Source organism: Nannospalax galili, unplaced genomic scaffold (genome assembly GCF_000622305.1).
Source record: "Nannospalax galili isolate Female #2095 unplaced genomic scaffold, S.galili_v1.0 scaffold309, whole genome shotgun sequence".
NCBI lineage: Eukaryota > Metazoa > Chordata > Mammalia > Rodentia > Spalacidae > Nannospalax > Nannospalax galili.
This window is the reverse complement of record NW_008359589.1, coordinates 1,168,300-1,222,816: the sequence shown is the minus strand read 5'-3', so window position 1 is coordinate 1,222,816 and position 54,517 is coordinate 1,168,300. Positions and strand designations below refer to the sequence as shown.

At 46.1% G+C, this 54,517-nt stretch overlaps 2 protein-coding genes across 3 annotated transcripts; both read right to left on the bottom strand.

The window, feature by feature from the left end:
- Nucleotides 1-6,389: 6,389 nt before the first annotated feature.
- On the bottom strand, nucleotides 6,390-31,128 carry Rab7b (RAB7B, member RAS oncogene family). Of its 2 annotated transcripts, none has more exons than XM_008823299.3 (6): nucleotides 30,963-31,125; nucleotides 22,456-22,523; nucleotides 21,661-21,787; nucleotides 20,922-21,137; nucleotides 14,001-14,126; nucleotides 6,390-7,671 (listed from the first exon to the last, which is right to left on the bottom strand). In XM_008823299.3, the coding sequence occupies exons 2-6, from the start codon at nucleotides 22,506-22,508 to the stop codon at nucleotides 7,594-7,596; spliced, it is 600 nt and encodes a 199-aa protein (XP_008821521.1). In that variant the 5' UTR covers nucleotides 22,509-22,523; nucleotides 30,963-31,125; the 3' UTR covers nucleotides 6,390-7,593. The 2 variants fall into 2 exon arrangements, with proteins under 2 accessions (XP_008821521.1, XP_029414655.1); XM_029558795.1 differs by lacking the exon at nucleotides 6,390-7,671 and adding an exon at nucleotides 11,459-13,310 and having other exon boundaries at nucleotides 30,963-31,128.
- Nucleotides 31,129-38,593: 7,465 nt separating this feature from the next.
- Nucleotides 38,594-51,011, bottom strand: Ctse (cathepsin E). Its single transcript, XM_008823298.3, has 9 exons — nucleotides 50,935-51,011; nucleotides 50,165-50,312; nucleotides 49,435-49,552; nucleotides 48,473-48,591; nucleotides 45,060-45,259; nucleotides 42,717-42,839; nucleotides 41,432-41,573; nucleotides 41,241-41,339; nucleotides 38,594-39,316 (listed from the first exon to the last, which is right to left on the bottom strand). Exons 1-9 carry the CDS (start codon nucleotides 51,003-51,005, stop codon nucleotides 39,152-39,154), a joined length of 1,185 nt encoding a protein of 394 aa, XP_008821520.2. The 5' UTR covers nucleotides 51,006-51,011; the 3' UTR covers nucleotides 38,594-39,151.
- Between the last annotated feature and the right edge of the window lie 3,506 nt (nucleotides 51,012-54,517).

Sequence of the window (54,517 nt, the reverse complement as noted above, 5' to 3'; positions counted from 1 at the left end):
TTGACAAATGCTAATAAACATTTGTTGAGTATCAAAAATATGTGATTAGATCACATATAAATTTGAAATTCTATATATGTCTACTATGATTTTTGAATCTGTTTGCTGACAGAACTATACCACTGCCCCCGCCTGCGGGGACCCTGTACAGGTAAGGCTCGAGGGGGACCACTCCCTGAAAGGAAAAACGGGCGAGAAAAAAGAGATGGAGCCCAAGCAAGTCCACTTGTCAAGGGTCGCTTTATTGTACTACAAGCCTTTTTTTATATACAGTTTGTATTTAGAGGGGGTTGAAGAAGTTGGTCAAAGGTTACAGCATTCTTATGGGTATGGGGGGGGACTGAGCAATTCAGCAACGTGACTGACCGCCAGGTGTTCCAAGAGATTACTGCATGACTTACTTTTCCGAGAACTGTTTGCAAGGGGAAGAGAAAGATAACCTTGCCATAAATTCTTTCCCAAGGTTACTTGTGCAAGCAGAATGTCCTGCTTAAGTCAACTGTTTGTAGAACTATATTATATTTTTTGGTAATGAATGTTGTTTCTCCAGCTCCCGACACAACCCCTGCTGTTTCTTAGTGCCATTTTCTTGGAATATTCTTTTCCATCCTTTTACCTTAAGGTAGTGCCTATCCTTGAAAGGGAGATGGGTTTCTTGCAGACAGCAAAAAGATGGATTTTGTTTCTTAATCCATTCAGTTAGCCTGTGTCTTTTGACTGGGGCATTCAGTCTATTGATATTTAAGGTTATTATTGAAAGATGTATATTGGCTACCATCATTTTGATTGCTGTTTGTTTTTTGTCTAATTTTGTGTTTCCTCAGTTATACCTTTATTTGTTTTCTTTTGTTGCTCCTGGGGTATAACTGTTCCTTTCTCCTCTCTTTGCATTGCTTCAAGTATTCTTTGAAGGGCTGGTTTCGTGGACATGTATTCTTTCAGACTTTTCATGTCATGGAAGATTTTTCTTTCCCCCTCAACTATAATAGACATTTTTGCTGGGTAAAGTATTCTGGGTTGACATCTATTGTCATTTAGAACTGGAAATACCAGACTCTTCTGGCTTTCATAGTTTGCGTTGATACATCAGCTGTAATTCTGATGGGCTTTCCTTTGTATATGACTTGTTTTTCTTTTGCTGCTTTCAGTATTCTCTCTTTGTTCTGTACATTTAGTGTTTTTACTATGATGTGTTGTGGGGAGTTTCCTTTCTGATTCTATTTGGTGTTCTATGTGCTTCTTGTATTTGTATGGTGATGCCTTTCCTTAATTTTAGGAAATGCTGTTCTACAATCCTGTTTAAGATCTGGTTAATACTATTAACCTGAAATTCTTCTCCTTCCTCTATGCCTATGATCCATAGATTTGGTCTTTTCATGGTGTACCATATCTCTTGCATATTCTATTCCTGTGTTTTAAAAAAAATTTTCATAATCTCTGCTTGAATGGTCCAATTCTTCAACTTTATCCTTCAGTGTTGATAATCTGTTTTCCACTTCATTCATTCTAGCAGTGAGGCTTTCCTCTGTTGTTTCAAGTTGGCTTATTGAGTTTTTTACTTCCTTCTTCATTTCTGCCTGAGTTTTCTTCAATGTTTCTCTTTTGTGAATTCATTCAGAAGTCTATCCCTATCTTCCTTCAGTTCTTTGATTTGTTTGTCTGTTCTTTAAATTCATTGAATTCCTTGATCATGTTTGTGATTGTTCTTTTAAAGTCTGTGTCCTGGGTTATCTCTAGGGGGTTCTCCTTGTAGAACTCTTCTACAGGACTGGTGGAGTTTGGTGGGGACATAGTGTTTTGGCTTTCCATTTTATTATTCTTTTGTTGTGATTTTGGCATGTGAATTTCTTTTGTTGTTTGTGATTCTGATATGAGAATTAAGTTGATGTATGCTTCTGTTTGTATTATTGGTGTGCCTTGGTCCTTTTCTTATTGGTTATATAAATCTGGTTGGTCCAGGTTTCAGGTTCTCTCAGGCTTTATTTTGGAGGGAACTGATGGCTTCAGATCAGCTACTCAGGAGCACCCACAGAAGCCGAAGTCAGGTTCCAGTCAGGTACACTCAGGCTTCCTTCTAAGGTTTACCCCTACTAGTGGGAACTCAGAGCAAAATTTGGGAAGTTCCCTAAGGGGATACTGATTTTGGAACTCTCAGTAGGTCTGCTGAGTTCTCAGCCCCTATGCCAGAGGGAGGCCTGAAACAGGTCTCCTGGTGGTCTGCTGAGATCACAGCCGCTACACAGATGGAAGTCAGAACTGCCCTCTCAGGCTGTCTGCTAAGATCTCAGTCTTATCCTACCAGAGCCAGGTCTTTCCGGGGGCCTTTGGAAGATCCTCACACAATCCCAGTCAGGGGGTTGGGTACAGCACAATTAGGGGAAGCTCGCCACCATGTGGAGGCAGGATCTGGGCAGCTCTCAGGCAGTCCCCTGCGTTCAGCCTCTATGCCAGAGGGAGGCCTGAAACAGGCACTCTCTGGCAGTCTGCTGAAATCACAGCCACTACACAGATGGGGGTTGGAACCCACCCTTTCAGGCTGTCTGCCACAAGCCTCGTATTATAAAATAGATAAGGTATTATACATGTGATTCTGACTTTGGATTTTTAAGTAACAACATATTGTGGATCAAAAATATCTGCATAGGGGCTGGAGATGTGGCTCAGCAGTTAAGAGCACTGGTGTTCTTGCAGAGGACCTGGATTAAGGTCCCAGCACTCACCTAGTGGCTAACAATCATCCTTCACTCCAGTTCCAGAGGATCTGATGTCCTTTTCTGGCTTCCATGAGCATTGCATGCATAGGTGCATTTACATACATGTAGGCAAAATACTCATATACATAAAATACAAATAGATAAAAATTTAAAAGATAGCCGGGCGTGGTGGCACATGCCTTTAATCCCAGCACTCTGGAGGCAGAGGCAGGCAGATCTCTGTGAGTTCAAAGCCAGCCTGGTCTACATAGTGAGTTCCAGGACAGCTGGGGCTACAGGGAGACCCTGTCTCAAAAAGACCAAAAAAATATTTTTTTAAAGTATTAAAAATACCCGTGTAAGCAGCATGACTGCATACACAAGACCTGCATAAGCAAACTAAGCAAAACCGCAGCATGGATGAGAGAGAGGCTCAGGAAGTTCTACCCTTAGCTAAGGAGCTATTGGTTATTGATAGTTCCTGGGGTGTGTGTTGGGAGGGAAGTCACTTTTCTTCAGGGATGTGGCTCCTGAGAGGTTGTCCATGCTCCAGAAGATGGCTCTACACCCATACACATATAGGCAGCACTAGGTGAACTCAGTGGGCTTAGAAAAAGAGCACATGAAATTGGGAGGGAAAAGTGATTGTGGGGGGTAAGGAGGTCTTAGAGGGGAGGAAATTGGGAGGGTGGATTTGATTAAAATGCCTCATATGTATGTATGAAATTCTCAATAAAAAGGGTAAAAATATAATTATGCATTTTTAGTAACAAAATTTATTTTTTAAAAAATATTGTATTTATTATTGTTATTTTATATGTATGAGTGTATTGCCTGCATATATGTGAGTGCACCCATGTCATGCAGTGCCGCGGAGGTCAGAAGAGGGCTTCTGATTTCCTTGGAACTAGAGTTAAGGACGGTTCGTAGCCACCATGTGGGTGCTGGGAATAGAACCCGGGTCCTCTGCAAGAGCAGTCAGTGCTCTTAACAGCTGAGCCATCTCTCCAGCCCTATGTATTTACTTTTAAAAATAGCTATGTAAATAGTCCATTGCATTCCACCATTTGTCCTTTACTGCCCTCCAGTCTCTAAAGCTGAGTGCCAAGGGGGGGGGGTGAGTGTTAAAATAATGAATTAAAACATGCCCTCCCTGGCACTAGGAAGTTGATGCAGACAAATCTCAGTTAAGGCCAGCCTGGCTGTATAACTAAAACAAACAAAACCAGTCCCTGCCTGCAAGGAGACTACAGAGTAAGTACAACAGACAATCAATAGCAGGTGCTATTCATTCCAGAGATATTTATGGAGTACCGGTCACTCCTCAGCATTGCTCTGGAGCCAGGGAAGGAGGTGAAGGTAAATTAAAGCCAGGCTCTTCTGACCTACTTGGGTACTGTGATGAGGGAGAACGGTGAGGCTACTCCCTCTATGGCCTCCACTAGGCTTCTTGCTCCTACAAACAAGGTCACACTGTGGGCCCTTGCCGGGTGCCTTCCTTCAGGGAGCAGCTTGAGCTGCCTGAGGTTGAGGGATAGGCCATGAGTGGGAGAACTCTCTTATGTGGGAGCAAACAGCAGAAACAATTGGCTTTTCCCCAAAGCCCCTTGGGCAATCTGGCACCCAGCCTACAAGCCAGGTTTGTTTGATGATAAGATCTGGCTTTGTTTTTCCCCATGCCCCAGGGGTATAATGCCACTAGAGCCCTGGCCTGGGTTCTCAGTCTTCAGCAGCAGCCTAGTTGTGCTCTTCTGAGTAAGGCTGTGGTGGGCAGGAAGCAGCCTGGGCCAGAAGGATCCTGCTGACTCAGGTCCTCTTCTTGAAGGGATGGCCAGGAAGAGGTTCTGGAATGTGCTGTCACAACCTTCACCCGGGCCCACTGTGGTGGGCCAAAGGCCCTGTGTCTGCTGGTGTGGGTACCGAGGGCCAGTCTCTGGTTCAGGGTTAGGGTGGGGCTGCGGTGGCTCATAGGGAGGCTCTTCACAGATCTGCTTGTCTGCTCAGCTCAGTTCACCCCGGGGATTGTTTGGTGGATCTCCTAGTTGTAATAGGATAGTTGCAGTGGGTCCCAGATCCTGAGGGTCCCACTCCCATCTGGAATATTCTGTCTAGGCTTTGACTCTGAAGAAGGTACATGTGTGGTGTGGGCTGAGGGTAAGTCTCAGCGAGGCTCTGGCAGAACCTTCCCTTCAAACTGCAGTGTGTCCAGCTGGGCCTGGGAAGACTCTTTACCAATCTAGCTGAGAACTCTTTTTCTCTGAGCCACTTCATGGGTTAGCGAACTGTCCTTAGGAGGGCCTATCCTTAATTTAAGGAGCTGGTATTGTTCTCTTGAAGTTCTTAATTTTCGAACAAGGAAGCCAACATTTTCATTCCCCAGAACATCCTAGTTTGCTTTCATCATCTGCACATTAGCATATTTGTGTGCTGTGCTAGGCAGATGTGGCTTTTAAATTAAGAAATAATTTAGTACTCTCGCCTTATCCACAGAGGAATGTTCCAGGACCCACCATAGATGTCTGAAGCCACAGACTGTGCTGAACCCTCCAGATACTAAGTTTTTCTCTGATCTACACATGCTTATGATCAATTTTAATTAATAACTCATAGTAAGAGAATAACAACATAAACCAGTGATTTTAACAATGTATTATGATATAATTATGTGAGTGTATATTTCAGAATATTGTACTATTCTCAACCTTATCCTCTTGTGATATGAAATGGCACCATATCTATGTGATGAGATAAAGTGAGATGGCATAGGCATTATGACACGCTAGGTGATTATTAACAGAAGCACGTGAAATGACGACAGAGGATATGATAGCTGAGACAACTGCACAGTGGTTAATGGGTGGGTAGCACATACACTGTAGATATACTGCACAGAGGGATGATTGGCATCCTGGGTCGATTCAGAACATTACTCAGAAGGACAGGTGACTTAAAAGTTGTAAGTTGTTTATTTCTGGAATTTTCCATTTAATACTTTTGGTACACAGTTGACCATGGGTAACAAACTGCAAAAAGTAAAACCACAGACCAATGGGGACTACTGTCCCACAAAGGCTAAACATAAAGGACACACTTAGTAGCTATTGTGCACATTTAGATATGGTCCATATGTTCACTGTCATGCCTAAGCTGATGCACATGGCACATTCCTCCACAGTCTGACTGACTACCAGGAGATTAATTCGAGTGCATAATGGGGGTGTGCCAGTCATCTCTAAAGGACAAAGTGGTGTGCCATGGGCCTACTCTGTTCTTGTGACTGTTAGGGTGAATTGCTTAATACTTTACAGCAAGGTGGGGGCAGATGGGACCCCCCCCCAAGTCTCCTGGTTGATGCCCCCTGCTTCTCTACCTCACAGTGAATCTTTGGAGTCAGGTGCTACCCACACTCACAAATAAATAACACAGTTCTGCTTGGCGCTCAGGAGACTTCTGTAGAGACAAGAAATGTGAACCTGACCATTGGAGACCTTGAAAGCTCATCTTGCCCACCTCCTTCAGGCTGGGCCACTTTACCTGTGTGGTCTGAAGCCAGAAGAAAAGCAGGTTATAGCCTTGGAACCTGAAGGGACACAGAACCATGCATTCTCCAGGCATCTCACTCTAATATTGGTCTGATTCTGATTTCTTGCCTGAATCAAGTATGTTTCACTTTTTGCCCAGTTTTTGCTTAGGTCATTTGAATTCTTACCCCCCAAAATCTGGGTTCAACATGCCCAGAGGCCGGGACAAGTTTCAATCATCTGCTGAACAAAAATACCAAGGTCTTGTGTCCTCAGAGCAGCCACTTTGACCTCAGCCGGCTGAGAAGCAGTCTGTCTGCAATCACGGCTGCCCCCTGGTGTCTGGACATCAAAGCACCAAGGTGCCCTCTGCGGCCGGCATGTCCTGGCCTTGTCTTTGGGACAGCAGCTGTGGCCTCAGGAAAATGAAAACCTTTCAGTGTTCTTGGAATACAGAAGGATGGGCCTGCCTCAGGGCCTTGCTCTTGCTGCTCCTCTCCTCTCACGCCCTTCCTTCAGCTCTCAGACTGCCTCCTCTAGTCTTCAGGCCTACTGTCACTTGTGTCAGGAAAGCCCTCTTGGATGCCCTATCTGAATCAGCACCTAATCTCAGCTGTTCTGTTGCATCACTCCCTGTGGCACTTACTTTCGTTGACTCAGTCCTCAGTTGTGGCTCTGGGAAACCAGGGCTCCTTGTCTGTGTTGTTTGCTACCAGACCTCAGTGCGATGTAGATAGTAAGCACACAAAAGTTCTTGCCAAAGGAACAAACATGCATATCCACAATAGCAAATGGGATTTAAATAAAGATTATGGTCATCACAGAGATATGGATAGGGTCTCGGTAACCCTCATCCGACATGAACACACTGAGGCCTGGCCACTTATGGGAGTTGCCTGAGCACCTGGCAAGAATAACAGCTCTTGTTATGCCCCTCAGTCTCCCTGGAGGAATCTGAGGGGAGTCTTGGGCCTGTTGGCTTCTGATAGCTGGGAGTGGCCCATGTCCTGGCTTCTTGGCCTGGCTGATGAAGGAAGCATTGTTATCCAAAGCTGGTTTGTAGTTTTGGGAGTGGGCAACAGGAAGGGGCCAGGAGCCTAGTCGGTAGCTCCACAGGGCTCAGGAGAGCAGCTTGTCTTCAGAGATGAATGAACTGGAGCAGGACTTGTTGGGGGTGGGGAGGCAGGCAGCAGGAGAGGTGGGGCACGGAGACTCCAGAGATTTCTCTGGGCCCCGGAAGGGCTGAAGGGCCAAAGGCTCCAGCGGCAGCATCTTGGCCTCCTAGCCAGGCATGGCTATGCAGTGGGCTGGTGGGGTTGAGCTGGGGTGAATGGCCTGCACAACTCTGTGTATGGGAGTTCAGAACAGGAGTCTGGGTGTCAGCAGCATCTGGTCCTTGGCTGGCCTGGGGAGAGTTTGATGGAATCTGTGAGGTGATTCTCCAGGATGCCTTGGTACTGGGGAAGGAGAGAGGAGTCAGTGTTCATAGCCTGAGGTCCAGGAACATTGCTACTCCTGCTCCTCGATCAGCTCAAGGATCTAGGTATTGTCTCTCCTCCCTGTGGTACTATTAGGAGACTGAGGGCCAGAGGGGAAGCCCCTACCTTCTCATCCTCCTCCTTTCCCTCTTTGTCCTGCCTCTTCCCAGGGGCTCAGAGTAGTTCAGTGGGAGGATTTTAGCATCCCAGGCTCCCTGACCTCCATCCAGGTCCCATAAATGTCCAGTCTCTAGAAGGGACAACTGAGGTGACATTTGGGCTCAGACAGCGATGATGACAACCCATCTCTCATCTCTGATAGATACTTAGCCCCACACTTTAATATCCCCAATATTTTCTATGCCAAGGCCCCTTCCTGCCCTCCTCTTGCTGGGCATCTCAGCTGGTCCTATGTTCCCTGCCCCAGGTACACGGAGACTTGTCTTACAGGTTCCTTGACCCCTTTCAGTCTCTCTGCCCACTTCACAAACTCCTGTCCCAACAAGCACCCAGATAAGTTCTTGTTCTTCTCTATCCAACAAGCTCCTTCCTACCCAGCCTTTCTAAGAACCTTTGTCCTTTGCTTCCATGGAGGTCAGGAGTTTCTTCAAGGACATGGGCTCCTTTCCTTTTTCTTTTAAATTGCTTTTTAGACAAGGTCTCTTCATAGCTAGCCTGGAGCTCTCAATCCTCCTACTTCTGCCCAGGCATTGGGTTTACAGGCTCCAAGCCATTGGTTCTACATACTGAAGGGTGGCTCCTCCCTCCTCCTCCTCCTCCTCCTCCTCCTCCTCTCTCCTCCCACCTTCTCCTCCTCCAAAGTTCTGCTTATGTAGTCCAAGCTGCTGTTAAACCAGAAATCCTTCTGCCTCAGCCTCCCCAGTGCTGGGATTAGAGGCATGTGCTGCCATGCCAAACCCATACGTTCTTACCCTCCCCCTCTCCCCTCCTCCCTGTCCCCCCTCCTCCTCCTCTCCCTCCTCCCTCCTCCTCCTTCTCCTCCTCTTCCTCCTCCTCCTCTCCCGTCCCTCCCCCTTCCTTCCCCCTTCAGTTTTTTTGAGACAGGGTCTCACTATATAGCCATGGCTGGCCTGGAACTCTATATGTATAGACCATTCTGGCCTCAAGCTCACAGACATCTCCCTGCCTCTGCCTTCTAGCCCTGGGATTAAAGGTATGTGCCACCATGCTCAGCCTGAAGGGTTTCTTCTTATTTTCCTCTGCTGTGACTTTTGCTGGTCCCAGGGCTATAGCATAGAGCTCTTTCCACAGATAATACTGTATGCAAGAGTGTGGATATGAGTGTGCCCTGACTCTATGTGTGAGTATCTGTGCTACACTGGTGTGAATATAAGCCTATATGCTAGACAGAACTCTACCCAGTGGTCTCTCAGGTGCCCTTTTGTCAGTTGCTCCAGGGACAGGGCCATGCGCCTGTCTGATTTTTATCTTCTCCACAGCACCTAGGTTTGCAGGTCAGTCTCCCAGCTGAATTGCCAGCCGAACCCTTAATGCCCATAACATTGGGCCTCAGAAAGTAATGTCATACCCCTCTTGCTGCATCTTGATGATAGTGGTCCCCGAAGACACACAAGGGCTAGTCTTTCTTCCCAAAGGATTTCCTGGAAAGCCTCATTTTTCAGCCCTCCCTTGTAGGGTCTCAGAGCCAACAAAGTATCGTCTTCCCTTAGTAACCTTAAATGATGAACATTGGCTATCCCTCAGCAAATTCTTTAGAATTATCAGAGTTTTGACTTAGGATGCATATTTATATAGGGAGAATTAGTGCTTGGGGTTGAGTGAGATGAAAGTCTCTCCCTCATGGGAACTCTAGGGATGTCCCTGCATCCTAGATGTTTGTCCTTCACTGGGAAGGATCCTGGTTTGCAGCTTACAGAACTGTCTGCAGAATATCCTATGGCTTCCCCAGCTGTCACCTGAAGGAGCAGAGAGCCTTCCACAGAGGAGCTTAGGAGAGAGAACAGCGCCATGTGGTTCCTTACCTAGCTGGCTTTGCCGGGGGTGCAGGCTCTGGCCAGTTATGCCTTTCCCCACACTGCTGCGGACAGGACTCCCTCAATCTACTGAGCTAATTTTGGTTAAAAAATCCCAGCATCTCTGAATCTCTCAGCAAGGAACAAGAGCAGAGTATCACTATTGAAATCCCCTTTCATTACAGCAGATCCATCTCTCTGCTGGCATGGGCTTCTGAAAGAATTCTCTTAGCTAGTTTCTGGGTCTCTTCTTTCTTTGTGACAGCCAAGAGACCTTGACTAAGATAAGGAACTTTCCTAATCAGGTCTCTTAGACCCAGGGCAATGTCTGTTGCTTTGTCGCCCTTGAGCATGCATCAGTCTCTTGTCAGGTACATGAAGGTCTGGAGCCGCACAGAGCCCCAAGCTCCTTGCCAATAGGAGCCTGTGCCCTTGTCCACAGATACTGGCTTTGGCGAAAGATTTGGATTCTTGGAGCTGATATAGGGATCTCTGAGCTCCCCTATGCTTTGGGAACAGACAGATGCCATCCTGGTTGTGAGAAGCTTCCAGATTTGCTGCTTTAGAAATGTTGGAGGTCTTTGCACCAGTTCTCCTAATAACAGTCACATCTTCCAAGGTACAAGTCAATCATGAGGTCATTCTACTTATATTGTTTTCATCTGGCAATGGCAGCAAATTGCTCCTCAGAGCTTCTAAGTGACCCACTTCCTGTAGTTAGGTTTCTCTGTACCTCTTGTCTCCAGGCCTTTGGACACCTCATATATCTGACTGTAAATACTGGGAGATTCTGACATGTGCCTCATTTGAGAGGTATGAGTGTGGACGTATGTCCTTATCCTCTGGCCTGGCTGTCTCATGGTCTTGACTTTGGGTCCTGCACTTTGAGGATCTCACACATATGAATCATTTCATTAAACAGGTATCAGCCAACCTCCTTCCCTGCCAGCTGTGGTGATTGTACTTTGCCTCAATTAGCTCAAAAGAACTGGGCCTCCATACCTCATTTCATGTCCCTTAAGCTGAGCTTGACCAGCCCAAGGAGGAAGGCTTTGTAAAGTTTTTTTTTGCCTTGTCCGTGATAGGCAAATGCTTTACCACTGAGCTATACCCCAAATTCTAGTATTGATCACTTTCTAAAACCAAGAACCCACCATTCTGAACCTGAAAGAAGGGAGTCTCTTCTTTGATGATGAGGTTGTTCTAAATTATCTCTTGAAATAACTAAGTACCTAATCTTTGAATGTGGTTAAATTGGGACAGTAAAGTAAACTATCTGCCTTCTGCTTTGGCAGAATGCTGAACACCTCCTCTGGATTCTTGGCAAATGACTCACAAAATGTCCTTCATCCTGCTCTGAGCTTCCTGCAGGACACAGATGTTTCCATCTGTCCCTAGGAAACTCCAGTGCAATGCCAAAATGGATCTCCCTGCCTTCTCTTGAAGCCCTGCTTTCTCCTCTGGGTCCTGTCTTGCCTCATGGCACCACTAGTCCTTTGTGCCTCCACTGGTCAAGCTAGAAACTTTGTTGTCAATGCACGCTGGTCCTGCTTCCATCCCTCCTAATGTGACCCTCATCAATTCCAGATTCCACCTCCAAAGTCTCTTCAATTCCCTCCCTCCTTGCTATTTTCATCATTTTCTGCCTGGATTATTACAGCAGCCTCTTAATCACTCATTGAGTCTACTTCCTCTGCATCACGAAGCGCTCCTGCTGAGAACTCTTAAACATGGCTCTCATTTAAAGACACCAATCTTTTATTTGATGCCTTTTCTGTGAAATAGCATTTTATTTAATCCTCACAAAAATCCCATAAGAACAATATTATTGGCACTTGTCGGATGGGGGGCCACATGACTTGTTCAATATCATGCAGTGAGAAAGAGGTAGAGGCAGAATTTAAAGCATTCTCTGCCCAACTTCAGAGACCAGGTTCCCCCCCAGCCTGGGGCTCCCTCCTTCCTGCAGCGACACCAGGGCTGGTGTGAAGGAGAACACAAACTCTCTAATAGGAGGCAAATGTCAAAATATGTTTGCAAACTTCTCTGTAGAAATCCATGTGAATTTCACTTGCCATCCCATAGTACGCTTGTGTGCATGTGAAAACATTCCTAATTTTTTGAGTGTAGATACACTGCTAAAGGATGTGTCCCCAAGTACAAAGGCCAGCCTAGCAGCACCACCTGGGAACCCTAGCTCTTCAGCACAGGGTCCTAGCTCCTGTGGCCATAGGTCATGAGGCCTTGCTGACTTCATCACCCATATGTCCACTCACCTTGTACACTTCATGTCACATTTCCTTCCCTTGCAAGCTCAACTCAGAGCTGGTTTCTCACATGAGCCCCATGCATTTAAGCCTGGGCCTCTGGCCTTGCCCTATTGTCTGCCCTTCTTTCCCTCCTCCCCACACCCCCAAAGGCCTGCTGCCATCTGTAAGCACTTTCCAAATACCACTCTCTGTGGTGGCTCTTCTGTTCCCCTTTCTGCCGGCTGCCTGAGTCATCCCACCTTTGCTACAGTCCCTACATCACTTACCTCACTCTGTTCATCTCATGCATCACACTACTGAGTCAGAGTGCACTGAGGCCCATAGCTCCAGCCCTTGAATGACAACTCCGGAAATGTTTTTGGAATGGAATTATTTTCATTTTGTACACGGGGAAACTGAGGCTCCAATCAGTCATATGTTTTGCCAGGTATCCATCTGAAAATACTAGGATAGGTCCTTAATCTAGGTCAGTCTGACTGAGGACACACCTATAACCTCCAGACTTCTGCTCAACTTTATGCACAAGTATCAGGGACTGATGTGAAATTGCCAATCTATGCTTTTGCCAGAAAGGATGTTAAGAACAAATCATCTGCAAGATATCATATCCTAAAAGTGGCACAGTAGGAAAGACACACTTCAACTCCTATTCAATAGGAAGGAAAGGACAGATGATGACCACATCTAGACCCTGTGGTCGTATATGGACAATGGTGGTGAGCTGAGAGAAGTTTCCTTGTGACTGAATGTTCGGCAATAATTTGACTGTGTTTGTGGGGAAGCAGACCTACATATCCTGATACTTGGTAATAATTGGTCCTGTCCAATGGTACAAGCAGGCTCATCTCCATTTTAGGAGCCAGCTTTCCTGATTGTGTAACAAAGCCACATTTCTTTATCAGCATGGAGACGGATGCCCTTTGCTGCTGTTTCTCAGGAGGCAGTGAGGGCTGGCGGCCAAAGGATGACAAGATCCAGGCTGGGCTATGTGAACAGGGTGAGCTCTCATTTTTTCTTTGTGCAGCTGCTAGAGGCAGCTGCTGCTTGTCCTTACCATGGACAACTGCCAACAGGGTCTTGAACCCTTCTCTCCAGGGCAGCATGGGTCAGGCAAATCAGTCTGTTACCCATGAGGGCAGGATGATGGTAGACATTCCCACCAGGGGACTCCTCCCAACCACTCCTGTTCAGTTCCTCCGTTCAAAGTCACTCTGATGATCCTCTCCCTTTTCTTAAGAAGTCCACCTTAGTCAAGGTGGCAGAACAATGAAACCAGCTTTCAAACTCCACATCAGAGCAACGTTAAAGTTTGGCCATTAGCAGGGCATGGTCGCACACACCTGTGACCCAAGCACTGCAGAGGAAGAGGCAGAGGATTGTGAATTTGAAATCAGCCTAGGCTACCTAGCAAGATCTTATCTCAAGAAACAAAACAACAGAAAGCCAGAACCATGAAATTATGTCTCAATAGCCCTCAGCGACCAATTCCATCATGTGGACCATCACTATGCCCCTACCCTGGACCCCATCACCAAGTCTCCCCACCATGCCAAAACTGAACTGCCATCACTCATGCTTCCCTTGTCTCCCTCCTGAGACTGATGGTCCCCAATGCCACACACAGCACAAGTTTTTTGAGCTATCACACAAAGGCACCTGATCTATTCATCTTTCTGACTGGCGTCTGTCAACTCTGGCAGGTTAGACAGTCCACTTGGATAAATGCTTGGTCCCATGGGGCTTTTGTCCCACAATGAGGATGGGTCTAGACACTACTTCTCAAACTCCACTAAATTAGAATCTCCAGGTATGAGGCCCAGGACTGAAGCTTTTAGGTACCCCACAAAGGATTGTGACAGCTGGCCAGACTTAGGCCTAGGTACTTTATGACTCTTGGGGCCCCAGAATCTAGCTACTGAGTCACTAAGGTAAGCACTCCTGTCCCCTCTACATCCCTATCTACACCTATATTTTCTTCTTTGGAAGATCACAGAGACCCCTGCCTATGGCAGGCTTGACCGATTCCCACCACCACACCACTCACCCTCAGCAGGGCTCGGCCAGCCAACACCTCAAAGGCTTGTACCACATTGATGTCATTCTTGGCACTAACTTCAAAGTAAGGCATGTCCTTCTCTTTACACCATCCATGGGCCACCTCCTGGGGCACCTGCGGGAGAGAAATGATCACTGTCCTGTATTGTTGGTGTCATTGTCATTGTCATTGTCACTGCTGTGGATTCAGTGCAGTTTGTTCCCTCTGTGTTGAAACTGGTCCTCTATGTAATTATGCTGAGAGGAAAGGAGGTGGGGTATCAAAAGGGGGATTAGGTCATTAAGATGGATTTACATGGGGCTAGGGAAATAGCTCAATGGATAAGAGCATTTGCTACTCAGGCATGAGGATCTGTGTTCAAATCCCCAGTACCCACATAAAAGCTGGTCATGGTCACGTGTTGTGTACTAGAGACAGGTGGCTCCAGGAGGCTCACTGACCAGCCAGACTTGCCAAAATGGCAAGTTTCATGTTCAGTGACTCTATCTCAAGGGAGTAAGGAGGACCATGTTAGAGCAAGACAATTGATGTCCCCCTTTGACCTCTGCACATGCATGAGTACACTCCCCCTTATAAATTTTTTGTTGTTGTTTTGTGATGGGGTCTCTCTGTAATCCCAGCTGGCCTGGAACTTGCTATGTAGACCAGGTTGGCCTTGATCTCAGAGATTCACCTGTCTTTGCCTCTGCCTCTTGAATGCTGTGATTAAAGACATGTGCCACCATGCCCAGCACACATATAATTTTAAAAAAGAACAAAAAAGGATTAACACCTTTCTTCAGGAAGAAGCTCTTGCCCTGGGAGACTGTTACCCACCCTGAGAGCAGGTTGTCAGAAAGTGAGGCCACCTGTGTTAGACAGCGTCTGTTGTCAACTTGACACACCTGGGTAGAGGGACCCTCAAGTGAGGAATTTCTGCCATTGGATTGGCCTGTGGCCATATCTGTGGGACATTTTCTTGATTGTTGAGTGATGTGGGAGGGCCCAGCCCACTGTGGTGCTGCCTCCTGGGAAGGTAGGCCTGTGTTGTCTAAGCAGGCTGAGCACAGGCCAGAGGAGCAAGCAATGAGCAGCATTCCTCCATGGTCTGTACTACAGGTTCCTGCCCTGATTTCCTTCCTTGGCTTCCCTTGATGATGGACTGTGCTATAAGCCAAATAAACCCTTTCCTCCCCACATTGGTTTTTGCCAGTATTTTAAAAAATATTTTATTTATTATTTTTATTTTATGTGTATGAGTGTATTGCCTGCATGTATGTGAGTGCACCCATGTTGTGCAATGCCATGGAGGTCAGAAGAGGGCGTCGGATTCCCCTGGAACTGGAGTTAAAGACAGTTCGTAGCCACCATGTGGGTGCTCCACAAGAGCAGTCAGTGCTCTTAACCATTGAGCCATCTCTCCAGCCAGTATTTTTAATCACAGCAATAGAAAGCTAACCAGAATGTCACCTCTAAGGCTCTGCCTTTTTCCTGTTTACTCTTCCATTTTCTGCCATGAGTTGAAGAAGCGTGGTGCCCTTGGGAGCACCGTGATCTTGGACTTCCCAGCCTTCAGAACTGTGAATCAAAGTAAGTCCATATATATCCTATATTTATATATTTTAAATAAAATCACTCAGTCTTAGGTATTGTTATAGCAAACAGAAAACAGGCTAAGACAACCCTGTCACCACTATCCTTACTTCCATCATCTAGCCCCATCCTCTTACCACACCGTTACCATTGCTCTTGGTGATTGAAAACCTACCTTGTGTCTGCAGCTACGCATTTTGTCTTTTCAATTCCTAATATGAATCTGCAAGGTGCTGCATTAGGCCGAGTCACCTAAGCGCTAACTCTGAGATGGATGTTATTAGCTCTACTTTATAGGGAGGAACACTGAGGCTCAGAGAGGTTCAGAAGCATGCCCTGGTCACATGTTTAGGGAAGACAGCCTGGAGGATGCAGCACTGCTCAGCCCCCTCCCTTCCTGGCATCTGAACGGCCCAAAGGACTCTGCATTAGAACCTTGCTCTTCTTACTGTCACGCACTAGACTGAAGCTTCCTTGAGCTCAGTCTCAGGACCCTTTTAGTTCTTGGCCTGACTGTGTAAGCCAGCTGAGTGGGGACATTGCTTCTAAGTGCAAACAGCTGGGTGCAGTTTAGGGCTGCTGGTTGGAAAATGCTCTACTGTCCTTTTGTATTATTTCCAAAGGTGACTGGTACCATAGAGTCTGACAGTTAATTAGTTATTCTGAGGAGGAAAAATCACCATATGTATTTTATATTTTCTGTGGCCAATACTTTTTAAAAACTATTATTTAAATTTATTTAAGGGAATAAAGGTCTTTCTTCTAGAGAAAGGGCCATTCTGTGCCTCTTCTAGAACACCGGGCAGGTAGGGGAGACCAAAAACTGCCCTTCATCAGATTCTTCCTGCTCTTGCAGGTTCTGGGAACACCTGTCTTACTGAAGTTAAAAAGTGCCACTACTGTCCACTGTATCTCTGGTCCTTGCTCCCTTGGCTTCAGGAGTGGCAGGAAATCTCAGTGGCTAGTGTATTCCTTCCAGTGTTTTCTATCAGCATTGCTGGCATTGTGAGGTTTGCAACTTAAGACTGCAGAATGAAGATCGGGGTCAGCTTAGCAAGAATGTCCAGGTCTCAATCTTGGCCTCTGATGTCTAAGCTTCTGCTTCTGGGAGGAGGGAGCCCAGCATTGGTCGGGAATGCTCTCTCCTGTGGGACACAGATGCCCAAGAACTGATGAGATCCCTCATAGCTTAGGGTAATAGTCTCCTAGACTATTTGGAGACTCACAGATGTTCTCACTAGTAATATGCAAACAATCACTAGATACTAATAAGGATACCTAGATGACATCTTGAAATAACCATTAGATATTAATACCTTGTCCATTGGCAGTAACCTAGGTACTCAAAGAATTTTTAAATTTCCTCCTCCTCCTCTTCCTCCTCCTCCTCCTCCTCCTCCTCCTCCTCCTCTTTTTGTCTTTTTGAGACAGGGTCTCCCTGTAGCTCTAGCTGGCCTAGAAGTTGCTTTGTAGACCAGGCTGGCCTTGAACTCACAGAGATCCGCCTGCCTTTGCCTCCCAAGTGCTGGGACTAAAGGCATGTGCTATCATGTCTGGCACTTTTTTTTATGTTTTTGAGACAGGGTCTCCCTGTAGCCCTAACTGACCTGGAACTCACTATGTAGACTAGGCTGGCCTTGAACTCACAGAGATTGCCAGTCTCTGCCTCCCAAGTGCTGGTATTAAAGGTGTGTACCACCACACCGGGATTTCATCTCTCTGTCTTTAAAATGATTGCTTAGTTTAAAATTAGCACGTGTAATACCAGCTAGTAAAACAGCTGGTAATAGAGCAAAACATTCATGTTCCCAAAAATAAATTCCTTAAAGCTCTAGCATCTAAGATGCTTTTTCTCCTGAAAAAAAAAAAAAGCATCTTACTATTGGCTGGTGGACCCCTTGCTAAATCAACACCAGAGCAAGGACATCTGGGGGCTGGAGTTCCCAGCTTACAATGAAGGATCTCTGAGTTAAGTCTTACTCTGTCATTGCAGTTCCTCTCCCTTGCTTCCCTGTCCTCATTTTGTTATTGTTCAGTACTTCTTACTGCCAGTCCCCACTAGGCCACCTCCCTCCAAACCCTTGCCTTGGGCCTATCTTGCTGACAAACTCCCTTCATCTGTTCTCTACCCCATCTTGGCCGATCTTCATCTGTCTCTACCCCAGTTTTTCCTGGGCCTGCATCTCCCCTTGGCCATCTCCACTGAGATTATTCCCATATCTGCCTCTCCACAGGTGGCAGAGGGGCTTAGCTCACCTGGCGCCTCACTGCTTCTTTCACACTCTTATTCTTCCTCTCTCTCTAAAGCAACACTCACCCCTGAGGCTTGTGAGTCTTTACCTGCCCTTCACCCTGACAGGTACCTCTCATTCACTGAACATTTACGATCTAGTGTGGCTTCCTCTCCCCATCAATACAAGGCAGACACCGCTCAGGTAGCCACAGAACTCCTTTCCCTCCAGCAATCTCTTCACTGCCCCTCTTCTTCATGTGGGCAGATCCAGTCTTTAAATGCAAACTCAGCCTTCCTTTCTATGACCATGGCCTGTGTTCCAGCTCCTGCCTCCAGGTTCCCGCCCTGAGTTCCTACCTTGGGCTCCCTGATGAACTTTTCAACTCTGGACACCCACTCCTGCCCTGATCTCCAACCTCTGATACTCCAACATCCCACTCCCCTGTCCTATCCTTCAGCTTTCCTTGGACCTCCCTACCTCCCCCAGCCCCATACTTTGATTCTCTTGCTTGGAAAAACTGCAGTCCTAGGTCTCTTGTTCCTGGCATTTACTCAGTGCAGGGCTGTTAAAGCACATTCCATAGACACTACCCCAAGTTCATGGTCTCCTCTTTCAGCTGAGCCCTTCATGTCCTAACACCTTGTTCTCCATCGGCTCATCCTCGCTTTTTTTGTGTTTAATTACCCAAGTACCATAATCCTCCTACATTATATTAATTTAGGGTCTATGAAATTCAGAAAAATTCTAAATGACCAAGCTCCTCCACAATTCTTATGCCTCCTTTCTGGTTTCCTCCTTCACTGAGAAGACATGGGCCTCCTACTTCTGAACTCCCTCAGCTTACCCCATGACCTGCAAATATATGAAATGAGATGTTACAATGGAGAGTTGGGTATTGGCACACAGACTTCAGATGTGAAGTAGGATGGAGTCTGTCTTGGGACTGTCCATATTTCCAAGGGTTCATGATGAAAAATTTCTTAGATGACCCTAAAACTCCCAGAATGAATACAAAAGGCTTAAAAGAGAAGACTAGACAGGGTTCCTTTACAAAGTTTTAAGTACAACTATTCCTCCCTCCCTCTCCTAAGAAGAAAAAGGTGGTGTAGAGGTTTACCATTAATATATGGCCTGGTGGGCATGATACACTGGGGCCTGGCACATACCTGAAGGTTCTAAGGTGAAAGGCTATGGGGTGGAGAGAACCAGCTCCCCATAACACAGCTACAATGCATGAGTGTGCCTAGGGCAGGAGGCAGCTTCCACACAGTAACAGCCAAGTTGGAGCTACCAAGAGGACTAGTTGAAATCGAGGGAAGAAAGGGAGCAGATGCAGGACAATTGCTTATGGAAGGCACAATGAAATGTCACCGGGTAGAGGAATCTTAAGGACCCAAAGAAATAACTCACAGAACGATTCTCATACCTGCCAGGCTGGAGAACACAAAACTTCGTCATGAGAGACCAGTCAAATAGGAACTGTCCTGCTCTTTGACTACTTCCCCTTCTTCCTGTTTCACTCCGGACTGGACTGGTCACCAGCACTACTATCTCAGCTAAGCAGATGGGGACCGTGAGCTTGGAAGGTTGATAATGAAATTCCCATTGTAGCTGGCTCCCGTGGGAAAGAACGGGAGACACAGCACTCTGATTATTATCTGAGATTGGATATTTGTAATTGGAGAACTGACACTGTTTCCAACCTGAAGTGACCCCATAGAGCTGAAGACTTCCAGTTGTTTCCAGCACAGACTTCTCCCCTGAAGTTTTGTTCTTAGGTATTTTAAAACTTGCCAGTTCTGAAGTTGTCTGAGGTTGCTCTCCAAGCTTCTCAGACTCTGGATATCCAAACCAAACATGTCTTCCTCCTTGAACAGGGGCCTCTCCTCTCTGTAGCCGGTGGGGGGAGGGGGGTTGGAAGTACCCTCCTGCTTCCCGCCCTTCTCTTGTCCATCACTATACTTCATGCTACCAAGTTGTGGTTCAATTCTCCTGTAATTTTTCTGTTTGAGCTATTGTGAAAACAGGGTTTAGACACAATGATTCAGTTCCCCATCACACTTTCCATTTGAAATACTAAGAATGTACTGCCCATTTTTTTTTTTTTTTTTTTTTTTTTTTCTTTGTGAGACAGGGTCTCCTTGTAGCCCCAGCTGTCCTGGAACTCACTATGTAGACCAGGCTGGCCTCCACCCCACAAAGATCCGCCTGCCTCTGCCTCCCAAGTGGTGGGATTAAAGGCGTATGCCCCCCTGCCCGGCTTTTTTTTTTTTTTTTTTTTTTCTCTTTTTGAGACAGTCTCCCTGTAGCCCCAGCAGGTCTCGAACTCACCATGTAACCACATAGACTGGCTGGCCTTTGCCTCCTGAGTGCTGGGATTAAAGGCATGTGAGATCACATTAGGCAAACTTTAATGTCCCTAGATTGGGAGTTGAATCCAGGCCACCTGGGTGAAAACCAGAAATCCTAACCTCTGGACCATGAGGGAGACCTCAAGCTGCTCCTTAGGTATTATTTGGGCTTCATTTTGCACAGAATATCTTTACAATTTAAGACAACCTCTTTTCCTGTGTGGCTACCACCCACACAGGTGGGGCCACTGGAGTTATGGGGTAGACTAGCTGTAATGATATTCACCATCTTAATATATATAACTTAATGAAAAATTACTAATTTCCCAGAAAACTTGTGGAGTCAAGAATTGATAACTTCAGATCTCTACCTGACTCTAGGTAGAAATGCTGTTCTAAGATTAAATAAAATTCCACTAACACCTGACTCCTGGCACCTCTGGGGTCTTAACTCCTCTACTGTCTGTCACTAAAAAGTATTGCCTTAATTTCTCAGTTCTTATCATGCTGTTTCTTCAGCCTAGAACCCATTTCTAGGAAGCCAGCCCTCTATTATGGTCTTAGATGCCCTGTCATTGTGGTTCCCAAATCTTTAAGGTATATCGCTGTTATTGCGTTTACTATATTGTACCAAAATTGTCATTACTAGACTGTAAAATTTAGAAGTAAGGTCTGTGTCTGATTCAACACCAACACAGCACATGGTATGCAGTTGTTACATAAAATGTGTTGAATGAATGAATGAACAATACCTTCCTGTCTGCTAGATCGATTTTGTTGCCCAGGACCACCATGGGGTAAGACTGCTCCAAGGGGATGATCTTTGCCAGGACGTCACCCCGCCAGATGTCCAGGGCTTCAAAGGATTCAGGATCAGTGACATCAAAGGCCAGGATGCAGCCATCTGAGCCTTTGTAGAATGTGGATACCATGGAGCGGAACCGCTCTTGACCACCTGTGTCCCAGATCTGGAGGGGAAGAGCAGTCGCCCCACAGGGCTGTGATGAGTGGCCAAAGGAAGGTCCGACAAAGGGTATATCATACCTGGAGCTTCACTGGGGAAAGCCCTGTGTTGGTCAGTATGTGTAACCCTTCCACACCAGGCACTGCAGCCCTCCCACCTGGGTACTTTACCGCACCTTCGTACTAGTAATTAGCATCCTGAGCGCTTGTGCACTTGAGCTCTCATTTTTCCTCCATGTTACCTCAGCCCCCAATAGTAAATGCTTTTGGCTTTGTAGGTCATCTGTCTCTGTTGCCACTATTCACTTCTGCCATTTTAGTGCAAAAGACTAGGTAAGCAGGTGGGGATGGCTTGCCCGGTGAAGAGACAAGATTTGGTTCATGAATTGTAGTTTGTTGATCTCGCTCCAGGTCATTTGACTTTCTAGTGCATATTGCTATGTAAATGCCTATCCAAGAAGTATGGATAATTTTGGAGTGTATTTGGATGATTTTACATGTGTTAAAGATGTAGAGGAGACTACTTACCTGGAGCTTCAAAGTTGTGTCATCCAATATGATGATTTTGGAGAGGATGCTGGCCCCCAGTGTGGTCTGGTATTCTTCATAAAACGTCTTGTGCACATATTGGTGAAGGAGAGAGGTCTTTCCCACTCTGAGGAAAAATCCCAGACATGTGTGAACAAACGCCTATAAACAAACACAGCTATGCCATTCTTAGAATATTACCATGCCCCTTGCACTCTAGCCCTTCCTTGAGTCTCTAAATTTCTTTCTATATAATTAAAAAAAATTTTGAATCTTTTCTTTGACACAAAGTTGAAATTTATTTTAAAAAGGCTTTGACATAGATTTAAGCATAGGTGTTAAGAGAGGGGGGGAACGGCATGTAAGAGAAGGGCAGTAGTATAACCCCTAGGGTGGGCTCTGTTTTTTTGAGAGACTCTCTCAGATTCTCAATTTGTAACATCTGTGGTCCAGGGACCACCTTTGGAGAAGCAAGGGACTAGAAATAGTTTCTAGAAGCAGAGGGAGGCCAGTCAAAGCAAGCAATTTTGGAGAAAACTGAATACCCTATAACAGTGCTCAGATTTTTCTGGGCATGGCAGGTAGAGGAGGGCCCAGAGATGCTAAATGGCTCCACAGCTGAATTCTGCAGAGCTGGACTTACTGCTAGCCTCTTTCTTCCAACTAGCTCCCTTTCCATAGGTATGGTGCACTCAGAAACGACCCATAGGAGGTGGGAGCATAGCCCAGAAGTCTAAGCACTCCCGAGAGAGGCTGTTTGCAGTTATTACACTGCAGCAGCTGGGCGTGGCTTACCCAAGTGCTCCAACAATGATAAGTTTCAAGTCCACTTTCTTCCGGGGGTTCATGAGGGACTTCAGAGCCTGTGAGGAAACAAAGGTCATTTCCATGCTGGCTAGTGTTGCCTGTGGTCACTGTCATTGCAGCTGAATTATCAGGATGCCTGTGCAGAGGACACCAGCAAAGCTGTTCTCTGAGACACACATGACTTAACACCCTGTGCACACCCTCCCCTTGCTTTTCCTAGGGGCCTCCCAAGGCTGGGAGTGCTGTGATTCCACAGGACAGCAACACTCACCCTTCAGCTCTACCAGCCCTGCTCTCAGAAGTCAACCTGGATTGCCAGGAAGCAGGGCAGATCTGAACAGAGGCCTTCAAGACAGCATATCCTAGAACCAGGATGGAAGGCAGTGTGGGAAGAGAGGATGGGGCAGGACAAGGGGTCCATTGTCAAGACTGCCTGGAGGCTTTGGCTAGGAGAGCATCCCTCCCCCAGCCAAAGTATGGCTGTACTTGCAGAATCACAAGGCCTTTTTCTTCTGCAGCTGGAGGGAGAGAAATTGTTACATGTTTCTGGAAGTCTACTTGGCAGCAAGTGTGGAGAGCCTTAAATATTTCTGACCTCTACTTCTAGGAATTTGTCCCAAGGAAATCATCAAAAACTTGAGCAAAGACTTGTTCACGACTGCCTTTTCAGTATCGTTTATAAACATCTAACAATAAAGAGATAGTTAAGCCATGCCACATTTTGTTATATGTGGGAAAATGCTCATGCCCTATGATCTAAGAGTTGATGCTAAATTATGCATGCAATATCATTGAACTATAAGCTAAGATTAAAATGTCATTAATATTTTTTTTTCTTGAATCCAGGGCTTTATGAATGTTAGGTGAACACTCTACCACCGAGTCACATCCATAACTCCCAGCACTTTGTTTTGAAATATATAATGTATACGTTGTAAATGGTTAAATTCAACTAATTAACATGTGCATTGTTGAACATAAACATATGTACCATCGTCTTGTGATGCGAATACATGCAAAGCCATGGACTTGTTGCTTGGAGTGCACAGATGAAATAGAAGCCCACTATCAGAAACATCGGGGAAGTAGGAACAGGGACCGAGCGACACCAGAAGGTGTTCCTGAGACACAGAGAAGGTAATACATCTCTCAACTCTCATCAGCAAAGCTTCCTCATGCAACAGCTAGTGAGAACCCAGAAAGCCACAACTGGCCAAAGTGCAGAGAATGAGACCCCTGAGTGCGTGCCCCTGAGTAGGACACCTATCTCAAACCTTTGCCACCCAAGGCTCAGGGACCACTGTGGAAGAGGGGGCAGAAAGGCTGTAAGAGCCGGGGGTGGTAGATGACCACGAAGAAACAGCCTTTTCCAGGCATCTGGGAAGTTGCTCATATGAACTTACAGCAATGGTGACACATGCAAAAGACCCCTGTGAGCAAGCTCAAACTACACAAAAACCCAGCATGGAAGCGGGGAACTGGATAAGAAGCCCCAACCTTAGCTGAGGAACCGTTGGTAACCAATGATTGCTAGGAGAGGGAGAGTTGGTTTCCTTTAAGGAAGTGATGCTGGGTAGGTTGAGCAGGCTCCAGTGGATGAACTCACACTGGGGGACATTTGGGGGCAAACTTGCCTTGATAGGCCTTAATATTCATGGCAGAATGCATGAAAACCAGTGGGGGGAGCTTTGGGAAGGGTACAGATAGGGGAGGGGTCTAAATATGATCAAATGTGTTATAGGAAATTCAATAAGAAAAGATACAGAGAAGGTATAGTGGTGACAGTATGGTGGGCCTGAAGAAATGAGACATGCGGTGTATAGCACAGTATTTCCTAGGAGAGGATGGCATAAGAAATTCTGGGAATGGAGAATGAAAAAGACTTCTGGGGAGGTTGCAAGATTAAGGTGGGCTATGGATATCCCACGTAATTCATTCATTCTTCATCCATCTACCTTAGCAAACATTTCCCATACTCCAGAGATGTAGAGGCAGGAAATTCAAGATACTAACCCAAGCTGGCATACTGCAATGATGTTGCTGCCCACAAGGGCAACCAAACAAGTAGTAGCTAAGAAGTCCTTGAAAATTCTTGATGTCTCCAAGTATTAGTTATCATTTTTGGAAGGGGCCTGGGAGCAATGGGTTGCTGTTTCCTAACACTTTGGTATAGCGTATTAACTTAGCTTAAAAGATCAATACAAGCCAGGAGTGGTGGTGCATGCCTTTAATCCCAGCACTCAGGAAGCGGAAGCAGGTGAATCTCTGAGTTCAAGGCTACTCTGGTCTACATAGTGAGTTCAGTCTAGGCCAGCTGGGGCTACAGGGAGATCCTGTCTCAAAAAGACGAAAAAACAAAAACAAAACCAAAATAAACATGACCAATACAACGTCTTAGAAGGAGTCAGAGTTTCAAAAAGGAGGCAGACGACAGGAAAGATCTGTTATAGGATAGTTTGTAAAAAAAATCACCAACACCACTTTAAGAAAAGTAGCAAGGTAAATTTTAATTTTTGACCGGCCGGGCTGTCTATCTCGGGAGTAGAAGCAGCCCTGATGATTGTTAAGTCAGAGTTTTTATAGGATTACAGAATTATTATTAAAATAGGACATTTCTGAACCAATCAGGTCTGTACAACATAGCAGTATTTTGATTCTATTAATTAACAACCAATCATTGTACAGACAAGTGATACAGTCATATAACTTGGCACTCAACTTTGTGACATTAAAAACTAGCCAACTGCTTTAGCCATAACAAGTAAAATAAGACAGTCAAGGTAAATAACTTCCAGGTGGTCATACAATAACAGGATAATAAGGGTGGTCTTGTGCCCTGTGTCAGGGCAACCCAAGACAGCAAGCAGGTTACAGAAGCGAAGTGATACAGTCATATAACTTGGCAATCAACTTTGTGACCTTAAAACTAGCCAACTGTTTTAGCCATAATAAATATAATAAGACAGTCAAGGTAAATGACTTCTAGGTGGTCATACAATAACAAGATAACAAGGGTGGTCTTATGCCCTGTGTCAGGGTGACCCAAGACAGCAAGCAGGTTACAGAAGCGAAAACAAGCTGGTTAGTAAAAATATAATATCTGGAATTAGCACATTCCATGATTCATGGCGAGGGCAATTTTCCAAGGCCCAAGGTTGCCCCCCTTTTCCTTTCGGTGTGGAGCAAAGTTGCTGCTGAAATAGCTCTGAACAAAATGGAGTAACTTAGGGAAGTTTGCTGAGCCAGTTCAAGATCCACCACTGGCTGTGCCAAGTACCTGTGGAGCAGGTGAGATGAGAACAACCGGGGCTCAGAGAAATGTCATTCCACTGGGGACACTGTTTAGCACTACAACACTGGCCTAATGTGAACTGGCCTAGGTGCCATCTCTAGAACCACAAGGATGGGGAGGGAGAGAGGGGGAGAAAGAGAAAAGGAAACGGAGAGAGAGGAGAGAGAAGGAGAGAGGGAGAAAGAGAGAGAGAAGCAAGTCACTCGTAGAACACCACACTGTAGTAAACAGATGAGCCAGTGCTTGAATGGAAGGCCAACACTCTTCTGTGCTTTGGTGCCTTCTGGTCACCTTAGTTTGATGCCCTACTGTTTGCACGTAGACATCTGGGGCAGTGGGCTCAGGTTTGGTGAGCGCAATAAAACCTTAGGAGAACTGGGAGAAGGCAGCCCAAGTGACAGGTTCACTTAGAATGAGGGACCTGGGGCTGCTGGACAGGAGAAGTATGTGAGGACCTGTGCTGTGATGGAAGGGCATCATGTGGAGATGGAGGGATTGCCTTCACAGCACACTGGGGACTGGCCACACACATTGTTAGAGCACATCACACGTTACATGCCGACATTCATTTTTCAGATGCTATGCTAAGAGCTCTGTGAATATGCAAGCAAACAGTAGACATCTTGTGTGGATTAAATGGATTACTACACTACTATATTTGATATATTGTGATACATTTACTGGCACAAATTAACATCTTAAGAAATATTAGTTATTTTACTGCACACAAAATATCTATGGGATTGGCACTATTATCTCTGTTTTTACTAAGAATCAGACGTTTCCAGAAGTTACACGATCAGTCCCTAACAACACACATTCTGTATTATGGAAGCCTGAATTGGAGGTGAGATTTGGATCCAGGTCTAGCTCCAGAGACTAGATGTGATAATTTATATTGATTATCAATTTCACAGGGTTTAGAATCACCTAGAAGACAAACCTCTGGGCATATCTGTGAGTTTCTAGAATGAATTAATTGAAATGTGACGACACACCCTAAATGTGGATGGTACCATTCCATGGCTAGGATCCTGGACTGAATAAAAAGTTGAAAGCAAGCTGAGCACCAGCACTCATCTCCCTCTGCTTCCTGATTGCACATGCAATGTGACCAGCTCCCTCAAGCTCCTGCTGCCATGACTTCCCCATCCAGGATGGATTGTTTTCTCAAACTGAGTCCAAATAAACCCTCACTTCTTACTTTTGTGAGGCATTTTGTCATAGCAATGAGAAAATGAGCACAACCAGAGTGCCAATTAATATACTAGGCTTAAAAAAAGAGCAAGGAGTTGGGTGTAGTGGTGCATGCCTTTAATCCTGACACTTAGGAGGCAGAGGGAGGCAGATCTCTGTGAGTTTGAGGCCAGCCTGGTCTATGTAGTGAGTTCTAGGTCACTTGGGGTTACAGGGAGACCCTGCCTCAAAAAGACCAAAAAAAAAAAAAAAAAAGGCTAGAGAGATGACTCAGCATTAAGAGCATTGGTGGCTCTTGCAAAGGACCCAGGTTTGAGGCCCAGCACCCACATGGTGGCTAACAACTCTCTGTAACTCCAGTTCCAGGGGATCCGACAACCACTTTTGACTGCTGTGGGACTTGTACAACAGGGGTATACTTACATACATGCAGGAAACACATTCATACACATAAAATAAAAACAATAAAGAAGAAAAAGAGCAAAGGCAGCATGGTGGCGCACACCTTTATTCCCAACACTCGGGAGGCAGAGCAGGTGGATCTCTGTGAGACTGAGGCCAGCCTGGTCTCCATACTAAGTTCCAACGAGGAGATTCTGTCTCAAACAACAGCAACAAAAGAGCAGGCTGGAGCCTGCTAGGCAAGTACTCTACCACAGAGCCACACCATCATCTGCCTCAGACCCCTCAGTGTCCGCAACTGTAGCAGTGTATCACTGTGCTGAGAGACCATCCCTTTAACTGGGAGGTCAAAGAATGAGAAACACACAACTTGCCCCTTGGTGCCCCTTTCAGAGCACACATGTGTTCTACCTGAATTTCCACCAATAATAGACTTTCTACTGAATGCCAATTCCTATGTACTCTGAAATATTAGGGAGTTTTAAGTGTGACTCTATGGTTAATATTCCAAATACGCTGGTCCCGGAAACACACAGAAAGTTGTGGGTAGAAACATCATTTAGAGAGGTATGAAAAGATGGACAAGAGGCTGAGAGCTCTCATTTTATCTTGCATATGTCTAACAAATTTGTTACTCAATCTTAAATTTAAAAATAGCAGAAAAAGACTCAATCTCTTTTTGCAAAGAGCACGTGACTGGGTGGTAGCCCAGAGTCATCTGAGTGTGACTTGCGGATAAGACGAGTCACTGATGGCTAGGGTCAGGGAGAGGCTGCCTCCCACCAGGGAATAATCCTGAGTTTGGGGGACCCATCAGTGGCCTGGAGTGTTACTTAACCTTGGACAATCTATTCCCTCAGGTGAAATGAGCATCGCTCATGGCCGTGGCTTCCTCTGCAGGTAGCATGTGTCATATTCTTATAGCATAACAGAATCCTAGAGTTTAACAACTGGGGAGGTGGGGGCGTGTGTGGGCCAGAGACCCAGTCTGCAGTGCTTGCCAGTTTTGATGATATAAATATGCCCACCATGGTGAATTTCAAACTTCTTGTGCAGAGCCTTGCCCAGTACTGGAAGGACCTCAGTGTCACTTAATTCAGGCATCCGAGTATGCTAGGCTCATGGAAAACACTGGACCTGCCCTTCAGTGTTTCTTCCTCTCACCAGCAGTGGATTTCTCCTGGGGACCACCCAGAGAAAGGCTCAGTTCCTCTGCCAAACCCAGCCCTTGGGGTACGAAGTCTTTGCTTTGGGTTTTACTTACATCTTCCAATCCTTGCATCTTTCCTACCCCTTCCACTTCCTGAAACCCTTTCCCTGGATGCTCCCTTGCAGTTTGCTGCCACTGCAGACTTCCCCACCCTGAGCCCACAAAGGGCAAACATTTGATGAGTCTAGTATTTAAAAATAACCTTGATCTTGGGTTCAGGGTGACCAGCAGCAAGAGAGTGACCTAGACTGGCAGCAGGGCTCTCTCAGGAACACTCCCAGGTTTCAGATGGCAGCTGAGGTCCCTTCCCTCTCTACCCTTGCTTGGCCAATAGCCACATTTGTCTTTTTAAGCCTCTTTCCACTCACTGGACTGACTCAGAGCTTCAAAGTGGGAAGAAGGCCATCCTTCTAGTGGTTAGGCTGAGTCATCTTCACTGTTAAGTAACAGTGAGTAACAAGCTTGGAATACAGGACCTGCCTTCAACCAGCCCAGACTGGACATCAGATGGGACTACCTCTTCTGCTTTGGCAAGCCAGCATTTCCAAGCCAAAGCTAGGGCCTGTCCACTTTCTACAAAGCTGGAGCGACTGAGCTGCTGCCAAACCCTTGCTGGGACTAGACCTGCAAGGACTCTTGAAGTTCTCATTCTTCACCTTCCCATTGTCCCACCAGTCCCAGCCAGGACCCAGGCATAGTCTCCTTCCTCATTTGTGTTAGGTGAGGTGCCATGTAGGCTGGCAAGGAGACTATTGAGCAGAGGCAGATGAGGAGTCTGCAGCAGGCCCAGGGTCCCCACCCAGTATGTACTTGTCCTAGTTTCTTGTCTTGTTCCGCAGCAACTCCTCTCCCCATCCCACATAATGGAAAATGGCAACTAAAAAACAATGTAACTTACAAGCTGGGAATAGGAGAGATGCCATCAGAAGAACATAGGCTTTGGTGCCTGCCAGTATCGCTTCAAAGTCTGCCTTACCCACCCAGATTCTTACAGGTCTAGGCCTGCTTCCTCCACAAAGTACACCCACAGCCCTGACTTCAGGAGGCTCAGCGTGCTTATTCTTTAAATCCTTTGGGGGTATTTGTCTTGCTCCCCCAGGTAGCCTGCCTGTTTTCAGGACAGTATCTCTTACCTCTCTGTCCTCTTGTCCCCAAAGCCTGGCTGATGTTGGGCATAATGAAGCTTCCACAAATAGCTACCAATCCATTCACGTGTCATCCATTGAATATTCATCCATTTATCTATTCATCTATCCCTATACCTGTCCATCCACGCACCCCACCCCCATGTAGTGTATGCCTGTTGTGCAGTAGCATAGTGTAAGTCTGAAGATACACACAAATTACTATCTCCACGGGACCTTTGTAGTGGGGGACTGATCAGTAAACCCAAAGAAAATTTTTAAAAATTTTTATTCATTATTTTAATTTTATGTGTATGCGTGTATTGCCTGCATGTAGGTAAGTGCACCTGTGCCATGCAATTCCCGTGGAGGTCAGAGGAGGCTGTCGGATCCCTTGGGACTGGAGTTATAGACAGTTGTTAGTTGCCATGTGGGTGCTGGGATTCGAACCCGGGTCTGCTGTGAGAACAACCAGTGTTCTTAACCACTGAGCCATCTCTCCAGCCCCCAAAGAAATTATTTTTACCAATACATAATACCTAGTAATTATAAAACACTTGCAGTTTACAAGATGCTGTTATCACAAAGCAGAATTTTCAGTCAAAAACTAATCAGATGCCTCAGTGGGTAAAGTGCACAAGCCTGACAACCTGAATTTGATCCACACACACAAAACAACAAAATCCAAAACCTAGTTAGTGGCCAGTTTAGAGTAGAGCTCAGATCTGCCCCACTCTGTTCACTGGCTCATGCAGCATTGCAGCTTTTTGCCAGGGAAATATTTATGAAATTAGATCAAGAGGGTTGATTTCCTATTCCAGGGATCATTTTTCCCTGATGGCCCCACAACTCGGTACCAGAAAGTTCCCCGTCTGTATGGCAAGGGGACTCCAGGACCCAGCCCTCCCAGAGGGCTCCAGCTTCTGGCAGCCCCTCAGGTCTGGGGTAGTAGCACCTCCCCTCCTCGGACTGAGGCTGTGGCGCCCATGTCCTGTCTGGTACTGCCGGCCTTTGCAGAGCCCCATGCTGGGCCCCAGTTCCCAGAGAGTGGGAGGGGAAGTCCTTTCTTGCCACCACGCCCAGGAACTTCCTGCAGTGTAGGGGTCTTTGGGCTAGATTTCAACCCTGCAGCTGCCAGATTCTTAGCCTCATGCTTGCTCCCTGACTCTACTCCTCCCCACCAACACTCAGATAGCACCAGGGCTTCTAGATGGAAGGACAGACAAGCTTCCAGGGCACTTATAGGCAGCCGTGGCTGAGCAGCACTCACCTCAACCCCGAAGGTGGAAGTTCTTCTGGGTCTGGGCTTTTCTTCTTGGAGCAACAGTCTAATTCAGACCAGGATAGAGAACTTAAGAGTTTGGTGAGAGGCCACTTCCCTCTGAATTTTCCTACTCGCTTTCTGTGCACAGACTTGGGAAAGTTGCAAAAGAGGCTGGGCCTGGGTGACCTCAGCTGTGTGGGTGGAGGGGGTGGGGCAGACTTTAGTGGGGTTGCCTGGATTTGGTGTATCAAGAAAATTTAGTTCATAGGGACTGTGCTTTTTTTTCTTGGTTTGCTTTCAGTTGCTGTGCTAAAACCCTGACCAAACCAACTTGGGGAAGAAAGGGTTTATTTGGCTTATAGTTCACAGTCCATCACCAAGGGAAGCCAAGGCAGGAACTCAGAGCGGGAACCTGGAGGCAGGAGCTGAAGCACAGACCATGGAGGAACGTTACTTACTGGCTTGCTCCCCTGGCTGGTGCTCAGCCTGCTCTTTTATACAACAAGGGACCACCTGCCCAGGGCCCTCCCACATCAGGCTGGGCCCTCCCACATCAATCAACAATCTAGAAAGTGCCCCACAGACATGGCCCCTTGCCAATCCAATGGAGGCAACTGAGGTTCCTTCCATCCAGGTGTGTCAAGTTGACAACTGAAGATACCCTGAGCACATGAAGAGCAGTTTTGGTCCTACTACCAGTGAGGTTGCTCATAAACTTTGTCCTCATCCCATACATATGATACATAGCACGCGTGCACACACACACACACACACACACACACACACTCCACACTGTACCACACTACACAAGCATGCCACATGTATATACGTTACATACACCTAGACAGACAGACAGACAGATGACAGGCATATTCCCTGTGCCACACTTACCACACATATATAACTTCCATATACCTAGACAGACAGACATATTCCCTGTGCCACATTCTTTACACACATACTAAACATACCCCATTCCTCACCACACACACCTCATATACCTGCATACCCCCACATCCCACTCACATGGTGTATAGTCACCACACACATACTACACTGCACCACACCACATCAGGTTTGTGAGAGGTGAGGCATGTGCTAACATCTCCCTGGGCCTCTCAGGTTAAGTTTTGTGGCCCAAGCTGAAGTACAGTAAGGAAAGTAAGAAGGAAACAGTAATTTAAGATGCCGTTAGCACACAGGTCATTTTGGCATCTCTTTGAGGTTTCAGGGAGCATGCCTTGGGTGAATATAGTTGGCAGACAAAGGGGAATAAAGTGGGCTTGGATATGAATGAGTGAAGATCACCCATCTCAAAGGGTCCCCTTCAGGTATATAATATATTTGATGGGTCCCCTATTTCCCACAAGATGGGACTTTGCCCCTTGTAGAATCATTCCTTTATTACTGCCCTGTTAGAAAGTCCTTCCTGGTTCCAGTAGCAGTCTCTGATGGGTCTGTCTAAGCCAGCCGTAGACCCACACATTTGGAAAGCAGACTGAGTAGCCTTGCTACTCAGCCACTGCTGCTGCCCGGATGGCCCCTAGTAAGGAGCCGCTGGTGGGACAGAAGTTGAAGCTTATTTTCTTGCATCAACTAATGACATACTGGGATGAAGGGACCTAGTGATACTGAATGTGATACAGGAAGGTTGGAAAAAATTCCAGAGCATGTACCAGGTGCTGTATTTTGGTTGCTTGGGAAGTCCAAGATAACTGCTGGTTTATAAGAGCTGGTTTGTTCTTAAATTATTGGCCTCTAGAAGATACCCCAGCATTATTCTATTTTTTTTTCTGAGACCAGCTTTAAATGAACCTTTGCCTGTGTATGTGTGGGCACATGTCTATGATGGTGTGGGAACATACATGATGGTGTAGGGGCACATGGTATTGAGATGTAGAAGTGCCTTGGGGTCTGCTTCAGGTAAGGGAAGCAATCTGTCTGCAGTTGGTTTCACAACTTTTTAAAAAATATTTTATTATTTTTATTTTATTTGTATGGGTATATTGCCTGCATATATGTAAGTGCACTGTGTCGTGCAATGTCCAGAGAGGTCAGAAGTGTTGTATCCCCTGGAACTGGAGTTATGGATGATGTTAGCTGCCATGTGGGTACTGGGAACCCAACCCAGGTCCTCTGCAAGAGCAGCCAGTGCTCTCAACCATTGACCTATCTCTCCAACCCTGGTTTTACAGTTTCTCAACAGGGTACTGAGACTTATTCTTTCAGGGGAGAACTATTTCCAGTACCTTTGGAAACTAAGTCACCAGTTAACCAGGCTCCAGCCTCCACTTCCTCCATCCTTGTGTACCAAAAGTCATCAGCTTCCCTTCCCTTCCCTTCCTCTGACAGTGTTGCACTGGAGAAAGGTGCCCTGTTTGTACCCTGTGAAGGGGGCCCTGATGCCCACCCACTGAATTACCCCCCACCCCGACCCCCACATTCATACACTAGGTCAGACTCTGGAGGACGCAAAAAAATGGATCTTGCTATTTAATAGTGGAAATAATAATAGAGAGTAAGCAAAGGTGGAGGGGATTCAGAGAATGAAGATGGTAATTCTAGTTAGGGTGCTCCAAGGAGGGCATTTTGTGAAGAAGGGATTAGAACTGAAGCTGGAAGGACAGGCAGGATGAATGTGCATGTGTGGTGAGTGGAAGAGGCAGGCAGGTTTGCTGTAAAGGAAGGTGACCTAGGAGCAGGCAGGAGATGCCCAGCCTCTGGGTGGCAGGAGAGACCTGGCACAGGAAAAGCACCTAGCCCTGGCTGACACCTTCACTGTGTGTTATCTGGGCTGGAGAGTTCCATCTAGGGTTTTGCTTGTTTGTTGTTGTTTTGAGATGGAGAAGAGGAGGTGTTTTACTGTGTAGCCCGGGCTGACCTTGATCCTCCTGCCTTTCTGCCTCCTGAGTGTTGAGATTGTGGGTCTGGGACAACTTTCCGTGTAGTCAAGAGAGGCCACTCTGGGGAGTGGCCTGCTTCTGGTAAATAGAATAGGATTACCTGAAAGCAATGTGTGAAAATGAGAAAAAAGGGAGTGCTCAGCTGGTTTAGGAGGCTCAGATATGCATGGAGGAGGGAGTCAGACTGAGGCAAGGCCCTAGACAGTCTTGAAATCTTGTCAGCTCAGATGTCTTTTGGTGCTTAGGGGGAACTACAGAGAAGTGGGAGCAGGGAGAGGATGGGATTCTAGTGGCTTTCAGAACTGTTAGGTATTGGTGTGGTGGGGTGGAGGAGGCTGGGGTCAGAGCATCATTTGGAATATTCTTTAAATGCTCTTGGTGAAAGGCATTGCTCAGAAGGATGGGACAAGAGGCCAGGCACAGAAGCATTTTGTGACAGAGCTAGTGGGCTGGTATGAAGGAGGAGTCAGCACTTTGGTCATTCAATAGAGTCAATGGTGTGACTTATGTGTCATGTCTATCCTTTGGGCTTCTTCCTCTCAGACTGATGGACATGCACTCCCAGGTCAGCACATTCTAGAAAACCCTTGTTCAGAAATGACCCTAAAGAGCACACCTGCAGGGATGCTGCTCTAAAGATGGCCCTCATGTGGTTCTGGGGTGCTTTGACTCAGGGGAGGTTGTAAAGCCTTTTGGCGCAAGGGCCTCTGTTTTTCTGAGAGCTGCCCTGATGGGTGAAGCTCCCTGAGGACCACGCACGCAAGAAGCTAAGTGCTTCCATATGCAGATGGGCACCGAGTGCTCACATGACCCCATGACAGACCTGTCTGACAGGTGACTAAACAGGTCTAGAGGCCCTCCAGCTGTGCTAGGAATCCAGTCCAGGCCTATCTGTCTGACTCCAGAACTTAAGTTTTAGCCTGTCTGCTCTTACACTTTGCTAGCTTGTTTGGCTCATCAGGCAGTTGTTCTGAGTCAGCTGTGAAGGCAGTAAGTTAATAAAACAAATTAATAAATTAACTGAATAAAATCTATAAAGACAAAAGAAAAGGCAAAACAAAAGTATGCAAACTTCTCCTCCTCCCCCTATTCCTCCTCCTGCGATATATTTTGAACGTTACCCACAAGAGAAAAGAAGCTAAATTCTGAACCAAGGGCTTCCACTCAGGTATAGTTACTGGCTCTTCTTAAAGGATGTGTGAGGTATGAAGTTATCTCAAGGCCTCAAATTATGAGGGTTGGAACTCAGTTGTGAATCCAGGTTAACTATCTGACCTTCAACCTGGAGCGCATTCCATGATCCCTGCTGCCTGTAAATGACAGCCTGGGCCTGTCCCAGTAGTTTTGCAGGTCATAGAGTACCATTCTTAGTGCCTGGCATAAGCCAAATATTGTATTGGATTGAAATAATAATCCCCAAATGAACCAAATGTGCTTGAGAGAGGATGAGCTAAAGGACAGCAGGTGAATGTTAGAAGAATGAACTATGTGTGTTGTAGATAACTTCCTCCCCCTCCTCCCCCTCCTTCTTTTCTTCCTCCTCCTCCCCCATCCTCTTCTTCTTCCTCCTCCTCCTCTCCCTATTCTTCTTCCTCCTCCTCCTTCTGTTCCTCTTCTTCCTCCTCCTTTTTTTTTGGACAGTGTCTTGATGTGTAGTTGAGGCTGGCCATGAACTCGCTGTCCTGCCTTAGCCTTCTGAGAGGGAATTTACTTTGAAAGGAGAACAGCAGTTTAGAGAAGAGTATGTGGAGTATGGTTTCTTTTGGGTAGTGAGTTCTTATCAACAGCTATTTCTGTCTGTTTAGATGACCAGAGAAAAAGATATGTATTTATGTGTTTGTTTTCATGTGTATATGTATGCACACTTGCCACAGAGGACAACGTGAAGGAATCAGTTCTCTCCTTCCACCACATGGGTTTTGAGGACTGAACTCAGGTTACCAGGTTTGGCAGCAAGCACCTTTACCTGCTGAGCCATCTCACAGGCCCTTTCTTTAGTTAGAATAAAGTTCTTATAAACAACTGAGTTGATACCATTTTTATGGTATACTTGATTATACTTTATAATAAGAACAAAATTGTAGATTGCATTTTAAAAGATGCAAAAGTAAAGGAAGAGGAAAACAAATTAATTCTCATGGCATCCACAGATGCCATCTGTGGGAAGACTTTTATAAATGGACATAATGGTAGAGTAAAAAAAAAAAAAAAAGCCCCATAAGATTAACTGGTCAAAAAATAAAATCCCTCGTCTATCTGTTGGAAGACCCACCTTTTCAGTTTCACTGGTCAATTATCTGGTCTTAGGACCATCCCTAGGAAGGGGTTCATCTTAAGTAGTGCTAAATACAGGGGTGGAATACATAGTGTGTTAATGAGGTGGTAAACCTTTCCTGCCTGGAATCCCAATTCTTAGCACAGTGTTTCTGGACTTGGCCACAGACTTGTTGACTCTGTAAGTCTTCCCACTTTTCTGAATTCGGAAAAGTGTAATATCTCCTTTTCTTCTTCATATCCCTTATCTAAACATGCTTTCTCTAATGTTTTGGGCTACCCAAGTATCTTGTATTTCTTTCCTTCCTTCCTTCCTTCCTTCCTTCCTTCCTTCCTTCCTTCCTTCCTTCCTTCCTTCCTTTTTTTGGTCTTTTTGAGACAGGGTCTCCCTGTAGCCCCAGCTGGCCTGGAACTCCCTATGTAGACCAGGCTGGCCTTGAACTCTCAGAGATCTGCCTGCCTCTGGCTCCCGAGTGCTGGGATTAAAGGCTTGCGCAGCACACCCAGCACATCTTGGATTTCTTTGCTCTTTCTCTAAAGCTTCCTTCTCCCTGCCATGTGACTGCCTGTCTCCCACACGTCTGACCTCCATGCAGCACATTCATGGCTTCTTTCCTTCTCCCCTCCATTCTCCCCCTCAAGGCAGCTGCTGAGATTTACAGCTTGCCTACTCTGAGGATTTTTCTTTAAATTCTAGTAAAATTGTCCCAAAGCTTCTGTTTGAGTTCTTAAATTATTTTATGAATGAGACTAAGAACCCTCTAGGGAATGCTCTTTCTCCCCTGTATCAATAAACTAGACTAATGACTTTTAATTAACCCCAGGAAAACCATGTGCTCTTGTGTCTTGTGACCTGGGCACCCAATCTCATTTCCTTGACAATCTCAACTTAGTACTCCACCCCAAAAGATAATAAATGAATAAATATGGGTATGCTTGAGAATTAACATATCAAAGAATTGAAAGGCAGCCCCCCTTCTCCATTGTACACACCAGAGACTGGGAAAGACAGGTGACCTTGGGTGAATGAGATAGTCTGGAACCAGAGATGAAAGGCCAGAAGGTCTGTTAAGATTAAGGTGGAGCCGAGTTTGTACTTCCTCAGTTGAAGATGGAGAAACCATTTTGAATAAGATCATGAATGGGACCAGACTTGGGACATAGTTCCAGGAACAGAATTCCTTCAAGACAGTTCCAGGAGACAGATGGTTTCAAGAGGTATCTAGGGGGAACGAATGTCCTCTGAGTCAGGCCCACTTTTAAAAACTAAATTTAAGAGTTAGGCTTTTTGTCGTTCAGGTGATTATAATATTGGTGTCATAAGCTGGGCGTGTGGCACATGCCTTTAATCCCAGCACTCGGTAGGCAGAGGCAGGCAGATCTCTGTGAGTTCGAGGCTAGCCTGGTCTACATAGCAAGTTCTGGGCCAGTTGGGGCTACAGGGGAGACCCTGTCTCAAAAAGACCGAAAAATAATATATATATGTGTGTGTGTGTGTTAATACTGTAGGCATCAGAATGAAGATGGGCCAGACCAAGTTCTCCAAGTGAAATTCCTTAGGATGGTCTGTAGGGCATCCTCCTGGCCCCTCCTCATTTCCTACATGCTAAGAAATATTTTATTTATAGCAAGGAACTCCTTGGGACAGTGGCTGAGGCCACCTTACAGAGCTTACAGAGCAGAAGTGTGTAAGATGAGCTGGAAAAGTTCACAGGAAGTAACTTGAAGCAACACCCATGGGCTCAAGAGAGGATGAGTTGAGTGTTAAAAGTAACTGCAGAATGTCAGAACACATCAGACTCCCAGCTTCTGCTACACCACCAGCTTCTTATTTTGACAACTGGTAAATAAAGGGCAGAAGGCCTCAGGTAGCTGCCCTCTTTCCTGCCTGAGCTATACTTCACAATGAGCAAAAGGCCAATGAAGGAAGCTTATTTTATGGAAAAAAAAGAATAGAATTAGGGAAATGCTAACCATTTTGAGAGGTTTGGTAATGACCTTAATGACTACTGAAGGAGAGGACTTTGTGGAGGATGGTGAAGGCTGACAGCCTTAAACCCACTCATCAATCTTAACAAGACCAGCATTATCTGTCTCCTAATAGAATACAACAGGAAGTACTGAGCACCATCCCTGTAACGTTTTGCCATGAAAAGGGCCTCTAGATCTAACTTTTATAGGAAGAATGGACGCAGAGACCCATGTCAAAGATATCTCTGGATTTTAGCCAGCCAAATTCTTTTTCTTGGTCATTTTTAGAGACCAAGTGTTGCTATGTGGTCCTAGCTGGCCTGAAGTTAACTATGTATCTCAGGATATGTAGAACTTGAAGTGATCCTCCTGCCTCAGCTTCCTGAATACTGGGATTACAGGCATGCATCACCATGTCTGATCCCAACTAGCAAGATACTGAATATAGGAGATTCTATAGAAGAAAAGAGGCTTAAGAGGCATTTCAAATTAATGCAATTTGGATTTTATTTTCTGACTGTGAATCTGCTTTGAATCCTGACAAATAAATCAGCTATAAAAACAGACACAGATTTATGAGAGAGTGGGGAACTTTTAGGGACATTAGTCATACTTTGGATAAAATAACATGACAGGTAGAGTTTGCTTCAGAATCTAGGCGTTTGGGAGCTAGAGAAGAAGTGCATGGCAGAGCAGATAGAGGGGACTGGCCACATGTGGATGGGTTGTGGAGTGGAGTGTAGATGCACAGGGATGTATGGTGCTTATCCTTGTGTCTATGTTTGGAGATTTCTAGAATAGAAAGTCAACAAAAAATCAAAGAATATAGACACAACTTAATTCTTCCATCATGTTGGTGGTAGAGGTGGTGCAGGTGTATGAAGTGTGTGCCAGGCTGTGTGTGTGCTATCATGCTTTGTTTAGTCCTTATTCTCTGTTTGGGATGACTGAATTCTGGGAGTAATGGCTTTTTGATAGGTATAAAGAGAACCTCGTCCTAATGGGCTCAAGGGCTGTCAGGTATCCTGCACAGACACACATCCCTACTTAGGGGACTGCTGGGGCCAGGCCCACTTGGTTGTTTCCACGATCAAAGACTGAATAAAACTTTCGAATGAAGACATCCCCCAGGATCCAGAGGGGCCCTGATGGAGGCTGAATGTCAAGTCCTTGAAAGCCACTGCTGCAGAACTGCATTCCATCTGCGAAGTCCTAGAATCACAAAGAACTCTGTCAGTAGCAAACAGGGGAGGAAGGCAGTGCTTCCAGGAAGCTGTCCTGAGTGATGCTGGTGGCTGGCAGCAAAAGGCCATGGATGACTGGTGAGTGCCATGTTTTTGATTGGTGGATTCTCCCTCCATTTCATACCGACATCTGTTTACTCAGTAGAGGGCATGTTTGCACAGGTTCATTCATCTGTGTTCTATGATTTTGAGAAGAGTTCATCTGTTATACAGCCATACCCTGTATAAGTGGAAAAACTGAGATCTTATTGCAAAAGGTTTGCTGTTAGAGTATGTTGCTTTGAGTGGGGATTGTTAGATACAGAGCAAGGAGACACCCATTGTTCTATGATGGGAGTCTAATCTCCAATCTTTTTTTTGTGTGTGTGTGAGACACTATGTAACTCATGCACTGCCACTCCTGTCTCCCAATCTTATTTTTCAGTTTAGCCAAGATTTGTGTTCTACAGGAAGTGTGGTCTTCCCAATAGCCACCTGAAATTCAGAGTAACTGATGAGGAGGTGGGAAAAAGAGGTGGCTCAAACAGCTTCACTAGAGGAAAGGGGTAAACCCCAAAGCTGTTCCAACAGCCTGGATGGATTGGGTGACTGGTTAAAATCTGGCAGGAAAGGACCCAGGTACCATATTGGGCAGGGTATGGACACAAGCAGAGCCTCTTGTTTGGTAAAGGTGGAAGAGTGTGAAGTGCTGGAGTGGTGATGGGTGTGTAGACCGGTGAGTAGGGCTTTGTCTGAAAATGGACCTTGTTCTTAGCATGGTGTCTACAGAGGCAGCTCCACAGTATAGCCTGTGCTGCAGGGGCTTATCATGAAGCTGTGCTCTAGAGTAAAAGCTTGTGTTTCTTGGACTGTCTCTTTATACTTGATGACTTTGGAAAAGAGTTAGCGAAGTTCAGCCTATACCTTAGTATCTGTGTGCTGGCACAGCCCCCGAAGCCATGGGCGACTCTTGGTTAAAACTAAGCATATTGAAGTATGTTACCAAAGAACTGCAATATCAAAAATCCAGGCCCAGGGGATGTGAAGTGACCATAGATTTCCAAAATGTCCAAGAGCCTGTCTCTACCTCACCCTCTCAACTTGGGAATCACTGCAGTAAAAGACATGTTCTTGCTTCAGGGGGAAAGTTAATTTGAATGTTGAGAGAAAAGTATAACCTTATTTTGCCCCTCTCCAAGCAGCTCATATCTTTTTTTAAGTCACTCTTTTTTGCCGGGTGTGGTGGCGCACACCTTTAATCCCAGCTCTCGGGGCAGAGGCAGGCGGATCTCTGTGAGTTCAAGGCCAGCCTGCTCCACATAGTGAGTTCCAGGACAGCTGGGGCTACAGGGAGACCCTGTCTCAAAAAGACCAAAAAAAATCTTTTATTATTTGTTTCTGTGTATGTCTGTGCATGTGTGTGCTGTGTCCCCACAGAGGCCAAAGAGGGTGCTGGGTCCCCTGAAGCTAGAGTTATAGGTAGCTGTGGAATGGCTGCTGGGAGCCAAACTGTGGTCCTCTGAAAAAGTAGCAAGTACTCTTAACTTCTGAGTCATCTCTTCAGCCTCAGCAGCTCATAGCTTGAACCATTTATTTAAGTCTCAGAATCTTAATACCCTCACCTACAAAAACAGGATAGCAACATCTGGGGTTGCACATGATAGCAAGTAAGTCCTCATGGCAGTATCAAAAATCTTCTGCTTCAATGGCAGAACTGGAAACTAGAAGTGAGCCCAGTAATTTCTATTATAGGCAACTGTGTCCCTCTCAGATGAAATGCCACATCAGGACTGGACCAAGTAGGAGGGGACTTGGAGTCAATGCAGCCAAGTGCAGGTGACTTAGAAGAGGGAAGTGGCAGGCATGCATGTGAAGAAGCCCTGTGCCTCACAGAGTAAGGAAACAGCTCTTACCTGCAGGATGTAAGCAGCAGGGCTGAGGGTATATGAGACCCCGTTGATGAGGAAGGTGATATCTGGCATCATGTTGAGGTTGCCACACTCCACAACATACTAAAACAGACAGGGATCCCCTCAGAGACAGCCTGTTCTCCATCTCCCTGGAGGCCAGGCCCTACCCCATCTCCACCCAGGCAGACACTCACTTCTCCATCTGTGAGTATGGCCCCAATGGCTTCTTGCAGCTGCTTGATCTTGTGGGAAGGGCCAGTGATGAGGGAGGTCCCTGTGTCCACAATGGCCTGGCAACCCTCAGAGCAGAACATTACAGTGTCTCCCACCTGGATTCTGAGGACAAAGGGCCAGTGGTCCCTGTTAGTACCTGCCCCCTGGTGCTCCCCATGGGGCTCTCTAGCAGAGCAGGCACACAGTGAAGGTGCCCTTTCTGGTCTCTCTCCCCCTACATGACCATTTTTCAACTTGCCTTCTGTTTTTTGAGACAGTTTTACTTTGTCCAGTCTAGCCTGAAGTTCATAGCAGTCCTCTTGCCTCAGCCTCCTGAGTGCTGTGATAGGATGGGCCATTCTACCCAACCTCTCAACTTGCTTTTTGGACTGAGATCCACAGTAAGAAAAACGCTTACTTCTAACCAGTGCACACACATGCACACAATGGAAATGCATTTTTCTATTTTCTATTGAACTCCATTTCTTTAAAAAAATGTAGGTCAGGAGTTGGCATGGTGGTGAACACCTGTAACCCTAGCACTTAGGAGGATCATGGGAGTTCCAGGCCAGTTGGGCTTACATACAAGATCCTGTCTCAAAAAATAAAATAAAGTGAGCAAGCAAACAAAAAGCAGGTTGGGATTCCTTAAAATGATGCTGTGACAACAAACAGGTAAATCTCTACAGTCTGAAAAGCCTCAGAAGACAGTGAGCATTGGAGCTTTTTTATGTTTTATCCAGAGCCTATAGCTCTGCTTCCCCCATTGCTCTGTTCCCAGATACTGCATATATGTTTAGTCTCTGCCCCCGTGAAGCCCTGAGAGGTCCTCCTATAAATGGTCTCACTCTCACTCTTTTTTTTTTTTTTTTGCTGGCCATTTTGGTGTCTCTAGGGCACTGACCAGTTATTTTGTGTAGTAGCTATTTTGGGTTCATCCTCCATGTAAGTCTCATAAAAGCAAAAGCTGAGTCCAATTCCCCCTTGCATTCCCATGTCATACAGTCCTTGCATCCTGTGTTAATTAAGGCTGTGTGAACACAGGGTAGCAGGCTGTATGTCACATGTTGGATTAGAGGCACACCAAAAGTCCACAGAAGGAAGCTGCTCCTGATGTCCTCCCAAGCATCCCCACACCTCCAGTCAGACAGCAAGCACCCAGCATCTGCTCTAGTGATTGGCGGTGTCACTCAGTTAATCCAGTTCAATTTGTGTCTGTTTTAAGTTCTTCTACTCAACCACAGCAGCTACAAGGAGGATACTCACCCATCTAGTGCAATCTGCCAGTAGGCTTGCTTGGTGACCGGTACCCAATTGAGGCTCCCAGAGAAATGAGAGGGGTCATAGCCTCCAAAGGTCAGCTCACTGCCTAAGCCATCTTCTGGGTCACTACATAGAGAGAAAGGCAAGGTGTTAAGGAAGGGCCACTGGAAACACTGAGGGAGCATCAGTGAGGGCCCTCTGCTCCATGTCTGGGTGTACACACTGGGGACCTAGATGGGCAGCAACATCAGTCTGGCCCTGACTACCACAATTTCCCACTATGCAAATTGACTAATCTGGGCCTTTGTGGATCAAGGATAGAATCTGCTCTGCCCAGTGCCTTGTACATGTCCCTGCTTCTTGAATAAAAATGTTAGGAGTCAGGGACCATCAGAACGCCTGAAGAACCCAGGCCAGAACTGTCCTGGGTGTGCAAACATTGTGTGACATGAAGATGTCCCCCAAATACTCTTTCTCGCCTCACCTTCCCTGCTGTGGATGTTGCAGTGTCTGGAGTTTCCATATTATCTACTCCTTTGTGTTAAGGCAAAGAAGCTAATTCGAATCAATATGACTTACTGGAGCTTGAATATTGGTTAATTTTCATTGGTATTTATTTCTAGAGTTATGTTCTGGTATCTAGTAGGATTCGGGGGGATGGACATTTTTCACGAGGGAAAAGAACAGAAAAACAGAAAGCCCAGGGCACTGCAGGACAGTTGGATAAGGAGCAGATACCTATAGGTTTGAGGGGCCTGGGGGTATAGCTAAGGGGTAGAACACTTGCTTAGCATGCAAAAGGTCCTGGGTTTTAGGAATCTAACCACCTAAGCTTATTGAACTCTCACATCAACCTAGTATTTATTTGAGGAAACTGAGGCCCAGGAGACGAAGCAATGCAAGTGGTGGGACTTAACTCCACACTGGTGTGACCTTGCTACTGCCAGTCACAGTTCACTTGCAGGCTGGAAGAGAGCAAGGGGCCTCAAAAGGGGAAACAGGTGTCCTGGTGGCATGCCTTGCTCACAGTTCTGCCTGGCCCGGTCCCTGCTGCGACCATACTGGAGACACAGCATAGCGGGAGAGAGTGAATTCAGGACTCTTTATGTAGGAGCAGGGACAGGGAGAATGGGCTTATGCTGGAGCAAGGTGAGCTCAGGCCAGAGTGTGAGAGGTAAGAGGTCTTCCTGTGTGGGGAGGACAGTGAGGTGGCCTCGACATCCCAGGCAAGAGCACAGGGGCCGAGAACATGGCCCTCTCAATAGTAATGTATGATTAAAAAGAATGGTGGTCTTATAGATACAACGTAAAGCCATCTTAGCCATTTTTGGGTATCTAATCTAGTTCAGACTTTCATTACTGTAAAGCCAGGCTCTAGACACTATCACTGTGCAGAGCTGAGATTTTATATATTCAGTAAACAGGAATGACCATCCCATCTCCTTTGAGATGCATCCTTGACAACCACCACTTCACGTTTTGTCTCTGTGAATTTGACTCTAGCTTCCTCATGTAAGTAGAATCATGTTTGTCCTTTTTGTAAGTGACATTTCATTTAGCATAAGTCTTAAAGTTTAGTTCATGTTCTAGAATGTGTCAGACATTTTTTTTGAGATGCCCAGGATTGAACTCAGGGCCCTGTGCATGTTAGAGAAGTATTCTACCAATGTGCTATAACCTTAGCACTCTTTCCTTTTTAAAACCAAGTAATATTCTACTATATGGCTATACCACATTTTGCTTACCTATTAGTGTACATGTATTTTTAAAATTTTACTTATTATTTTTATGTGTGTGCGTGTATTGCCTGCATGTAGGTAAGTGCACCCGTGTCTTACAATGCTCGCGGAGGTCAGAAGAGGCTGTTGGATCCCCTGGGACTGGAGTTACAGACAGTTGTTAGCTGTCACGTGGGTGCTGGGATTCGAACCCGGGTCTTCTGCAAGAACAACCAGTGTTCTTAACCGCTGAGCCATCTCTCCAGCCCCAGTGTACAGGTATTTTTATTATTTTTAAATAATTACTGGGTAATTATTTCCTATCGCTCCCAACCGCAGAGGCTGTCCTTGTTTCATTGTTTCACCGTCTACTATCACACTCAGAATGTAACAAGAGCTTGATATCTATTGACCACATAAGTCAGTAGCCACTCCCAAAGATCCTTAAATTCAACTCACGGTGGTACAGTTTACAAAGTGTTGTCACAGATACTTTATGAAATCCAGAGTTTTCCAATATCATACAGCTGGTAATAGACCAAGCAAGAGATCCAAGCCATGTCTTAGTGCACCAGGTTGTCCCCTGTAATCATCACTGGGCTAACCTGGTGGGCTTGACAGGCCTCACCTGCTCATGTAGACAGAAAACATAGGCAGATCCACAAGGTTCTGGGCCATCATGTTGTCAAACACTGGAGTCACCCCCCCAGCAGCCAATGAAGGGTACCCCAGGCCCAGAATTCCGTCAAACTCTGCATTCACAAAGGTCTGGCCAGGCTCTTTGACACTTTCTCCAAACTGCTGGCCAACCACAGTCAGCCCTTCCACCTGCAGAGACATAAGGGTTAGCTGGAGATGGTCTCAGCTCCCTGGGTCCCCGAAGCTAATTCTTTCCTTCTCAATTTTCCTTGACTAAACAGACACAAAAGTTTGTGTGCTAATCCCATTTACTTAATTCCTTCATGTAATTTTAAAAATTGAAGTGTAATGTTATGCAGAAATCATGTCTATATTTGTAACTTTCCATACACTCCATGTGCCTATATAACCCAGCTCCCAAACCGAGATAGGACATTCCAAACCCCAGCAGCTCCTTCCTGAAGCCTGCCAATCATTGCATGCCCCCACCAAGAGTAACTTGTCTCCCAACCAACATTGGTTTTGTCTATTTTTAAATTTTACATAAATGGCGTCATCCAGTACGATGCTGGTATCTAGTTTGTACTCAGCACCGTGCTTACCACAAGCTGTTCCAGGGTATGAATGTATCTCCATAATATATCCATTATGCCTTGGATGGAATTTGAGTTGTTTCCTGTATTTGACTATTACTAATGGCACTTCTTGAGTATTTCCTTTGATGAACACATTGACATTTTTCTATTGAATATATGCCTTCGAGTAAAATTGCTAGATCACAGGGAGTCCAAGAATTCTCTATGAGGAAATATGCTAGAGTTTTCCAAAATGATGGCACCAATATTTCCATTATCAATATTCTCAGAGTTCTGATTGCTCCATATCCTCACTAAAACTAGATAAGGCCTATTTTTGGCTTTTAGTAGGTATGCAGAGATATGCAATGTGATTTTGATTGCATTTCATGATGAATAATGAAATCAGACTTTTGGATATCCTCTTTCAGGAATGTCTGTGTTTTTCTTGTTGATATATTCCCAAACCAATTCCTTTGTTAGTGACTACAGGATTTTCCCCCCAACTGTCAGTGGTGCGTTTACTCTGTTTTTGACTAACAAGATATGAATTTTAGTGTACTCAAATTTACTAGTTTCTCTTCATTATTAGTACTTTTTAAAAACGTTTTAAAAGATTTTTTTTCTATTCCACAGTCATGAAGACATTTTCCTAAGTTTTCTTCTAAAAATGTTATCGTTTTACCTTTTTACATTTAGTTCTATAATCTATCTAAAGTCTGACAACATAGGACGTAGGACATAGATTGTTTTTCTATATAGATGTCAAAATGCCCTACCACTATTTAATAAACAGCATTATTTCCTCCACATATTGCAATAATATGTTCCTATGAGTCAAGTGACTGTGTGGGAAATTTCTAGATTTTACTTAGTAAATCTTTATCAATTCTCTGAAAGATAAGTCTAGAGTTTTCCTTGTAGAAATATTTTTAGTAGCAGATTAAACATTTAAAATAGACATCAGATTATTAGTATTTTCTGTGTCAGCTTTGATATGCCATATTTCTCAAGGTATTTGTCAATTAAAAATATTGTATGACTTGTCAATATAGAACAGGTTTGAAATCCTCTGTTTTAAAGACTACAGGACCTTTAATGATGTCCTCTTGTTCATTTCTAATACTGTTATGTTTCCTTACATTTTTCTGAATTAATCATGCTAATTTTGCCGATTTGGTTACTCTTTGCAAAGAATTTGTGGCAGCTGGTTTTGTTTGGAGTATGGCCTTTCTGTTTCTTTGATGTCCTCTCCTCTTTCCTTTGGGTTTGGTTTGTTTCAGTTTGCTAGTAGTCGTTTTTCTTGTTTGCTACTTAATCGTTGATTTTTGAATGCTTGCATGTCAAGCTATAACTGTCCCTTTAAGGACTTCATTAACTGCATTAATCTATATATTTATATATTATATATGTATGTATATTAGGTATTTGTATATATGTAATTGTAAATGTCAGGCAAACAGTGTATCTGGGGTGTTGTTTCTGTCCCAGGATTGTAACCTGTAGTCTTCAGCTTTGGCAGCAGAAAGGCTTTGAATTCACATGTCAAGTAGGTGAAGCACTGGCTGGAACTGTGAGGATGGCTTGGGATTTACATTGTTCCCCTACACCTCAGCCGCCAACCTCAGCGAAGGGTGCCCTGCAGCAGAGGCTGACAGTGTCACAGAAGCAGGCCCTGGAGCCGGAAATGATGGAGGAAAGGCTGGAATTGGAGTTGCTGTGGGCTTGGCTGCTCCCCTTCTGACCAGAGGCTAGCAGAGAGGTAACAACTGTATCACAGGACTCCCATCCTCCTGTGGATTTCAGTCCCTTCCCTGCTTTCCAGTTATTACAATTATGAGCTTGGAATGCAACCTTCTAAATAGTTATTTGTACTATTACATATGCACATGTAACATTTATTTATGTACATATAATTCCAATAAAAGATGCTATTTTATCTCTATAATATTTTTATGTAGAAAACATTTTTCTGATATGAAGATGATCTGGAAACATTTTAAGGAGACTTATTATCCTAAAGAAAGTAATTAAGGTTGGCAATATTCACTTTGCTTTATATTATCAGATGACCAGATTATCAGAGTCTCACACAATTCATAAGCGTTCAGAAAGATTTGTACCAGGTTTAATGGGGAGGGAGGGTGAAAAGAAAGCGTTTTTCTGCTAGTGGCACTTTCTCACTTACTATATCCCATGCTCAGAACTCTGAAGGGGTGTTGACAAAGGCTGAGCGCTACTAGTCTTGTGATCATGACAGAGCTGGAACGCTACTTATCAGGGTGGGCCAGCCTTTACTTCCCCCAAGCCTATACTGCTGCCCAAACACCTGCATAAAGTGTCCAGGTGCTTTGGGTTTCTGTCCTCACATCAGTCGATTCCCACAGATCTGGGACCCAGACGGCTTTTGACCAAGGAGAGGTCAAGGAGCCTTGAGGCTTTGTTTTAACAAATGGAATCTTCTCTGTTGTTGGATTCCTACCTTGGACCTTTCCTCTTATTTCAGCTTGCTGGCTGGCTTGAATTTTTTTTTTTTCCCTTCAAGATGGCAGCCTGCTTTCATCTCCTCAATGCTCAGGGCCTGGTGAGCCAACCCTGACACCAAGCATTGTACCCCGGGCCTTGTTTCCTAAAGGAGATCCCAAGGTTCCCTCTAGGGCTCAGCATGCTGAGCAAATTGACTGCTGTCCCTTTTCCTAGGAGCTAGCCCTGCCTATGTCCTCTTCAGGCAGACCTGACACTGTGCCCTTGAGACTTCTGAACTTCTCTGCCACCCCTGCTCCCAAGTTCTGGGCAAAAAAAGAAAAGATGAAGGAACTGAACTCACAGAGACTTGGTCAGCTCCGATAATTCCAGTCAAGCTCCCGGTCCCATACTGAATAGAGAAAGTGCTTCCCACCTCACTGTATGTGTTGGACTGGGAAGGGTGGAACACGGGGTGTGTCTCTGGAAAACAAGAACGCTGCTTACTGCTTCCATCGTGGTCCCAGAGAGGCAGACTGTCTTTCCAACACGAAGTGGGGAAGGGGGCTCCCAGAAGGGCCTGCCATAGCCTTTCACCAGCATTCCTTCTAGTCACAGGTGTGCCTAATTGGGGACCAAATACCTGCCCCTGAGCAAACTTGATTGTCCACAATGACTTCATGAGGCACAAGATAAGTACCATTTATCAGGTGCCAACAGCAGTTTTAGCCGTCAGTGTAGGTCAGAGCCTGGTCTAAAGGAAACTCGGGAGTAAATAATGACTCTAGGAAATTAGACCTAACTCTTCACCCAACCTTGGAGACATCTGGCTTTAGGGTTTCCAGAGACCCTGGAATGTGTCCCCCACAAAACAAGCCTTCTTTGTTTAGCTCTTCTTTTTCCAATCTTTACTGAACCCCTGAGTTACCTCTGGCCAAAAGGACACACCCATGCCACTGTTCCTAGCCAGCCCCACCTCTGTGGGAGCCAGGCCACCAAGCCACCTTGAAGCAGTCTACCTACCTACCTGTCTAGATAGAGACCAGTGGAACTTTTCCCATTGTTCCTTTGGGTGTTTCAGAGGAAGTGAGTCACCAAGTCAAAGATTTATCTTTTTAGTAGCTAAGTTTCTGTCTATTAATTGTGAGTAGCACAGAAGCTGTTATCTTGACTGGAAGCCACATTTCAGCTCTGCCCCTGGCATAGGCAGACCAAAGATAGGTGATGACGGGAAGTGACAGCAGGGGGAACCCAAGCCTCTCCAACCCCAAAGTACCAGGCCTTGGCCTCCCAGAGGAGGGTCCCTCCATTTCCTGGCGCACTTACTGCAGGCCGGGCTGGTGCAATACACAGAGGGGACCCAGAGGTTGGAAGAGCCTGTATCAAAGATGACGGTGAAGTTCTGTGGTGGGGAGCCAATGGAGATAGTGCCAAAGTATTCCATCTGCAGGGAAGGGAGAGAAAGGAGCGTGTTGGGAGAGGGGAAAGGGGAGAAGGTTGTGTCTGGAACCAGAGCTTGGAGTACTGTAGACTACAACCTATAGAGCCTAAAAGTGGCAGGGCTGGAACTAAAAGACAGAAGGCACAGAGCTAGGGCCATGAGGGAGGACCTCAAGGGTAGTAGCCCCAGGCACTTCATTCAGTTCTACCCTCATTGTCCTGATTCCCATGATGTCATTGTGAGCAAGGCAGGGGAGGCAGAAATGCTCCCATTTTTAGGGGTCGGGAAACCGGGCATGCAGGAAGTCAAGTACTTTCCTTGCTCAAAGGCATAGCCAGTAAGCTGCCCAGCTGAGCACACTGTGTAAGAGTCTTTCCCTTTCAGATGCATGCCATCTTTATCCCTTTCCTCCTGAAGAAAGCTCTGCACACTTTGGCACTTTCAGGCCTGATCTACAGAGTTCACAGTGACTGGGGGATCGATAGTCTCTATAAATCACCCAAGCAAAGAAATCTGCCAGAGCACCTGACGTCGCTGATATGGTTTGACCCCAGCTGGAGGCTCAGCCTTCCTCCCTACACCCGGTGACCCAGCCTCCATCCAGAGAAGCCTCACATCCAGGTAGTTGATGAGGGGCTCATTGGTACTCTGCTCCATCGTACAGGACTCGATCATGTCCAACTTCTGGGACTTCCAGAGGTCTGAGAGCTGGCGTTGGGCCTGGAGCTTCTTCCGGAGGGACTGATGCCTCCTGAGGGGCACCCTGAAAATAAAGCCCAATGTAAGGAGGGACAGCTTCCCTCTTTTTCCCTCTACTACTACCAGCACATAAGTTTAGTGCTTGACTACAGCAGGACCCAGGAGAGGGCTCTTCAAGGCCAGGTGTGGCCAGAACAGCACCTTCTCTGCCCTGTGGACTCAGAATCCCAGGAGAGATGGCCGTCCTTCCTGGGCACTGGCTCATTGAGACCTTTTAGGAATGGGACAGTCTGTACTTTCATCTGACTCCCATGAAGGGCTGACGTAAAGGGACGGAAGAACTCTTGGGGATAGCAGTGCTCAGCTGTAGCCCCCCCCCCACAAGAAAGTATTTGAAGGCTTGAAGCTATAAACCATAGCTGTGGGTTGTGCTTTCTAGTAACACCAGGAGCTCCTTGGAGCTGAGGCAGGCACCTCTACTGGAAGTAGAGGCCAAGGGTTGACTGGTTGTGGCCTGGAGGCTGCAGTCATATACAAGGTGGCCACTTGAAGGACCACCTGGGGATTCCCACAGAGCCCCCAGTGTCTTCTCTTTATTCCCCTATTAGCTTTTCTCTCCCAGGGCAGCCCTGAACTGGATGCTGGGGGATGCCTAGGTTGAACTCAGTGCTGGGGACTGGCCTTACCTATGCAGGTCTCCGTGGGCCTGTCCGACATCTAGGAGCACCAGCAGTAGCACGAGAAACGTTTTCATCATGGTCCAACGTGCAGTTTCTCTCTTGCTCAGCTGCGACCTGTCTTACCCACTCCTTTCTCCTCTTGTACAGGGTAGGGGAACCAACTCTCCCTGGTACTCAGACCTGCCCTGCCCTGCCCAGTCTGAGGACCCAATGATAAGGCCTGGCGTCAGAAGCCGAACCCAGAGTAAACAGGAAGTCCCTTCTCTGCTCCTGTGTTCCTTCCCTCTTGCAAGGAACTTGGTGGGGGGGTGGGGCAGGTGGGGGGTGTAATACTTGGCTGTGTGTGCACCATCTGAAACTGAGGGATGTGTAGGGTCAGCTTCTCCTGAGGTCTTTGGACATCTGATTTCAAGAAACCCTGTGTTAATTGTCTGAGGGAGCAGGAGGTCCCTGGGTGTGGGGACCACCCTAATGAACTCTTACCAGGAGTGGTCTAGCCAAAGACCCCAGGGGCCAGAGTCTGAAACATGGCATGTGTGGCACAATTGTAATCCAAAATATTAGCCAAGTTTTGTCCCTCTTTTTCTTATTTTGTCTTCATTTCTTCAGGTGTTCCCAAAGCAATTTGTCAAACTCAGCACTCCCCAAAGGCCCAGAGGACAGAAGAGGGTGTCAGATCCCCTGGAACTGGAGTCATGAATGGTTGTTAGCCACCATGTGAGTACTGAGATTCAAACCCAAGTCCTCTGGAAAAACACCAGTGCTCTTAATCACTGAGCCATCTCTCCAGCCCCCAGGACTAGCTTTCCTGATCCCCAAAACTTGATGAGTCTGGGATTAGGGTCTGCATGGAGGCAATATAGAAACAGCTGTGGAGGGCAGGTCTGGAGCAGGCCTGTGTTGGTGTATAAGGGCTGCCATAGCAGTGTGCCACAGACTGGTAGCTCAGTCAGTGCTCATTTTCTCATGATCCTGGAGGTTAGAAATTCAGGTTTTCTCACCATGGACTATCCTACCTCCTGTAGGAAGGGCTGGCTTTCCTGACTTGAGGAGTGGAGAGGTGATGGGAAGAAAACCCTTCCTAGCTGGACTCTAGTTGACCTCTGAGCTGGAATAGTTGAGGCTGTCACTATTGTCAGATGTGCCAGTCACCTAGAGAACACTAGCTCTGTAGTAGGAATTAGGGGGCAAAGAGACCACCAAGCACATAGTTCACTAAGGCAAGGCTAGAGTAAGGCCCCAGGCCACTTAACTTCTAGCCTAGGGGTTTTTCTGTACCATTATCACTGAGCTGTGATGATGCTGATGCAAGTATACCTAATCTCTCCTCCTTCTCCATCTCCAGATATCTCCCCTCTGCCTTGCCTGTTGACTAACGGTAGGCTACCCGGCCCTGAGTAGAGATGCCTGTCTGTCACAGGGTCTTTTGGATTTGGGAAGGTCTGATGAAGATTGGAAACAGATGCGTGAAGACATTTGTCAGAGCTTATGGGATCTGTCTGCTGTGGAAAAACAAGAAGCAACTCCTACCCTACCCTGGCTATAGATAACTGGCTTCTCCCAGGCTGGTCCTCCCAAGCTGAAATGGAAAATTGCTATGGACAATCACTATAAACAATTGCTATGGACAGTGTTAGTGAACCCTCTCTGTGGAACAGAAGCTCCTGGGCATATGGGTGACTATGTGGATGTGACATTTGAGAAAAGGCAAGGGAAAAACATTGAAGTGAAAGAATGCTATGTGGGCAGAGGGCACAGTATAGACAGTAATCCAGTCTCTCAGCATTGCAGAGGGTTCTTGGGGAGACGTTTTCCAGGAATGTGGAGAGGAGTCTGGCTGGATGCAGAGATTAGACACTTGCCTGAATGTGGGAAAGTTGTTGATGGTGACATTGCCTGTATTAGTTACTTTTCTGTTGCTGTGATAAAACACTGTGACTGAGGAAACTTAGAGAAGGAAAAGTTTATTTGGCTTATGGTTCAGAGGGATTAGAGTCCATAATGGGGGGGGGGGCATGGTGGCATAGGTGGCCAGAGCAGAAAGTCAAGAGGTCACATCTTCAAGCAGGCACAAGAAGCAGAGAGACATGTGAAACCTGACAAGGCTTAAGAACTCTCAAAGCCCACCCCACTGGCATGCTTCCTTCAGCATGACCACACCTACTAAAGGTTCCATGACCTTCAAATCAAACAGTGCCACAAACTGGGGACCAAATGTCCAAATACTTGGATCCTATGGGGGACATTCTCATTCAAACCACTGCACTACCTAATCACCTTCTAGGGCTTCAGCTGCCAGAAGATAAAGTAATGGCGTGAGGACAGTTTGTTCAGTGCTCTGTGGAAATTATTGCTTTAAGGACAAAGTGTAGTCATTGGGACAATAGCTGGCTTTGACGGTGGGGAAGCCACCCTCCAGGTTGCTCTTGCCCTGGCACAGGCAACAGTACCAACTTAGCATGACCCTAACTACTTGGAAAAATGTTCCAACCTCATCTGCTGGGAGTTTATTGAAGAATAAAGGAAAATCTATTTAGAAGGCAGGCAGGGACCACCAGGGATGCCTGGATCGACTTTGTTTTGCTATGAACTGGTCATCTGACCTTGGGCAAATCATTTCTCTCTGAATCTAGTTTCCTCATACATAAAATTAAGAAATTGAATTGAATGATGATATTAACAAGGAACCTCTGTGGGGAGGGCACACCTGTGTGTCAGGCACCGTGTTAAAGGTCCTAGAAGCCTTTCGCCTTCAGATCTCACATCAATCTTGCCCAAAGGTATTTCAACCTGTTTCACACATGAGGAGAGTGTAACTCCTATGTGGTGCTGTAGTTAGGCTCTAAACCCAGGTTTGCCTGACTTTGAAGTTGATTTTAGCCATAGAGCACTGAATGATCTGTAGGGTCTTATATTCCAGAATTTCTTCCTAAAAGAGGAAAATAAAGTTAGGGGTCAGGGGGAGGCTAATTTCCATTGTGGCAGACAATTTGCAGTCTTGTAAGAATAAAAGATGTATAGGGTGCTGCTTCCCTGCGCCTGAAAGACTGGCTGCAGGTCTCTCTCCAAGGTAAGTCCATCCTGCCCTCTGAGCCTTGACTCCCCCAGCCTCATTCACCCACCCATCGCCCCCACCGTTCTCTTCTCCGAGTTTGGGCCCTGCCCCATTCCTTGCCTTGGGGCCCCAGACACTGGGACAACCAATACTGCTTCCTGATCCTTTTCATCCAGGCCAACATAATGCCTTCTCTGGGCCCCTGGAGCACTGCTTCTGGGCCTGGCCCCGCCCTCAGCTCCCTCTGCTTCCCTGGGCCTGCAGTACCCACCAGCCTCTTTCTGGGACACTGGGGCTGACATTTCCTCTTCCTGATCCTTTGCATCCAGACCAACCCAGCTCTTCAGTGCAGTCCCCAGGAGTCCTGGGGGCCTCTTCCTGCCCCATCTGCCTTTGCATCTCCGGGTGGCCTGGCCACCAGCTGCCCTAGAGCAGCATCTTTCCTGGGCCTGGCTCCCAGGCCAGTCCAACCCCCAAATTCCTGAGGCCAAAATCATTCCTGGAGGGATCCAGACCTTAGGAGAAAGCCTGAAA

Bases quoted from the DNA above. Each gene is read 5' to 3' on its own strand.
- Rab7b (XM_008823299.3), bottom strand. From the start codon at position 22,508: ATGAACCCCCGGAAGAAAGTGGACTTGAAACTTATCATTGTTGGAGCA. The intron at 21,138-21,660 runs GTAAGTAGTCTC...CTTCCCCTCCAG, and splicing joins ACACAACTTTGAAGCTCCAG to ATCTGGGACACAGGTGGTCA. The intron at 7,672-14,000 runs GTGAGTGGTGTG...CTCCTTCCCCAG, and splicing joins CTGGCCGAGCCCTGCTGAGG to TACCAAGGCATCCTGGAGAA.
- Ctse (XM_008823298.3), bottom strand. From the start codon at position 51,005: ATGATGAAAACGTTTCTCGTGCTACTGCTGGTGCTCCTAGATGTCGGA. The intron at 49,553-50,164 runs GTGAGGCTTCTC...CCTTCCCTGCAG, and splicing joins CCCTCATCAACTACCTGGAT to ATGGAATACTTTGGCACTAT. The intron at 42,840-45,059 runs GTGAGGCCTGTC...CTCTCTATGTAG, and splicing joins TTTTCTGTCTACATGAGCAG to TGACCCAGAAGATGGCTTAG.